This window comes from Eleutherodactylus coqui, chromosome 8 (genome assembly GCF_035609145.1).
Source record: "Eleutherodactylus coqui strain aEleCoq1 chromosome 8, aEleCoq1.hap1, whole genome shotgun sequence".
NCBI lineage: Eukaryota > Metazoa > Chordata > Amphibia > Anura > Eleutherodactylidae > Eleutherodactylus > Eleutherodactylus coqui.
In genome coordinates, this window is record NC_089844.1 from 191,717,400 (window position 1) to 191,789,488 (window position 72,089).

The window sequence follows — 72,089 nt, forward strand, 5'->3', positions numbered from 1 at the left end:
TGGAGGAATTATAGATACCTTTTAAACTGCCCCTTGGATGCTGTCACACCTATATCTATATTCATGACTGCCATATGGATCTCTCTGGATCAGATTCATTTATGTGACTTGTGCATATACCTGTTAGTTAAATATAGCATCAGGTTGTGCTGTCGACACCCCTTTTTGTTTTCTCTGTAGCTGACAGCAAAGTTAGCTCAATTCTCCAGGAACTCAAACCCCTCCTTCCTACACCAACTCTGGAGCTACTTGTTTACCTCCCTAATCTCCTGCTGCCTTTCTCTTGTGGCTCATGGTACGGGTAGTATTTGAGAGAAAACTACCTTGGAGGTCTTCGCCCTAAGCTTAGATCCTAGGTCCCTGAAATAGTTTTTGAGAGTCTTCCATTAACCTCTAACTGTGTCATTGGTGCTAATGTGCACCATGACTGCTCGATCCTCACCAGCCCCTCCCAGTAATCTATCGATCCAATCCATTATGTGTTTAATTTGAGCGCCCAGGAAAACAACACCCTGTTTGATGATCCTAGTTTTTGTGGCAGATTACCCTGTCTGTCCCCCTTATAATTGAGTCCCCCACCACTAGAACCTGTCTTGCCTACCCTATGCTCTACTTCCTCTTCTTACTGGAGTCGTAATCTCTCTGGTGTTCAGAGGGCATGTTTTGCTGCAGCGGTGCTGACCCAGTATTGGCATTCCCCTCATCTGCCAACTTTGGTAACTTGTTTGGGTGTGACCGTTTAGTACTAGCCTCCCTGGTTCTCTTCCCTCTACCCCTCCTTCTAAGGGCTAATACCCACGGCTGGATTTCTGCTGCATTTCACTACAGCTATTAGGTTTAATTGAACCTAATAGCTCAATGTACACGCTGCCGAATTCCACCATGGAATTCCACAGCGTGAAATTACCCGCAGCATATCCTATTTGCCGCAGGAATACGTGAGGAGGGTTTCCATTGTAATCAATCGAAGCTGCCCATCACGCTATATTTCCGCTGTAGCACAGCGAAAGTATAGCGTGAATACGTGCCCCACCCACCGCTGGCCATGTCATATGACACTGCGGGCACATCATGTGACACCCCTGGCGTGTCATGTGCTGTACTGCGCATGCAGGATGGCAGTGTCATGCGGGAGCTACGCAGCGGATCCAGAGGTGAGTATGGGGTCTTTGGGGGGGTGCAATAACGGACTCCGCTGCGGTATTACACTTGCGGAGCCTGTGACGGCTGTAGGCATGAGGCCTGTGACCCAACTAGCTCAGGGTCACCATCATCAACCCCACCTGGGGCATCTAGAGGGCGTCCTTCTCCGTCAGACTGAGTGACGCCCAAACAGATCCTCACAGGATCTTGGTATAACAGCTCTTTCAGCTCTACTGAGCTATCACTTCTCCCTGTGTGTCAGGAACTGATTCTTTTATGTTTAGTTTCCACCACATCCAAAAGGTGTTAACCCTCTCTTTACTTTTTCAAGTTTCAAAATGCCTGTTTAGCACCCTCCGCAGTATTAGAATACTGCAGTCCCACACTACTCTGATATAACTAAAGACCATAGAAAAATGGATCCTGCCTAAAAGTGGGCCAATCGTCCTGATAAGGACGGTCCACTGGAACCTAGGTAACTTAAGTTACCCTAGATGGAAAAAAGAAAAGAGACTGGGAACACCAGACAGGGTCAGATAAAATACAAACACAGCAACTACAAACAGGACATAGTTCACACCAGGATCTACTGAGATAGGGAACACCAAACAGAACATCATGCATGCATACAATCACCAGGATTTTGCAAGGAGATGAAGAGGTAGGTATAATGAGCAGCACCCTCTAGCAGGAGGGTCAGTATTTATCTGCACAGACCCCAAGTGATTGGCTGGCTGGAGCAATCCAAACATTCGGCCAAATCAGCCCTGCCCGCAGAGATGTGCTCCTGGAAGAACATAGTAATACAAGCCCCAGGAGCACTAACTATCATGACGTGACAGTTACATTTCACTTTACTTGAACGCAAACATCAGTAATGAAAAGAACACATTTGTTTGCAGAAGAGCAATATTCTCAATATATCGCTATAATTATTACACTACTTGTTTGTGTTACATTATGTATGATGTTCAAGAAATGCATGAGAGATGACTAATTGCTGAGTTAGTAAACAAGGCCAACAATATGTGTAATCAGCTAAGTTGTTCTGCAGCAATTTTAGTCCATTAAGCCTGCCCATTTATCTTATTCTTCGCATGCGGATCAAACTGTGCTTATAAATTCAGTGAACAGATACATTAGAGTTTTCCCTTACTCCATTGAACAATTTACCTTACAGGTAGTCTTAAATGATTCAGCTTTCACTAATGTGATGAATTAGTAGAAATTAATTTCTCATTTCATGATTTGTGATCTTCAGATCAATACTTAAAGCTCAGTCAGAAGCCGCGTACTGAAAACAGCCTTTGAATGTTACTTTAGGCGAGGCTATACGTTATTGCTGTAATTGAATTTTTATAATCTACTTTCTTAAACATCTTCCTTGCAAGAACATGATTTGAGGGCAAAGGAAAAAAGCGAAGATTTTAATCGTTGCATACTGTAGGGATTAACCTTATGAGTGCATACCAATTGAAGATTAGTGATCCTTCCACAGGGTGCTTCATTTGTTCTAGATTTGCCACAGTATTTTTAGCAAATTATTTATTTCTAGAAAAACAATATATGACTAGGAAATATCATTTGGACATAGCTGTCACGCTAAAATAGAGGGCGTTCATCCAAACGTCAACATTTCAATCAATTAATATCATAAAAATTATGATTGATGTAATTAGAATCAGATGAAAGAAAAACTCTAGGAATTTTGGGCCTCATTTACCAAGCCTAATTGTAAAACCTGTTGTCTATAGCAATCAATCACAGCGCAGATGTCATTTTACCACAGCAATATAAGAAAAGAAAAGCTGTGTTGTGATTGGACAAGAGAGACAGTACTACTGCTGGATAGTTTTGATAGATGTAGTCTTTTCTCTCATGAATGTTGTCTCATTTTGAAGTTCTTGCTCACTACACTGCACCACGGTTGCATGAAGCAAAAATGGCAACTCCGCAAAAGCATGCACAAACAGTATTGCAGTATGTCAAAAGAAAATCAAGAAGAGATGCACCAGATGGAAAAACAAGGTTTGTTTACAGAAGTTTGCTGGGAGTTTGTCAAAAGTGTTTCCAAAGAGGAAGTGGAAAGAAAGTGAGTGGAATTTCAGAGAAGTTTGGGGAAATCAATTCACCAAGCATCAAGACAATTCAACATACAGCCAGTGACAGTGAATCGCGTACTGCATAAATGGCTTCCAATGAATCCTTATAAAGTCCAGCTATCCAACAGTTGAAGCCAGATGACAAGCCACAAAGACTGGAAATTGTTATCAAAATGCTTGATCGTACCAACACCGATAGCCACTTTCTTGGAAACATTTTGTTCGCACATAGGGCAACAATTCATCTGTCAGATCTCAATCAGCATAATGTATGGATATAGGGAACCAAAAATCCTCATGTCTACACTTAACATAGTAACATAGTATGTTAAGTTGAAAAAAGACATATGTCCATCCAGTTCAGCCTATCTCCCCCTAGTGTTGATCCAAAGTAAATAAAAAAAGCAATGAGGTAGAAGCCAATTTTTCTCATTTAACCCCTTGAGTGGCACGCCCGGAAAAGTTCCGTGACGAGCTCCACTGCTCATAGCAACATAGCCCGGAAGATTTCCGGGCTATGTATCACTATGGGAGCTGCAGAGCACAATGCCACAAGCTGTGACATTGTGCTCTGCCTGCACAGTCCCACAGAGAACAAAGCAAGGGCTTTGAAAAACCAGCAGAAGATATTGCCGACATGTCGGCAACCTCCTGCTTTGTTTACAGGTTGCCATAGAGACCATCGGCTTGTCAGAAGCAAGCCGATGGTCTCTGTGGCAGGGAGAGCTTGGTGCTTGTCTGTCAGAGGACAGCTAGGTACCTGCTCTTACAGCAGAGATCAGAGAAAACCTCCGACAGCATGTAAAGGGCTGTCACCATCGGACCCCCGGAATGTGATCAGGGGTCCTGATGGGTCCCTGTTGAAGTCCCCTAAAGGGACAAAAAAAATAAAAAAATTTTAAAAAAAATGTTAAAAAAAAAAAGTAAAAAAATTATTAAAAAAATAAAAAAAAACTTGTCTCCCTTTACTTTGTAAAAAATCAAAAATACAATCACACATGTGGTATCCATGCATCACAATGACCCAGAGAAGGAAGTTAATACATTATTTAACCCCTTAATGACATGGCCCCTTTTTTCTTTTTTCCCCATTTCTTTTTTTCCTCCCCCCTGTTTAAAAAATCACAACTTGTCCCGCAAAAAACAAGCCCTTATATGGCCATGTCAATGGAAAAATGAAAAAGTTATGGCTCTTGAGACGCAACTGCAAAACTAGTTGAAATTCAATGATTAGACCATTTTAAAAAACCCTTCCCTGGTGGGCACGACAGGGTGGTAGGAAACCTGCCACTCAAGGGGTTAAGGGAAAAAATATTTCTTTGTGGCAAGAATCTGGCAATCAGAATAATTTCCGGATCACCGACCCTTTTGAAGTAATCAGTGACTATAAAATGTAATATTGTAACACTCAGGAAAGGCCCCCAACTTATCCAGATACATTTACAACCACATTCTGTCTTTTTCTGTTAATTACTTTACATAGTTTTGTATCAAATATTGATATTTTACTGCACAATCTCTCTACCAGGTCATTAATAAATATTAGAGATGAGCGAACACCAAAATGCTCGAGTGCTCGTTACTTGGCACGAAATTTTCGCCATGCTCGAGGGTTCGTTTCGAGTAACGAACCCCATTGAAGTCAATGGGCGACCGGAGCATTTTTGTATTCCGCCGATGCTCGCTAAGGTTTTCATGTGTGAAAATCTGGGCAATTCAAGAAAGTGATGGGAACGACACAGCAACGGATAGGGCAGGCGAGGGGCTACATGTTGGGCTGCATCTCAAGTTCACAGGTCCCACTATTAAGCCACAATAGCGGCAAGAGTGGGCCCCCCCCCCGCACTGTCAGCGTAAAGATCGTTCTCCTCTGGCACAGCTGTAACCAGCAATACAGCAGGTTCCACTGAATGCAATGGGCTGCCGGCGATCGCAGGATGAATGGTCGGGAAGGGGTTAAATATATAACCCCTTCCCTGCAATTCATCCAGAAATGTGATACACTAAAAATATATACCGGCGTATAAGGCGACGGGGCGTATAAGACGACCCCCCAACTGTCACCTTATACGCCGGCAATACAGTGGAGCAAAGAATAAAAAGCATTACTTACTTCTTCAGACGATCTGCGCCGCTCCTGCAGACTGTCACTCCTTCCTGGTCCACGGACTAAAGCTTTCTCTATGAAAGGCTTGAAATCCCCGCCTCCAGAAACACAGCCAATCACAGCAATTCAATGACATCACTGTCATTGGCTGTGATTGGCTGAAGGCACGTGTGTTTCTGGAGGCGTGGATTTAAAGCCTTTCGTAGAGAAAGCAATGCTCTGCCGGGAACCAGGAGGGAGCGACAGCCTGCAGGAGCACCGCAGAACACCAGGAAGGAGTGACAGTCTACAGGAGCGGCGCAGATCGTCTGAAGAAGTAAGTAATGCTTTTTATTCTTTGCTCCACTGTATTGCCGGCGTATAAGGTGACAGTTGGGGGGTCGTCTTATACGCCCCGTCGCTCGGGGACGAGTACGTTCGCTCATCTCTAATAAATATATTAAAAAGAATATGGCCAAAAATGGATCCATATAGTACCCCACTAGTAGCAGTGACCTCTCCAGTAATGACCCCTGTGGTACCCCACTAGTAATGGAGACCCAATCAGAGTATGCACCATTAATACCTACACTCTGCTTACTATCACTGACCACTTTCTTACCCAGTTACACACATTTTTGCCAAGACCAAGCATTCTCATTTTATTTACCAACCTTTTATGTGGCACAGTATTAATTAAACGCTTTGGAAAGATCCAATGACTCTCCCCGGTCAAGTCTAGAACTTACCTCCCCATAGAAGCTGATTAGATTGGTTTGACAGGAGCGACCCCTCATAAATCCATGCTGATATGGTTTTATATAGCTATTTTCCTTGAGGTTCTCCAGGATAGCATCTCTTAAAAACCCTTCAAACATTTTACCCACAATAGAAGTAAGACTTACTGGCCTGTAGTTTCCAGGCTCACTTTTTTTACATCTTTTTTTTTACTATTTTTACTATTGAGTCTTTAAATATATACTGTATATAAAAAAAGGGTTTGTATATCAAATTACTTAATTCCCTTAGAATCTGTGGCTGTATGTCATCAGGACCCAGTGATTAACTATTTTAATATTTTTAAGATGTCACTGCACTTCTTCCTGGGTTACACTGGTGACATTTAGTGGAGAGTTTACATTATCAATCTGCATCTCATCTGACATTTAAATTTCCTTTGTGAGTGCACTGGAGAAAAAGCTATTTAGCAAATTTTCTTTCTCCTCCTCATCCTCTACTATAATCCCTATATTATTTATTAAAGGGCCAACTCTTTCAGTATTTATCTTCTTTAGAGATGAGCGAGCACACTCGTCCGAGCTTGATGCTCGTTCGAGTATTAGGGTACTGGAGATGCTTGTTACTCGAGACGTACACCACGCGGTACTCGAGTCAATTGTATTTCCTTCCCCGCATGTTTAGCGCCATTTTCTAGCCAATAGACATGCGGGGAAGGCATTACCACCTCCTGCTGTGACGTGCCAGCTCTATCCCACCCCACAGTAGTGAGTGGCTGGGCCGATCAGGTGACCACCAAGTACTTAAACTGGTCCCGCCCGCGGCTCGCCTCCGACGCATGCTGGCAGAGGTTAGGGAAAGTGCTGCTGCTTATACAGGGATAGTCTTAGCGTAGTATCCTGTCATCAAGAACTCCAACGGTACTTCTTAGGGCTACTCCTCATCGTGTGCATTATAGTTGTGGCTCACTTGGAGCAGTAGTGCACCAATTTTTCTTTTAAGCATCTTGGGCTGTGCAGTCCACTTCAGCTATAGCGTTCTCAGTCTGCAGTGTATTACGCAGAGTTTAGGGACAGAGCTGCCTATATAGGGAAAGTTTTACAGGACTCCTGATCCTCTGTGCAAGAACCCCAATGGTCCTTCTTGGGACTACATCTCACCGTGTGCATTATAGTTGTGGCTGGCTGGGAGCAGTAGTGCACTAACTTTTATATTACACATCTAGGCCTGTTCCCAGCCTTGCAGTTATAGCGTTCTCAGCCTGCAGTGCCTTACAATGAGCTCTCACCGTGAAACTGCACTCTATAATCTCCTAGCCTACTGCAAAGTAGTTCAGTTATACCGTTCTGTGTGTGCTGTGCCTAACGCTGAGTTTGTAGTGGAAACCCAATATATCTATATTTTGGGCCTATACTGTGGACCTTTGTAGTGGACAATGAACCCGTTTTTATTCTGTATACTAAATGCCAGTACTTTTCCATTGCCGTTACAAATATAGTTATGCCTTCTTACATGTATCCAATGTATCTACTTCCTTAATGAACCTTCTGTTCTCAAAACACTGACAAGATAATATATAGTGTAAACACGTTACATTTTCCACCTGTTTTGTAAATTTAGAAGAAGTAGAAATCAGACAGATAACCGCAGTCTGAAACAGGTACCGCAATAATTACCCAAGCAGTTTTACTGGAAACTTATGCAAATAACATGGGAGGTTTGTGCAATTACTAATTCATGATGTAATATCCAATCATATCGGAGGAACCACACGTGGGTCCAAGACAACCCACTCATCTCGTTCATCACCTGATGGCCAATCACAGATGACCGGAGGATGGAAGAATTGCAAGATGCTTATCCAATAATTGAACAATACGTTGTATCTATGTAATCTTTGACCTGCCCAGATGGGCAGATATGTTAAACTCTTTTAAAAGAGGCTGCGCGCCCAACATTAAAGTAGAATTGAGGAAGCTTATACATGCTGAACCTGTGTCAGTGTGAAAACTTCTTATGCGCATTATCAATTCAGAATTAATGTGGAAGGGTGTAAACATTTCAAATTGATTAAGTCGTTGGACGCAAAAGGAAATCCACAACAAGTTTAGGGACAGAGCTGCGTCTATAGGAAAATTTTTACAGTCCTGATCCTCCATACAAGAACCCCAACGCTCCTTCTTAGGGCTACATCTGACCGTGTGCTTTACAGTTGTGGCTGGCTGGGAGCAGTAGTGCACAAACTTTTGTATTACGCATCGAGGCCTGTTCCCAGCCTGCACTGCCTTACAACAAGCTTTCACCATGAAACTACACTCTAAAACTTCCTAGCTTACTGCAAAGTATTTCACTTATATCGTTCTATGTCTGCAGTGCATTAGACAGAGGTCTCACTGCTAAACAGTACTCTAATATTTCCTAGGCCACTGCAAAATATTTCAGCTCTGCCGCTGTGCAGAGCGTCTCCCAATACCCTTTCTTGGTGAGGTTGAGATAGCCACAGTTACCAGCACTATTCACTGGCTTTAGAGTCTTCTCCCACTCCATACAGCCTCTATTATCCACAAGTCTCTGTGAGCGGTAAATTACCTCTAGGTATCAGGGCAAGACAGCGGGTTAATTTTTTCAAGTCACAGCATGGAGCCTCCGCTTTCTACAAGTCTCTGCGTGTGATGAATTAGCCACAGTTGTCAGTGCTGAAGAGGGGGATCATTTATTTGGGCCCTGCTCTATTTTTAATCCGCCATGATGAGGAGTAGGGGTAAGGGTCGAGGACGCGGACATAGGCATCCAAGTGAGGGTGTGGGCACAGGCCGAGTTCCTGGGTGTAGTGAATCACAGCCGGCTGCTGAGGGATTAGGAGAGAGGCAAGTTTCTGGGCTCCCCAACTTCATATCATAATTGACGGGTCCGCGTGGTAGACCTTTATTACAAACAGAGCAGTGCGAGCAGGTCCTGTCATGGATAGCAGAAAATGCATCCACCAATGTATCGACCACCCAGTCTTCTATGCAGTCCACTACTTCCAGCCTAGAGACTGCAACTCTGAATCCTCTGGCTGCCCCTCCTTCCTCCCAGCCTCCTCACTCCATGAAAATGACATATTCTGAGTAGGCAGACTCCCAGGAACTGTTCTCGGGTCCCTGCCATGAGTGGGAAAAAATGGTTCCTCTCCCACCTGAGGAGTTTGTCGTGACCGATGCCTAACCTTTGGAAAGTTCCCAGAGTCCGGGTGATGAGGCTGGGGACTTCCGGCAACTGTCTCAAGAGCTTTTTGTGGATTAGGATAATGATGAGACACAGTTGTCTGTCAGTGAGGTAGTAGTAAGGGCAGTAAGTCCGAGGGAGGAGCTCACAGAGGATTCGGAGGAAAAGCTGCTGGGCGATGAGGTGACTGACTTCATCTGGTTTGCTAAGGTTACTGAGGACAGGGCTTCAGAGGGGGAGGCAAGTGCAGCAGCAGGACAGATTGGAAGAGGCAGAGGAGTAGCCAGGGGTAGAGGCAGGGCCAGAGAGAAGCCCCCAACTGTTTCCCAAAGCACCGCCTCGCGACAAGCCTCCGTGCAGAGGGCTAGGTGTTCAAAGGTGTGGATGTTTTTTAGTGAGAGTGCGGACGACCGAAGAACAGTGGGGTGCAACCTGTGTCACACCAAGATCAGCCGGGGAGCCACCACTACCAGCCTGACCACCACCAGCATGCGCAGGCATGTGATGGCCAAGCACCCCACAAGTTGGGACAAAGGACATTCACCACCTCCGGGTCACACCACTGCCTCTTCCCCTGTGCCGCAACCTGCCACACAGATCCAATCCCCTTCCCAGGATGCAGGCATGAGCGCCTCCCGGCCTGCACCCTCACCCTCACTTCCATCGTACTCCACTCCATCCAGCAATGTCTCTCAGCGCAGCGTTTAGCGTTCAGCTGTCGCTAACACAAGCCTTGGAGCGAAAGTGGAAATACGCCGCCACCCACTCGCGTGCACAAGCTTTAAACGTGCATATTGCCAAATTGACCAGAGATGCTGCTGTACAGGCTTGTGGAAATGGAGGCTTTCAAAAACATGATGGCGGCGATGTCGCGCTACTCGGTCCCCAGTCGCCACAAGTTTCCGGTGTGCCGACTCAGCCCTACACCAGCATGTCTCGCACAACATAAATCGTGTCCTCACCAACCCGGTTATTAGTAAGGTCCACTTAACCACGGACACGTGAACAAGTACTGGCGGGCAGGGCCACTATATCTCCCTGACGGCACATTGGGTGAACTAGGTGGAGGCTGGGACCGAGTCAGAGCCTGGGACTGCTCACGTCCTACCCACACCCAGAATAGCGGGTCCTACCTCGGTGCTGGTATCTGCAGTGTTTTATGCCACCTCCTCCAAACCCTCCCCCCCTCCTTTGCCACATCTACCTCTCAAATAAGAAGTGTGAGCACATCACCAGCAGTCGCTAGTGCGCTGCTGGTGACGTGCTGAAATTAATCAGCTTAGGTGACAAGAGGCACACAGCCCCCGAGCTGTTGCAGGGTCTGACAGAGCAGACCGACCTCTGGCTTTTGCCACTGAAGCTTCAACCGGGCAGGTTCGTGTGTGACAATGGCCGTAACCTGGTGGCGGCTCGGCAGCTCGGCAGCCTCACACACGTGCCATGCCTGGACCATGTCTTCAATCTGGTGGTTCAGCGGTTTCAGAAAAACTACCCCCACTTGTCTGACCTGCTCGGCAAGGTGCGCCGTGTCCATCATGGACGCTGCCACCCTGAGGACTCTGCAACGCCGGTTTCAGCTGCCAGAGCACTGACTGCTGTGCGACATGCCCGCACGCTGGAATTCTACGCTGCATATGTTGGCCAGGCTGTGTGAGCAGCATAGAGCAGTTGTGGAATACCAGCTGCAACATGGGTGGCGGAGTAGTAGTCAGCCTCCGCAATTCTTTACTGAGGAGTGGGCATGGATGGCAGATATCTGCCAGGTCCTTGGAAACTTTGAGGAATCTACCCAGATGGTGAGCGGTGATGCGGCCATCATTAGCGTTACCATCCCGCTGCTTTGCCTGCTGAGAAGTTCACTGCAAAGCATAAAGGCCGACGCTTTGCGGTTTGAACAGGAGACGGGGGCTGACAGTATGTCGCTTGATAGCCAGAGCACCCTCATGTCTATATCTCAGCGCGTTTTGGAGGAGGAGGAAGAGTAGGAGGTGGAAGAGACAGCTGGCCACACTACAGCAGGTACCCATGCTGCATGCCTCTCATCTGTTCAGTGTGTATGGGCTGAAGAGGAGGAGGATCCTGAAAGTCATCTTCCTAGTGAGGACAGCGATGTGTTGCGTACTGGTACCCTGGCACACATGGCTGACTTCATGTTAGGCTGCCTTTCCCGTGACCCTTGCATTAGACGCATTCTGGCCAACACAGATTACTGGGTGTACACCCTTCTCGACCCACGGTATAAGGAGAACCTTTCCACTCTCATTCCCGAAGAGGAAAGGGGTACGAAAGTTATGCAATACCACAGGGCCCTGGTGAAAAAGTGATGCTAAAGTTCCCATCTGATAGCGCTAGAGGCAGAAGACGCAGTTCCGAGGGCCAAGTAGCAGGGGAGGCGTGGGTATTAGGCAGCATGTCCAGCGTAGGCAGGAGAACACTCTCCAAGGCCTTTGTCAGCTTTATGGCTCCCCAGCATGACTGTGTCACTACTCCTCCAGTCAAGGCTGAGTCGGAGGAAGCACTGTAAAAAGATGGTGAGGGAGTACGTAGTCAATCGTACCACCCTCATCCGTGATGCCTCTGCTCCATACAACTATTTGGTGTCAAAGCTGGACACGTGGCACGAACTTGCGCTGTATGCCTTGGAGGTGCTGGTCTGCCCAGCTGCTAGTGTCTTGTCAGAGAGGCTGTTTAATGCAGCTGGGGGAATCATCACGGATAAGCGTACCTGCCTGTCAACTGCCAGTGCCGACATGCTTACACTCATAAAGATGAACAAGGGCTGGATTTCCCCAGACTTCTCTTCTCCACCAGCAGAAAGCAGCGGAACATAATGATTCTTTTCGCTGCAACAGGAGAAAAATGCATCCTCTATTACCACAACAAAGGGGGAATTAGCTTTGTCAATCACTCTCCGATATTATTACTCCTCCTCCTCCTCCTCCCCCTCCTAAAACAGCATGTCATCACGCTGAACTGCCAATTCTTCTGCGGCCAAAAACGCTCTGTTTAAAAGGTTTTTACAATTTTTCAAAGTTTCAAAATTATTTATACTTTAACAGAAACCAATTTTTTTCACATGCCTGTCTCCAGGCTCTGTTACAAATTAAGCAACAGCGAGCTGTATCTTTAAAAAATGTTTATGGGTTTCACCTGCCCCTGCGGTTGAGCCGTTTTTCATGGGTACACTTGTACTCTTGGTACACCAATTTTTCTGGCCCTCGCCTATACTGTTATCTAACTAATTTTTCCGGCCTTCGCCTACACTCTTGGTAAGCAAATTTTTTCAGGTGTTCGCCTATACTCTTGGTACACCAATGTTACAGGGGTTCACCTATACTCTTGCTACATAAATGTTACTAGGGGCCGCCTATACTCTTGCTACATAAATGTTACTGGGATCCGCCTATACTCTTGCTACAGAACTGTTACAGGGGTCCGCCTGTACTCTTGCTACATAAATGTAATTGGGGTCCGCCTATACTCTTGCTACATAAATGTAATTGGGGTCTGCCTACACTCTTGCTACATAAATGTAATTGGGGTCCGCCTATATTCTTGCTACAGAAATGTTATTGGGGTCCGCCTATACTCTTACTACAGAAATGTTACTGGGTCCGCCCATACACTTAGTACAGAAATGTTACAGCGGTTCACCTATACTTTTGCTACAGCCATTTTACAGGGGTCTGCCTATACTTTTGCTACATGAATGTTATTGGGATCCGCCTATACTCTTGCTACAGAAATGTTACAGGGGTCCGCCTATACTCTTGCTACAGATATGTTATTGGGGTCCGCCTATACTCCTGCTACAGAAATGTTATTGGGGTCCGCCTATACTCTTGCTACAGAAATGTTACAGGGGTCCGCCTATACTCTTGCTACAGAAATGTTACTGGGGTCCGCCTATACTGTGGGTGCACAAAGGTTTCCCATTGCGGTGTTCAGCTGCTGGACACATACAGAGAATGAAGTGTGTGGGGACACATGGATTTCTCATAGCTATTTTTCTCACGGCAGCTTGGGTCACACAAAGTGGAGGCTGGGACCGAGCCTGACCCAGGGCCCGCTTACGTACTTCCTTCACAGAGTATTGCGGGTCCTACCTTGGTCATGGTTTCTTGGCCTTATTATGCCATCTCCTCCTCCTGCTTGGGGTCTGGGATCAGCGGTGGGTACCATGTATTTTCTCTTGTGTTACCACTGTTATCTGAGACAGCGGTTTGGGACAAACAAAAGGAGTGTTACTGCATTAATGAGACGTTCACAGCTGCACTAGCATCCGAGTCCACTTGAGGCCCACAATTACTGAGGGTGTGAGCAGAGGCCGAGGTCCTGGGGCGGAAGAATCAACTGTGCAAGGTATGGCCTGTGGAACTTCTTTGCGTTTCATCCATTTCCAGTCTTTGGAGCGATGAAAGCAACAATTACTGATCTAAAGAGACATTCACAGCTGTACTACCATCCGAGTCCACTTTATGCCCACGATTACTGAGGGTGTGAGCCGAGGCCAAGATCCTTCGTGGGGTGAGACTGCCTTGTTTGGGCGCTCTGATTTCTTTGTGTGTAATACCGTCTTTGAGTTTCATGAGCTTGCCTATGCTGTGGGTGTACAAAGACCTCCCATTGCGTTGTTTTACCTGTCTGGCAGAAATACACTGACTGACTTGGCTAGGGTGCAGATGGCTTTCCCATTGTGGTGTTTTACCTATCTGGCACAAATACACTGAATGACTAGGGCAGAAGTGTGGGCCGAGGTGCTGGGCGGGGTTAAACTCTGTCATGTTTGGGCACTCTCTTTTCTTCCTGTTTAATTTTGTCCCTGGGTTCCAGGGGCTCGCCTATACTGTGGGTGCACAAAGGCTTCCCATTGAGTTGTTCAGCTATCTGACACATACAAAGAATGAATTGGGCAGAAATGTGAGCCGAGGCGGAGGTCCTTGGCGGGGTGAAACTCTGCCATGTTTGGGCACTCTGATTTCTTTATGTGTAATACTTTCCTTGGGTTCCAGGGGCTTGTCCATGCTGTGGGTGCACAAAGACTTCCCATTGCATTGTTTTACCTGTCTGGCACAAATACACTGACTGACTAGGGCAGAAATGTGGGCTGAGGCCCTTGGCGGGGTGAAGCTCTGCCATGTTTGGGCACTCTGATTTCCTCATGTGTAATATCATGTTTGAGTTCCTTTGGCTTGCCTATGCTGTGGGTGCACAAAGACTTACCATTGCGGTGTTTTACCTGTCTGGCACAAATACACTGACTGACTAGGGTAGAAATGTGGGCCGAGTCCGAGGTCCTTGGCGAGGTGAAACTCTGCCATTTTTGGGCACTCTGATTTCTTTCTGTGTAATACCATCTTTGTGCACCCACAGCATAGGCGAGCTCAAGGAACTCAAAGACTTCCCATTGCGGTGTTGAGCTATCTGACACCTACACAGAATGAATTGTGTGGGGACACATGGATTTTTCATTGCTGTGTAACTCGCGGCACCTTGGGTCACACAAGGTGGAGCCTGGGACCAAGCCTGACCCTGGGCCCGCTCACGTGCTTCCCACACAGAGTATTGCTGCATTGTGGAGATGTTTAGAAGTGCTGGCACCCGAGTCCCCTTTATGCCCACGTTTCCTGACAATTTTGTGATGGAGGTGGCATGTGATTGGAATGATGATCGTACGTCAATTTATCATCAATTCTCAACAGCATTGTGGGTTATCGCTCACACTTTCAAAGAGGGTCACTGCCTGGCCCAGCCAACCCTCTGCAGTGTGTGTCTCTGATTCCTCCTCATCGGAAGACGCACTTATAAATCAACATGAGGGTGGTGTGGCTATGAAGCGAGCATGTGGCATGAGGCCAGCTGAACGCTGCACAGGGAAAATTTTGTGTGTGCTGTAGACGCAGGGTCGTGTGGGGGGGTTGGACAGCAATTCCAGCACGTAACCCAGGAAAGAGGCAGAGGTGTCACCCACAGGCAGTGATTGTCCTGGTTGCAGGTAGTGTGGTGCTTAGCTAAGATGTGCCAGCGCATGTGCCTTGCTACTGAGGGTTTGTCCGAAGTAAATTGTTAGGGGGGTGACCGACAGGCTCTTGCCCTCATTTTGGCTTAATAGTGGGACCTGGGAGCCTCAGATGGAGCCATGCATGCTGCCACTGCCCTTCCCTATCCGTTTCTGTGATATTTCCATGACTTTCTGATGTTTTCTGGTGTTTGACAAGTCATCACCTATGCGGAGTGTCGGTACCATACAAAAATGCTCGAGTCCCCCATTGACTTCAATGGGGTTCGTTACTCGAAATAAGCTCTCGAGCATTACGAAAAGTTTGACTCGAGTACCGAGCACCCGAGCATTTTGGTGCTCGCTCATCTCTAATCTTCTTACAACTTATATAATTGAAGAACAGTTTAGGGTTAGTTTTACTCTCCTTAGCAATAAGTCTCTCTGCCTCCACCTTTTTATCTACTTTTTACAGAATCTATTTTTTTCCTTACACGTTTTTAATGATTATTTGCTGCCTTCTTGTTTTAGTGGTTTAAATGCTTTCTTTTTGCTGTTTATTGCCCCTTTCATCTTTATTGAGTCACATTAGTTTTCTCCTACTCCTAACCCTTTTATTCCTGTAAGGTATGAACTGTTCAATGCAAGCATTTAGGATGTTTTTCAACATTTCCCCTTTAATGTCTGTACTCTTATTTCTAAGTACATTGTCCCAGTCAGTAAGGTTAAAGGCATCTCTGAGCTGATCAAACTAAGTCTTCCTAAAGTTTAGTATTTTTGTAGCTCCCCAATAAATCTCCCTTTTGGAAAGGCAAGTTGAAATTTAATATATTATGGTCACTATTTCCCAGGTGCCCCCCAACCGACACCCTGTTACTCTGTCCGGTCTGTTGGTTTCTATTAAGCCTTCTAGTTGGCTTCTGTACTAGTTGGGTAGGGTAATTATCTTTAGTTATTTACAGAAACTTGTTAGCATTATGAGATCTGCAGGTTTCAGCTTCCCAGTTTATAACTGGATAGTTAAAGTCCATAATAATTAGCTCATTGTCACTTGCAGCTTCATATATTTGCTTCAATAATAGATTTTCAGTGTTTTATGTTATATTTGTTCGTCTATAGAAAACACCTATGAGGATTTTGATATTGTTTTACCCTCATGTATTAACACCCATAGAGACTCCATATGTTCATCTCCCTCCCATATATCTTCGTGTAATGTGTGCTTTAAACAGGATTTTACATAAAGTCAAACCCCTCCCTCTTTCTGTTTTTTACGATCCTTTCTGAACAGACTGTAACCCTGTAAGTTCACCATCCAGTCACAGCTTTCATCCGACCAGGTGTGCAATCTCAAGCAGTAAAGTAATTTGTGTATTTTTTATATTCATTCTTAGATTTATCTACATCCAGGACTCATTATGGTATCATTATTGTTTTATGAAAAAGTCCCCATACATATATATATATATATATATATATATATATATATATATATATATATATATATAAAATTTTTAATGGAACAGATAGGATTGTATATATATACACATTAAGGTAACCATCTCGTATTGATTTCCATCATGCTTGTTGCTATAATTGAATAAAGTTTTTTTACCTTTTTAACAGGGCCGGGTCCTTGCAATGACATCATCACGTTGGAAATGGAGCGCACGTTGCATTCCACCCACTATTTAGTCTTATATACCATGTGGCGCATTATGCACATAGGGGCATGCTACCATACCAGGTACCCATTCACACCACAGGCGTTTACCTGTGTGGCTGTTCGTCAGTCAGGATCACCGCACAGTGGTACTTTATTGGCTAGGCCTTCTACTGAATAAGTGTTTCTTACCAGAGTGTATGCGGAGTGACCCCTACCCCCTTTCCTCTTCCAGAGTGCTCCCAAAACAGGACCGGTGACATATATATAACGTGGACTATAGGGCCGTATAGTTCCTGTGTATCTTCCCTACCTCTGAGATATAGCCTCTAACTACTGCAAGTGAATTGTGCCTGTAATTACCTGCTATACAAGTTTATTTCAAGTAAAAGTTATACCGGGCTCTAACCGTTCCTAGGGACCTGAGGTACTACACACAAGTCTCCGTGTTATTTACTCCACCGAATAGAATAACAGTATGTGGGAACAGTGGCGTCACGAGTGATATCTACTACAACCCCCCTCACCCCCTTTATTGGCACTCTCTGCCAAATGAGTGTCGAAGCTTGGCTTGCAATATACACTGACCTTGGTTGTGTGTCATTTCTATGGGACCAGAGCATGGTAAGTGCCACCATGACGAAATGGCACTTATCCCTTCCAGCTCTTTGATAGAGGTTCTTGTGTCCTTCGGAAATTTTTTTTCCTTTGAGGCCTTACAGGCCAAATTTAATCTTCCACTTAGATGGCTTCTGTTGGAGAAATTGTGGACAGAGTGGATCTTTATCGCTTATATTTTGGTTCTGTCCAAGGCTAAAAGAATTCTGGGACGGAGTATATTATCTTCTTTACCAAATATTGCAGGTACGCATACCAGAAGTCCCCAAATTAGCATTACTGTTGATGGATGTAGATAAACTCCACCCACCATACAGGTATTTAATAGGGCATTCTATGATGATGGCAAAAACAATCATAGCCAAATACTGGAGAACGCCTTCTCCCTATCAGTTGAAGAGTTCAAAAAGTGATTTGCTGAGCATAGCGTATGTGAAAAAAGGTTAGTTTTTCGTACTAATTCTGTTAAAAGATATATGGAGTTGTGGGATGCATGGTTAAAATACTATGTATAACTGTCCTTTCTATGAATAGATCTGGTTTAAAGATGCTACGTTTATATAGGACATATTGTTCTTAAGTTTCTTTTACTACTTAGGGCTCCTGTCCATGGATAGATTTGCATTGCGGAGCACAAAGCAGGATTCCGCCTCCGACTCCACAGCAAATCCAGCCCAATAGCATGCTATGTAAAAACACGATCTCCTGCCCGCAAGCAGAGATCGAATGAGATTTTCCGCTCGTGGAGAAGAAATCGCAGCATGCTGCAATTTTGCACGGGCTACGCTCTGACGATGCTGTGCCATTGGTATTGCGATGATGCGGCTTCCTCTGCTGCGAACGCCGGCCGGCATATGTACAGTGCAGAGGATGCGGCGCCATCGCTACCGCGATGACACGGCTTCCAGGGTGATTCTGCAACGAAATTCGCAGAATGGCGGCGGGACGGACGGCTTCCATTGACTTCAAGGAAGCTGTCCGTCCCACAGCCATTCTGCAATGATTATTGCAGAATCGCCGCAGAAGCCGTGTCATCGCGATAGCAATGGTGCCGTGTCCCCTGTAGCAGTACAAAGAAAAAGATGCCGGACAGGTACGCTGGGGTTACCAGCTGGGCACCAGGTCGAGCTCCGCTGCAGGATTCTGCATGTGGGGTCTAACCCGCCCGTGGACAGGCGGTCTTAGTAATCTAAGTTAAAGTAATCTTTAGAAAATGCAACATAGCAAAGAACAGTTTAATAAAAATGTTTAATATTAGAATATGGTATATTAGTATGTAGGCAATCACCAAAAGTATAAAGCAATGTAGATTGAATGTAAGTTTACATACTCATAATTTTGTACGCTATCAAAAATAAGTCTATGCATTTGTACTGTTTACCCTTCATATTTGCTTTCAATAACAAAACGAATGTTGAAAAAAAAAAGAAAGGGGTCCAGGCCCCTCTTATACTCTTCGATTTTGTCATCACCCCATCCTCAGGAGAGAGTTCCATAGTCTCACTGCTTTTACAGTTAAATGTTGGTGTAGAAGCCTTCTTTCCTCTAGACGCCCCCATGTTACAGTACTGGGTATAAACAGATCATGGGGGAGATCTCTGCATTGACCCCTTATATATTTATACATAATTATTAGAGCGCCCCCTTATTACAGTCCTGATTTAAACAGATGATAGGAGAGATCTCTGTACTGACCCCTGATATATTTATACATGGTTATTAGAGCACCCCCCTGTTACAGTCCTGGGTATAATAGATGATGGGAGAGATCTCTGTACTGACCCCTGATATATCTATACATAGCTATTAGAGCGCCCCCTTGTTACAGTCCTGGGTATAATGAATGATGGGAGAGATCTCTGTACTGACCCCTGATATATCTATACATAGTTATTAGAGCGCCTCCTAGTTACAGTCCTGATTTAAATAGATGATAGAAGAGATCTCTGTACTGACCCCTGATATATTTACACATAGTTATTAGCTCACCCTCTCAGCTGCCTTTTCGTTAACTAAATAACCCCAATTTTGATAACCTCTCTGGGTATTGTAGTCCACCCATTCTGTTTTTTTACTTTAGTTGCAGCCTTCGTATCCACTCAAGCTCTGATATGTCCTTCTTGAGTACCGGTGCTCAAAACTGGTACAATATTCCATGTGTGGTCTGACCAGTTACTTGTAAAAAGGAAGAACATGTTCTTGTCGTGCACCCCTAGACCTCTTTTGATGTCCGCGATGATCCTATTTGACTTGGCAGCAGGTGCCTGACACTGGTTACTTCAGTTAATCTTACAGTTAAGTAAAAAAAAGACAAAGTCCTTTTCCATGTCAGTGTTACCCAGTGGATTCCCGTTTAGTGTGTAATGGTGATATGTCACAGTCGTTCATATTTGAATGACTTGCAATCTAAATTGCATGAAGATCCTTTCTAAGAACGATATAATGGCAAACAAATAATGAACAATCATTGCTTTCAGTAAAGGCGAACAAACGAAAGTTGTTTCACTACCAGGACTGCTTGCAACAAATGGATTTAGTTTAACCATGTCTTTGGGAGTCTCTACTATCAGTAAACCAAAATAACTTACACTGAACCATCACTAACCTATTGATGTTATGCATGAGACTGAAATTGAATGTTTAAGTAGGGAGTAATATTAGCGGGGAAGTATTTGATATTTGGGCTTATTATTTTATATAAGGATTTTATGTCATCAATAGAGGACTCATTAATGTGCCCTCTAGAAGATCCCCAATGCAGCCAAAGCCCTCCTCCCCCAAATTGCATTGGAGTATAGCCACACATCTGGGAAACACTGTACTCCTCCCCAAAATTGGTCAAAATAATGTACAGTAGTGTGAGGGTCAATTGTAGCACAAGGGTGACACTGAAAACAGAAGAAGGCCAACATAGGGTCTCCTAGATTAAAATTTGTGCCAATAAAGAAATCAAATGTGCTGTTAGTTTTAAAAGCAATGTCCTAAATTTTACAAGGAGAAATTCTGCCAGTTGAGGACAACACTCAAGTAGAGACCTGCTCCAAGGAACAGCTGTAGAGCTACCAAAAATGTTACTATGCAAGACAGCAGGTGTAGTGCTTGTTTTAAAAGCAATGTCATAAAGTTTGGAAATGACAATTTCTACCAGGTGAACAGAAAGTCGAGCATGGACCTTCTTCAAGGAATCAGGAGAAAGAGAGCAGCAGCATTTCCACCAGCAGCATCAGCAGCTTGAGGGCAGAGTGTGCTTCTCAAAGAAATATGCTAGCTGTAGCTCTGTATTTCTATATTGACATATTTTAAGGAGGAGAAGCATGACGGAAGCAGGTGAAGGAGAGCAGCAGCACCGCCACCGACACCAACATCACCTTAAAGGCACGTTGTGGTCTTTAATAGATCTATGCTCAGTCATATGTGAGTAAAAATTGTCAGCATGCTATCTACTCAAGTGGAATCTGTCTTCGAGTGCAGAAGTCAGGAGAAATCTGTGTCTGGTTCACTTTTATAAATGTCAGGCGATCCACATTGTCTGTAGACAGATAGATGCGTATGCCAGTTATCACACCCCCAGCTGTGCTAAACATTCTTTCTGATAGCACCCTGGGAGCCGAACAGGCAGGCAACCATGTCTAAAGCATGTTGTGCAAGCTCTGACCACTTATCTAGCTTAGACACCAAGAAAGCAGCCAATGCCAAGTCTGAGTACATCCACGCAGGAGCTAACATGCTATTGAAACATCATAGATAAGTGTTGTCTGTGAGTTCTACCCTGTGCTTTTGCTGCAGGCTGTGATTGGCTGAAAAACTATGTTACACCTCTGTTGCATTTCCTCTGCCACCGGTAATGGTGCTATTGAGTTGGCTTCCTGCTTGTCCATCATGAGCTGCATAGCTGCAATCTATTGCAGATGCATACCTGCTGCCATGGAGAAATGCTGTACTCAAGCTGCTTAAAAGGCTGTCCTGATAGTGCCACATTTTGAGGTCCATCTCCACTATTGGAATGAGATTTGTAATTTTGGCCTTGTAGCAAGGAATAAGGAGGGTGGACAGCCACTAATAATATGGTGTATTGATGTGGACTATGCAACGGTCCTTCTGCAAGCACTGTAGCATAAAAACACTATGCGTCAAAGTGCCTATGGGAGATGCCCAACATTCCTCAGGGTCAGGCCTAAGAGTGTCCTCCAGCTTGTCCCACCATCCACATAGAATAGCTGGGGTTAGTGATGGATGGAAAGAATATTGCGAAGCCCTCTCCACTGCCTCTGGTTCTCTGTTAGTCCCTTTCTCTTCCTCCACTTCTTACTCCTCCTCTATATTTCTCCCATAGGTAGAGAAACATGTTGGAGAAGATGTCCCCCTTTCTTGCCCAAAGCCACCCTACCTGCAATGACAAACTGGCCAGATAGTTGAGACATTGATCTCCCTTCCTCCTTCTCTGCCCATTACCACTCACCATTGTCCCTGAGGCCCTATGGCATCTTTTCCAGCAGGCAGACAACAGGGATGGTCATACTGATCATTGCGTCACTATGACTGGTCATTTTGATTGCTTCCTCAAAGCAAGGTAAAATGACACACATGTCTTTGATCTGCAGCCACTCGACCAGCATCAAGTGACCAACCTCCATACAATGTCTGATAATAGCATACGTCATCTTGTACTCTGTGATCACTCTCCCCTCTGGCGGAGCCTCTGCAAAATATGCAATGTGAAAATCCACCATGTAGGCACAACAAAGATGAGGCAGTTGGGTGGTAGCCCACACTGTCCCTACACTTCTGCCAGACAAGAGGTAGCTAGGTGTGAATACCAAAAGAGCGAGCACCGTTTCCTGCCCTTTTCCAGCAGTAGATGCAAACTTGGGTAATTGCTAAGGAAGCACTGCACTACCAGGTTCATCAAATAGGCTTGGCACGGTACGTGTGTGAGATTGCTGAGGCAAAGTGCTGTCAGCTGGTTGGCCCAATGGTCACGCACATGTACTTAGAACATAGTTTGTATGTTTTAACCAGTTGAACTGAAGAAGGGGTGTGACCCGAAAGTCGTTTTCATATACTGGCTTTGCACATTATTCAATAAAAGTTCATTTTACACTATCTATGATCTCCAATTTCCATAACATTTAGAGTGTTGTGCCTATTCACCAGTCCTTTTAGTCTTCTCTCCAAATGATCACGCATGACCTTCCCTGGCTTCAGATTGTGCTGGGTCACATCAGTAAGGATAGGAACGGGAAATTAGTCACTACTGTATATAAGAAACGGACAACAACTAATAGTCTCCTAAGATGGAATAGCTTCCACCGTGTACCCTTAAAACAAGGAATCCCAAAACAGCAGTTCCTCAGAATAAGAAGAAATTGTTCACAAAAATCAGATTTTGTAGAAAAAGCTCTTTATATGAAAGAACAGCTTAAAGAAAGAGGTTATCCAGGTGAGGTGCTAGATGAGGCCTATAATTATGCACATGACCAAAGAAGTAGTAATCTTCCGGTTCCCCGGGACAGACCAATGGAGAAAGAAAAGGCAAGGATCATTGCCACATATGATGATAAGTCCAAGGAGATATATAAGATCCGTGAACAGTTTTGGAGTATTCTACTTGAAGATAGTGACCTGGCAGAGGTCCACAAACCCATCAGTAACCCATCAGTAACTTACCGGAGGGGCAGAAATCTTTGTGACAGATTAATACATAGTCATCTAAGACCAGAGCCATCTATAGGTTGCTGGCTTACCCAGAATAAAATGAAGGGTACATATTCTTGCTCAAACTGTAAGGAAAGTCCATTTATACAAAAGCAGAATTTCTTTGTAAGTGCAACCACAAAGGTGCGATTTGTAAATTGTAGAATGCATAACCTGGTTTACCTGGTCACCTGCACACGTAATAGCAGACATATCAAAACTAGTGATGAGCGAGCACCAAAATGCTCGAGTGCTCGTTACTGGAGTCGAACTTTCAGTGAAGCTCGAGAGTTTGCTTCAAGTAACGAACCCCATTGAAGTCAATGGGCGACTCGAGCATTTTTGTATATGGCTGGTGCTCCGCTAAGGTTTTCATTTGTGAAAATCTTAGCAAATCACCAAAGTCATGTAAAAACCACAGAAATGGATAGGGCAGGCGAGGAGCAACATGCAGGGCTGCATTTCGGGCTCCGAGGTCTCACTATTAAGCCACAATAGTGGCAAGAGTGAGACCCCCCCGCACTGTCAGCATAACGATCGTTCTCCTCTGCCACAGCTGTAACAGCTGTGACAGAGCAGAACGATGTTAGCCCATTGAATTCAATGGAGCCGGCAATACAGCCGGCTCCATTGAAAGCAATGGGCTGCTGGCTAGCGCGGGATGAATTTTCGGGAAGGGCTTAAAAATATAAGCCCTTACCTGAAATTCATCCAGAAATGTGTAAAAAGTAAAAAAAAAATATACTCACCTTGTCCCGGCAGAACGATGTTAGCCCATTGAATTCAATGGAGCCGGCAATACAGACGGCTCCATTGAAAGCAATGGGCTGCCAGCGAGCGCGGGATGAATTTTCGGGAAGGGCTTAAAAATATAAGCCCTTACCTGAAAATCATCATAAAATGTGTAAAAAGTGAAAAAAATATATATACTCACCTTGTCCCGGCAGAACGATGTTAGCCCATTGAAAGCAATGGGCTGCCGGCGATCGCACAATGAATTTTCGGGAAGGGCTTAAATATATAAGCCCTTCCCTGCAATTCATCCAGAAATGTGGAAAAATAAAAAAAATATATATACTCACCTGGTCCCGGCAGACGAGTTCAGCTGCGGCCAGCTGGCAGTTCTCCAGAACTGCTGCGAGTAGTATTCAGCACCCGGGGATTTAAAATCCCCGCCTGCTGAATGAGCTGCCTCTGATTGGTCACAGCCTGACCAATCAGAGGCAGCTCTCACTCACACCCATTCATGAATTCATGAATGGGTGAGTGAGTGCTGCCACTGATTGGCTCAGCTCAGCTGTCATTCAGCTGAGAGCTGCGCTGAGCCAATCAGAGGCAGCACTCACTCACCCATTCATGAATTCATGAATGGGTGTGAGTGAGAGCTGCCTCTGATTGGTCAGGCTGTGAACAATCAGAGGCAGCTCATTCAGCAGGCAGGGATTTTAAATCCCCGGCTGCTGAATACTTCAGAGAGCAGTTCAGGAGAACTACCAGCTGACCGTGGCTGAACTCCGTCTGACGGGACCAGGTGAGTATATATATATATATATATATATATATATTTTTTTTTTTTACACATTTCTGGATGAATTGCAGGGAAGGGCTTATACATTCATTTAAGCCCTTCCCGAAAATTCATTGTGCGATCGCCGGCAGCCCATTGCTTTCAATGGAGCCGGCTGTATTGCCGGCTCCATTGAATTCAATGGGCTAACATCGTTCTGCCGGGACAAGGTGAGTATATATATTTTTTTACTTTTTACACATTTTAGGATGATTTTCAGGTAAGGGCTTATATTTTTAAGCCCTTCCCGAAAATTCATCCCGCGCTCGCCGGCAGCCCATTGCTTTCAATGGAGCCGGCTGTATTGCCGGCTCCATTGAATTCAATGGGCTAACATCGTTCTGCCGGGACAAGCTGAGTATATTTTTTTTTTTTACTTTTTACACATTTCTGGATGAATTTCAGGTAAGGGCTTATATTTTTAAGCCCTTCCCGAAAATTCATCCCGCGCTAGCCGGCAGCCCATTGCTTTCAATGGAGCCGGCTGTATTGCCGGCTCCATTGAATTCAATGGTCAGTGCTCATTTAATTGAGACGAGCACCGCATGGTGCTCGTCTCGAGTAACGAGCATCTCGAGCACCCTAATACTCGAACGAGCATCAAGCTCGGACGAGTATGCTCGCTCATCTCTAATCAAAACCCATCATAACAATAATGTGAGCATCCTGAAATTCCAAGGAATAGAGGTCATCTGCCCTACAAGTAGGAGAGGTGATCTAGATAAACGTTTACTACAAATGGAAGTGTAGTATACAGAAGTTGTACACTACATAATTTAACTGTGGACTCTGAGGTGATGTAATAATGTGTGTCTGTACCTTTAATGTACTGTTGGTCAACTATGCTTCATCTAGAAGGAGTACTCAGCCTAGTTTACAAAACTCTAGTCAGCTAGCCAGGAGACAGTCTGTGATAGGTAGGAGAGACCTACACCTGGGTTGGTAAGGGGTGTAGCTTGGTGTAAAATAAAGTGGAGGAGTTAGAAGGAGTGTCAGAATAGTCTACAGGAGTGGGTTGCTAGACAGAGAGCTCCAGAGAAAGAGGAAAGCTACTAGCCAGTGCGGTGGGAAGGACAGAAAGTGTGAGTACCCAAAGTTATGTAATATCTACTGAGAAAATGAAAGTAAATAATAAATTTCAGCAAGGACCTAAAGTAACCATACTTTTCTAGAAGAGAGAGTTTTGATACATGAAAGAATAGAAGATACTCAGCAAAGGCCTAAAAAACTGTAATGTAAAGAAATTAAGCTTCATACTAACAGGAGCAAAGGAAACGTAATACTAAAGAGAATGGAGGAAATTAAAGGGAGAAAAGCAAGATTGCAAAACATAGGGAATAGGAAGGATCTGGTGCTTAATTACTGTCAGAGAATTCATTTGTTGTCCAGATAGGAAGTCTGCGCTTCACAACTGCAGATGTTCTAATAGTACTACTAATTGCTCAAGGAATAATCTACCTCTAAGTAAAAGTCATTCTAAATTGCACTAAAAAAAGCTAAAGACTCTTGTTGTTATAAAGAAATAAACTGTTCCATGTCTTCTGGAGTCTCTTCCCACCATTTACTATCTGCACAGATGTACCAAACTACACTTCAGGGGAAAGAAATGCTTTATTTTATTTTTCCCATTTTTGTATTATTATTTTGTCCAGCACAGACCATGGTGTGTATACAGACTGGCATCACAAACTTGGCAACTGCCTTTTCCCCCTGCGAAGAACGGCATCAGAATCACATATTACAGATCTCAGAATTTTGACCCACTGGGCTAACCAACCAGCCTTGCTTTTATACCAAACCGGGGACTGGCAGCTGACCCCAGCAAACAGGAGTACCTACAGAGTGGTAACTGGCCCTAAGGTAAGCAGGGAGATGAAAGGGGCCCTGCCTACAATCCCCCTGATAAGGGCACCCCACGCTGGAACCTAGGGCCTGACTATCCCTGACAGAAAACAGGGATGACGTACTAACACAGAGAAACAAAGACCCTGCCCAGAAATAATTTACTACAGAGGCGAGAATGGAGCACAGCGAAAAAGAAATGGACACACATACAGATACAGGGCACAAGGCAAAGGAACAAACGGAGTATGCAGATAAAGGTCAAAATAGCCTTAAGTAGTCAAGAGACAGAAGACCTAGCAGGGGAGTGCCCAGAGGGAACACTGAGGCAACCAGGAAGTGCATCAGTCCAGCTTAAATAGGGAAGTGATTGCCCATTATTCCCACAGTTGAGCTGAGAGACAGAGAACTGGTTAACCCTCTCAGTGCTGCATGAAAACAGACAGATAGGATCCATATGCACATAAATAGCAGAAAGATGTCTGTAGCTGCCCACAACCGCAAGAGGGCTGAAGGCATGAATAACAGACCTTCCACATATTTTCCTGGGAGGAGAGCAGCAGCGCCACCGTGACAACTAGCTGCTTTTCCTCTGCTCTCCCTCCTAGGTCTGGTCCGGCTCGCTGCAGAAACATCTTGGATATTTAGACTAGAGAGTTGCCATCCACAATGTGTGAATGAGGTGCTATCCTTCACTTCTTTTCTCTGAAAATTATTGGACATTGCAATATGAAGATAGAGATAGGGCATCAAATATGATCAACACCAAATGTGGAATGTATATGTCTGACTGTGCCTGTTATTAAAAAAAGTAAATGATCTGCCTATACCGAAAATGCTTTGCATATTTGATTTACTGTCAACAACTATATAGTGATGTCAATCACTGGGTGTCTCTAGTGAGAATAAATGATTACAAGTTGTTCTCTCCTAGATCCTTCTCATCATTGTTCATCAGATTGTAGATGTGCACACAAATCACTAAAGGCCCATTTAGACACAACAATTGTCGCTCAAAATTTGCTCAAAAGCCATCTTTTGAGTGATAATTATTGGGTGTAAATGTGCCTTTCATCTTTCACCTTTAGGGCTTATTCAGGCGGGTGGCGGGGAGCGGCGGGGAGGAATGGAGGGGAGATCTCTCTCTCCCTCTCTCCCCCCTGCTCCCCGCCGCAACTCACCTGTAACTGGCGCCGGCTCCCGAATCTTTAGAGACGAGCGGGAGATACTCGGCTAAGGCACTACTTGCTCAAGTAATGTGCCTTAGCGAGTATACTCGCTCATCTCTAGTGGTGGTGATGGTGGTGACTCAACCTCTGCTCTCTGTTCCCAACTCCTTGTTCTGAAGCCTGCAGCCCGTTTGTGAATTGTGGTGTAGAGGCCTGAAGTATACGTGCTACTGCCCATATACAACACTGCCTGTCTGTATGAGCAGGGAGAGTGCCAGAGGAGGAGGCAGTGGAAGAGGAATTAGGTGGTCTTTCCAAGGCAGCAGGTGGCGGTGGTTGATGTGATTGTTCATACATGTTGTATTGAGGTTGATTATATTATTGCCATATTTTAAACACTTACCCCAGATGACTGCTCTTCTGTCATCAACTGTGGTTTCAAAGAATGCTGAGGCTGCAAAAGTCCTATGAGCAGACCTCACTGTGGGCCTGGTGTTATTGCTGCTGCGTCTAGTAGTAGCTGATGGTCATGGTACGGCTATTATTTTTGCCTGGGACACCTTACTCACTGTCTTAGCATGATCCTGCCTGCAATATCCAATTCTTCCATCTCCCCATGTGAGCTGATATCATGACTGCTTTATTTCCATTTGGGATCAAGCACCTCATCATTTTCCACTTCCATTCTTCTTTGTCAACCTTCTCCTCCTGAGTGGACTGTATGTCACACTGAGCACTGAGAGCTGATATTTTTTTTTTACGTTCCTATAGCAGGGGGATGGAGGGCTCCTGCTGACCTGGGTCACTATCAGTGAAGATTGTGGTGATGGTGGCAGCTCAACTTCTGCTCTCTGTTTCACTCTCCTCGCTCTGAAGCCTTCAGATCAATCATCAATTGCGGAGGAGAGGCCTGAAGTAGATGTACTGCTGGTCCTACACAAAAACTGCCTCTCTGTGCTCAGAGGCTACTGCATGACCAGGGAGGGAGATAGAGGAAGAGGGAGCTACAGCAGTTGGAGAGTGAGCAGGATGAGGCTGACTCTTCACCCTCTGTCCCAGGTGGGCTCTCCAAGGCGGTGAGTGGTGGGAGTTCATACATGTTGTGTTGAGGTTGTTTACGGTCTTGAGGCATTTTAAATGTTTACCACAGATATTACAGATGACCGCTCTTCTGTCAACATGTGCGGTTTCAAAGAATGCCCAGGCTGCACAAATCCTGCGAGCAGACCTAGTTGTGGGCCTGATGCTGCTGCTGAGACTAGTAGTAGCAGATCGTGGTGGCACTGCCCTTTTGGTTTTTCTGCAACACCCTACTGCCTGCCTTGGCAGGGTGCTGCACTACAATGTCCACTTCTTCTTTCCACACTATAAGCTGTCTGTTCATGTTGCGTCAAACACCTTTTCAGAGGAAAAAAATTGTTGGGCATCAGTGTATTTAATGCCTTGGTCTTCTCCTTCTGGTTGTTTGGACTTCCCAGTTGATTTTCATGACACTAAATGATCAAACAGCTCCTCAGACTGATCCATGTGGACAGCTTTGAAGGGTGTTGGGGATTTAGCACAGGGTGAAGTAGAGAGGGAATATTCATGGCTGACAGGTGGAGACTGACTGCTGTGTGCCTGTGACTGGAAGGAAGAGGAGGTGGTGGTACTTTAGGCAGGCTGTGTCATCCACTCTACAACCTGTTCTGTGTGCTGCAGATGTAATGCATGGGCAGAACCACTTCTAGGGAATGTAGTAGGTTTGCCTTGCCTGCTGCACAACATTGAGATGTTGCCTCAGCTGAGCTGCTTGTAGTGCCAACTTGGCCCATCCTCTACTACTTTCAGCACCGGCACGCGCCCATACCCCTTGCGTTCTTCATGTTTCCTTTATATATTTTGTTATTTACTTTTCCTTTGTGTTCACTTTTTATTGTAGTTTTATGTAACCTATTAGCTAAGTTTGTAGTTTATAGAAAACCATTGCTAGCTGTAAAAAGCCTGCAAATTAGTAGTGGGCAGACTGGCCACTTTGGACGATGTCTGAGACCACTGACACACACTGTGTGTATTTGCTGTTTTCCTATTTGAGTTTCTTTTTGTTTTATATTAACATAAAAAAAACACCTGCAACCAAATAGGCCACGATCCCTGGGAGGCACGATATGTGAGAACAGAAGGCAACAGAGTATAGCTTGTACCTTTTGTGAGCTCTCCCTGTTTGGTGGAGCATAACTGAATTCCCTAAACTCTACCGCTACCTATGTATGATCTGGACTGGTGACTTTGAATGACGTCTGAGGCCACAAACAGAGAACTGCAATATTCCCTATTCCAAAGCATATTTTGTCTGTCCACTTTTCTGCTATATAAGTTGACAGCAGCAGAAATATCCCATCTCCCAATGTACAAACTATGCTTCATATAGGCATATAAAGGTGATGCAGCTTCTTTCTTTGCTCCCTCCAATATAACCCATTTTAAGTTTTCTGCCGGTATACAAGCTATTACATCCAACAGCAATATATCCTCTGTGGAATGTCTGTCCCTAACAACATACATATAAACATGATTATTTAGGCATATAAACATGATGCAGCTTCCCTGTGGTTACACTATTCCTATGTTATATATAGCTAGGTCATGTGATGCAGGTGTCCAATGAAACTGCGACCTATATGCATGATGGAGGATATATTTGGTGATATCAGAAAAGTGCCATCACTACAGAAAGGGCAGTCTTGTCAGGTTGGAGGCAGCATGGTGGCTCAGTGGTTAGCACTGTTATCTTGTACCACTGGGGTCAAATTCAACCAAGAACAATATCAGAATATTGCAAGAATACAGATTGCATGTTCTCCCTATGTTTTCATTGGTTTCCTTACTACACCTCAAAAACATACTATGTGAATCTACAGTACTGGTTAAAAGTTTTAGGCTCCCTTATCCACCTCCCTTATCCAACCACTGTCATTAGCTCCCATAGGAGCCAATGCAGCAGCCAACGTATTTCGGCCAGAAAGATTGAATGATTGATTGGAATCCAATGCATCAGATCGTAGCATATATCGGCCAACTGTAAAACGGCGGCCGATATATGCTCATGTGAAAGAGGCCTAAAGCTAACAGATATCATCTCCCTTAAAATCCTCTTCCACAGAAAGAATCAGCATGATTGTGTACTGTATGAATGAAAATCTAATATTGATGTTTATATATTAAAAACATTAATGGAAAACTTTGAATATAGTATTAAGTGATTAGACCCGATTTTCAAAAACTAATTATGAATTGTGTCAGCTGACTGCAACCCCAATTGAAATCAATGGGAGTAAAAATCAGCTTCACTAACCTATATTTTCTGTGGCTCAATGGTTAGCACTGTTGCCTTTCAGGGCTGGATCCTGAATTAAAACCCATTAAGGATAATATCTGCAGAGAGTTTGAAAAACTCCATCTAGATGTCTCCCTTGGTCAGGTTTGAACCTACAATTTCAGCTGTTTATGGCCACGGACGAATTATCACTGCGGAATTTGTGACCAGACGCCCTCTGCAAATTCCCCAGCAGTGTCTGTCCATAGACATACTATGATAAAAGATTCTCCTCTGCCCACAAGCGGAAATCAGCTGCGTTTTTCCGTTTTCGGGGGAGAATCGCAGCATGTTCTAATCTGTGCGGAAAATCGCACAGACAGCTTCCATTGCAGTCAGTGGAAGTCATCCATCCGATGATACTTCCGCTGTGAGCACTGCTGGAAATCGCGTCACAGCCCGGTGCTGACGCGTCATGCGCTGCACTGCTCATGTGCGCCGAATTGCATGTCAAGACACTTGCCTCGGATTCGGACAGGTGCGTATAGGGTCTCTGGGGGGGCACCGGATCTGATTCCGCTGCAATATTTTGCAGGACGAATTCGACCCAGCCGTGGGCATGAGACCTATGGCAGTAGTGTTAACAGCGGATCCACCACATCTGTCCTTTCTGCTCCAAAGCAGGAGAGGAATATTAAACACAAACATAACATAAATACACCATCCAGATGTTGCCTTTAGTCAGATTTGAAACTGCAACTCCAGAACTGGAAAGCAGCAGTGCTAACAACTGAGCCATCACACCTGTCCTTTCTGCACCAGAGGAAAAGAGGAAGAATAAACACAAAAAAACAAAAACTCCATCTAGATGTTGTCCCTGGACAGATTTGTACATATAGATCTTCAGAACTGCAAGGCAGCAGTGCTAACAATTGAGTGTGGAGCTGTTGGTGCTGGGTTTGGAGCTGTGGGTGTAGTAGCTGTGCAGGTCCAGAGAGTTGTCAGTGGAGAGCCAGAGGTCAGTATCGATAGGTCTCAGTTTGCGGTACAAAGGAGGAGGTGGGTATCACAATTAGGAGGAAAGCCAGAGGTTGGTATTGGTAGACCTCAATTTAGATTTGCAGAGGAGCAGGCAGCAGAGGAGCTTGACTAAGGTGGTGCAGCACAATAATAATGCACTGGTGCAGTGAAAGGGTCAGGCTTTTACAATGAGCCTAATTAGGAACAGAGGCGGGGCCAGGACGAGGGCTGGGTTTGCAGGATCTGGGACAAGGCAAAGAGCTGTCCAAGAGCTGGATGGCTCAGTAGTGAGAGCTACTGACTGAAGTGCAGGAGATCCCAAGTTTGATCCCTGACACTGAGCCATCACACGTGTTTCTTCCAACTTTTCCAGAAGATAGAGGACAACATGAATAATAAACACAAACTGACCATACAAATTCCATAGAAATGTTGTCAATCAGCTTTAGTGTCCTAGAACATCATCCTGGTGCCCTCCATAAATGTCATAAATGTCCTGTCTCACGTGGATGCACTGTGCAAAACTGTCAATTTTCAGTATGTATGTTACACAGTTGAGGCATCTGAAGGGTTAAAGGGGTTGTCCCGCGCCGAAACGGGTTTTTTTTTTTTCAACCCCCCCCCCGTTCGGCGCGAGACAACCCCGATGCAGGGGTTAAAAAAGATCACCGGACAGCGCTTACCTGAATCCCCGCGCTCCGGTGACTTCTTACTTATCCGGTGAAGATGGCCGCCGGCATCTTCTCCCTCCGTGGACCGCAGGGCTTCTGTGCGGTCCATTGCCGATTCCAGCCTCCTGATTGGCTGGAATCGGCATGTGACGGGGCGGAGCTACACAGAGCTACACGGAGCCCCATTGAGAAGATAAGAAGACCCGGACTGCGCAAGCGCGTCTAATTTGGCCATTAGACGGCAAAAATTAGACGGCAACCATGGAGACGAGGACGCCAGCAACGGAGCAGGTAAGTGAAAAACTTTTTATAACTTCTGTATGGCTCATAATTAATGCACAATGTATATTACAAAGTGCATTAATATGGCCATACAGAAGTGTATAGACCCACTTGCTGCCGCGGGACAACCCCTTTAACTCCCCTAAAATCATTGCCTGTCAGCTCTGCTGCTGAATGTATCTTTCCTACTGTGTCATGCGGTACAAGTGAGGTTATAAATGTGAGTTTCTGAGAGTGGGAAGGGGTTCCTCTTCAATCTGTGTTAGGGCGCCTACCCACAGAAAAAACGCAAAACGCAATTTAGCATCGCAGGAAAAAAAAATCGCCAGTGGGTTAGCACCCTTAGGGGTGCCTACCCACTAGAGTTTTTTTTTCCATTCGAAATTCGCAGCATTTTTTTCTTTGCAGGGGTCTATGGGACTTGTAATGTTAAAATTGCGATCGCGCAAAATCGCGATTTTAACATTACAAGTCCCATAGACCCCTGCAGAAAAAAAATGCTACGAATTTCGCAGGGAAAAAAAATCCCAGTGGGTAGGCACCCTTAGGGCGCCTACCCACTGGCGTTGCCGATTTTCGTGCGTGAAAAACGCAGCATTTTTCACGCGTTTTCCTTGCCTTTTTCGCGGCGTTTTTCGTTAATTTCCATTGACAAACATGGGTGCATTAAGAGAAAAATAAGGACACATGTGCAACTGACAGTTCCCATGTGAAAAATTGCAACGAAACGCAAAAAAAACCCCAAATGGACAAGAACACATTCTATGCTAATTGCTCTTCAGAAAAAACGCAAAACGCAATTTAGCATCGCAGGAAAAAAAATCACCAGTGGGTAGGCACCCTTAGAGTAGGGTTCCATCTTGCCTAATGTAGAGTGCTAACACAGACCCACATGGAAGCACCTTTAGCTTCCATGCTGGTGAAGATGGAGGAAAAGAAACGGCATTCCATAGCATTTGGGGAGATATAGTGGCCCTGCCCGCCTGTGCTTGTCCACGTGTCCGTTGTTAAGTGGACCTTGGCAGTAACCGCGTTGGTGAGGGCGCGTACAATGTTGCGGGAGACGTGGTCATGCAGGGCTGGGACGACACATCGGGAAAAGTAGTGGCGACTGGGAACCGAGTAGCGCGGGGCAGCCGCCGCCATCATGCTTTTGAAAGCCTCCGTTTCCACAAGCCTATACGGCAGCATCTGTAGGCTCATAAATTTTGCAATGTGCACGTTGAACGCTTGAGCGTGCAGGTGCGTGGCGGCGTACTTGCGCTTGCGCTCAAACTGTGGCACTAGCGACGTCTGGACGCTGCGCTGAGAGCCATTGCTGGATGGGGCCGAGGACAGCGGAGGTGATGGTGTGGGTGCAGGCCAGGAGACGGTAGTGCCTGTGTCCTCAGAGGGGGGTTGGATCTCAGTGGCAGGTTGGGGCACAGGGGGAGAGGCAGTGGTGCAAACCGGAGGCGCTGAACGGGCATCGTCCCACCTTGTGGGGTGCTTGGCCATCATATGCCTGCGCATGCTGTTGGTGGTGCCTCCCCAGCTGATCTTGGCGCGACAAAGGTTGCACACCACTGTTCGTCGGTCGTCAGGCGTCTCTGTGAAAAACTGCCACACCGTAGAGCACCTTGACCTGTGCAGGGTGGCATGGCGCGAGGGGGCGCTTTGGGAAATAGTTGGTGGATTATTCGGTCTGGCCCTGCCTCTACCCCTGGCCACCGCACTGGCTCGGCCTGTGCCCACACCCTCACTTGGCCCTCCGCGTCCTCGGCCGCGTCCACATCCTCTAGGCCTACCACTACCCCTCAGCATGCTGTATTACCAGTGATTTGATTTCCCAGGCAGGAAAGAAATTGGCGCAAGGCTGCACTCAACCGTAGCTGGTTGCGTCTGATTTTTGTACGTTGTCCACGCAGCACACACGTACACGGAGACCTTAGGACTGACACAGGCAGGCCAAATATAATTAATTGAATTCGCTTTTTTGCAAAAGGAGGGCCCCACTGCGGATATTCAATGAGCAATACGTTTAATATCTGTGGTGTGGCCCTGAAAAAGTGTCGCACAACTTTAGTGTAGCAGAGTTATTAACTCTGGCAGAGCAGGTATTTGCCAGTCAGGAAAGACAATGGCGCAAGCCTGCAGTAAACCGTAGCTGGTTGCGTCTGATTTTTGTACGTTGTCCACGCAGCACACACGTACACGGAGACCTTAGGACTGACACAGGCAGGCCAAATACAATTTCTTTTCCTTTTTTGCAAAGGGAAGGACCCACTGCGTATATTCAATGAACAATAAGTTTTAGAACTGTAGTGTGGCCCTGAAAAAGTGACACACAACTTTAGTGTAGCAGAGTTATTAACTCTAGCAGAGCAGGTATTTGCCAGTCAGGAAAGACAATGGCGCAAGCCTGCAGTAAACCGTAGCTGGTTGCGTCTGATTTTTGTACGTTCTCCACGCAGCACACACGTACACGGAGACCTTAGGACAGACACAGGCAGGCCAAATATAATTTCTTTTCCTTTTTTGCAAAGGGAAGGACCCACTGCGTATATTCAATGAACAATAACTGTGTTGTGGCCCTGCCTACACAATTCTGTCCCTGTAGTATCAATGGAGGGTGCAATGCTCTGCACTGCCGATTTTGAGAAAAAAAAAAACACTGCTAGCAGCAGCCTGCACACAGGTAGATGTGGCCCTGAGAAGGACCGTTGGGGTTCTTGAAGCCTACACTGACTCCTAACGCTCTCCCTACAGCAGCACCAGCACGATAGTACTTTCCCTCAGCTAAGTCACAAGGCATGTGTGGCGAGCCGCGGGAGGGGCCGACTTTTATACTCGGGTGACATCAGATCTCCCCAGCCACTCACAGCAGGGGGGTGGTATAGGGCTTGAACGTCACAGGGGGAAGTTGTAATGCCTTCCCTGTCTTTCAATTGGCCAGAAAAGCGCGCTAACGTCTCAGAGAGGAAACTGAAAGTAACCAGAACACCGCGTGGTGCTCGTTACGAGTAACGAGCATCCCGAACACCCTAATATTCGCACGAATATCAAGCTCGGACGAGTACGTTCGCTCATCTCTAGTTAGCGCGCTTTTCTGGCCAATTGAAAGACAGGGAAGGCATTACAACTTCCCCCTGCGACGTTCAAGCCCTATACCACCCCCCTGCAGTGAGTGGCTGGAGAGATCAGGTGTCACCTGAGTATAAAATACGGCCCCTCCCGCGGCTCGCCTCAGATGCATTGTGACATAGCTGCATAGCTGAGGGACAGTGCTGTTAGTGCCAGAGCTGCTATAGGGAGAGTGTTAGGAGTTAGTGTAGGCTTCAAGAACCCCAACGGTCGTTCTTAGGGCCACATCTAACCGTGTGCAGTACTGTGGAGGCTGCTTTTTGCAGTGTTGCACATTTTTTTTTTTTTGGTATATCGGCCGTGCAGAGCATTGCGCTCTACAGTAATACTACAGGGACAGAAGTGGTGGTTAGGCAGGGAGAGTGTTAGGAGTGATTGTAGGCTTCAAGAACCCCAACGGTCCTTCTTAGGGCCACATCTAACCGTGTGCAGTACTGTGGAGGCTGCTTTTTGCAGTGTTGCACATTTATTTTTTTTTTGGTATATCGGCCGTGCAGAGCATTGCGCCCTGCAGTAATACTCCAGGGACAGAATTGTATAGGCAGGGCCAGAAGACATATATTATTGATTGAATATACGCAGTTGGCCTTTTCAAAAAAATATTGGGCAAAAAATCTATTTGGCCTGCCTGTCACTGTGCTCAGTGTTCTGGGTCCGTGTGTGCTGGGTGTAGTAGTTCTACAAATAAATACGCAGGCAGCTAAGTGTTACAGCAGGCGTGCGCCAAATTATTTCCTGGCTCTGAAATCACCGCTCTGTTGCAGTTAATAACAGTGCGACACTCTTTAGTTCTGTCACACACTCCAGGGACAGAAGACATATATTATTGATTGAATATACGCAGTTGGCCTTTTCAAAAAAATATTGGGCAAAAAATCTATTTGGCCTGCCTGTCACTGTGCTGCTGAGTGTTCTGGGTCTGTGTGTGCTGGGTGTAGTACTTCCACAAAATCATACGCAGGCAGCTAAGTGTTACAGCAGGCGTGCGCCAAATTCTTTCCTGGCGTTCCGTAAGCGAAGTCAGCCTCCAACCACAGGCCAATAAGCGGCACATTTAATTACAGCGTTCTGTTTCTGCATTACTGGTAATACGGCATGCAGAGGGGTAGGGGTAGGCCTAGAGGACGTGGACGCGGCCGACGACGCGGAGGCCCTAGTCCAGGTGTGGGCACAGGCCGAGCTCCTGATCCAGGTGTATCGCAGTCGACTGCTGCGGGATTAGGAGAGAGGCACGTTTCTGGCGTCCCCACATTCATAGCACATTTAATGGGTCCACGCGGTAGACCTTTATTAGAAAATGAGCAGTGTGAGCAGGTCCTGTCGTGGATGGCAGAAAGTGCTTCCAGCAACCTATCGTCCACCCACAGTTCTGCGCCGTCCACTGCTACAACTCAGAATCCTCTGGCTGCTGCTCCTCCTTCCTCCCAGCCTCCTCACTCCATGAAAATGAGACATTCTGAGGAGCGGGCAGACTCCCAGGAACTGTTCTCGGGCCCCTGCTCAGATTGGGCAGCAGTGGTTCCTCTCCCACCAGAGGAGTTTATCGTGACTGATGCCCAACCATTGGAAAGTTCCCGGGGATGAGGCTGGGGACTTCCGGCAACTGTCTCAAGACCTTTCAGTGGGTGAGGAGGCCGATGACGATGAGACACAGTTGTCTATCAGTGAGGTAGTAGTAAGGGCATTAAGTCCGAGGGAGGAGCGCACTGAGGATTCTGAGGAAGAGCAGCAGGACAATGAGGTGATTGACCCAACCTGGTTTGCTACGCCTACTGAGGATAGGTCTTCAGAGGGGGAGGCAAGGGCAGCAGCAGGGCAGGTTGCAAGAGGCAGTGTGGTGGCTAGGGGTAGAGGCAGGGCCAGACCGAATAATCCACCAACTGTTTCCCAAAGCGCCCCCTCGCACCATGCCACCCTGCAGAGGCCAAGGTGCTCAAAGGTGTGGCAGTTTTTCACTGAGAGTGCAGACGACCGACGAACAGTGGTGTGCAACCTTTGTTGCGCCAAGATCAGCCGGGGAGCCACCACCACCAGCTTCACCACCACCAGCATGCGCAGACATATGATGGCCAAGCACCCCACAAGGTGGGACGAAGGCTGTTCACCGCCTCCGGTTTGCACCGCTGCCTCTCCCCCTGTGCCCCAACCTGCCACTGAGATCCAACCCCGCTCTGAGGACACAGGCACTACCGTCTCCTGGCCTGCACCCACACCCTCACCTCCGCTGTCCTCGGCCCCATCCACCAATGTCTCTCAGCGCACCGTCCAGCCGTCACTAGCGCAAGTGTTTTAGCGCAAGCGCAAGTACGCCGCCACGCACCCGCACGCTCAAGCGTTAAACGTGCACATAGCCAAACTTATCAGCCTGGAGATGCTGCCGTATAGGGTTGTGGAAACAGAGGCTTTCAAAAGTATGATGGCGGCGGCGGCCCCGCGCTACTCAGTGCCCAGTCGCCACTATTTTTCCCGATGTGCCGTCCCAGCCCTGCATGACCACGTCTTCCACAACATTGTACGCGCCCTCACCAACGCGGTTACTGCCAAGGTCCACTTAACAACGGACACGTGGACAAGCACAGGCGGGCAGGGCCACTATATCTCCCTGACGGCACATTGGGTGAATTTAGTGGAGGCTGGGACAGAGTCAGAGCCTGGGACCGCTCATGTCCTACCCACCCCCAGAATTGCGGGCCCCAGCTCGGTGGTGGTATCTGCTGCGGTGTATGCTTCCTCCAGTAAACCACCCTCCTCCTCCTCCTCCTCCTCTAACGCAACCTCTGTCTCGCAATCAAGATTTGTCAGCAGCAGCAGCACGACGCCAGCAGTCGGTGTCGCGCGTCGTGGCAGCACAGCGGTGGGCAAGCGTCAGCAGGCCGTGCTGAAACTACTCAGCTTAGGAGATAAGAGGCACACGGCCCACGAACTGCTGCAAGGTCTGACAGAGCAGACCGACCGCTGGCTTGCGCCGCTGAGCCTCCAACCGGGCATGGTCGTGTGTGACAACGGCCGTAACCTGGTGGCGGCTCTGCAGCTCGGCAGCCTCACGCACGTGCCATGCCTGGCCCACGTCTTTAATTTGGTGGTTCAGCGGTTTCTGAAAAGCTACCCACGCTTGTCAGACCTGCTCGGAAAGGTGCGCCGGCTCTGCGCACATTTCCGCAAGTCCCACACGGACGCTGCCACCCTGCGCACCCTGCAACATCGGTTTAATCTGCCAGTGCACCAACTGCTGTGCGACGTGCCCACACGGTGGAACTCTACACTCCACATGTTGGCCAGGCTCTATGAGCAGCGTAGAGCTATAGTGGAATACCAACTCCAACATGGGCGGCGCAGTGGGAGTCAGCCTCCTCAATTACTTTCAGAAGAGTGGGCCTGGTTGGCAGACATCTGCCAGGTCCTTGGAAAGTTTGAGGAGTCTACCCAGGTGGTGAGCGGCGATGCTGCAATCATTAGCGTCACCATTCCTCTGCTATGCCTCTTGAGAAGTTCCCTGCAAAGCATAAAGGCAGATGCTTTGCGCTCGGAAACAGAGCCGGGGGAAGACAGCATGTCGCTGGATAGTCAGAGCACCCTCATGTCTATATCTCAGCGCGGTGAGGAGGAGGGGGAAGAGACAGCTTGGCCCACTGCTGAGGGTACCCATGCTGCTGGCCTGTCATCCTTTCAGCGTGTATGGCCTGAGGAGGAGGAGGAGGATTCTGAAAATGATCTTCCTAGTGAGGACAGTCATGTGTTGCGTACAGGTACCCTGGCACACATGGCTGACTTCATGTTAGGATGCCTTTCTCGTGACCCTCGCGTTACACGCATTCTGGCCACTACGGATTACTGGGTGTACACACTGCTTGACCCACGGTATAAGGAGAACCTTTCCACTCTCATACCCGAAGAGGAAAGGGGTTCGAGAGTGTTGCTATACCACAGGACCCTGGCGGACAAACTGATGGTAAAATTCCCATACGACAGCGCTAGTGGCCGAAGGCGCAGTTCCGAGGGCCAGGTAGCAGGGGAGGCGCGGAGATCAGGCAGCATGTACAGCACAGGCAGGGCAACACTCTTCAAGGCCCTTGACTGCTTTATGGCTCCCCAGCAAGACTGTGTCACCGCTCCCCAGTCACGGCTGAGTCGGCGGGAGCACTGTAAAAGGATGGTGAGGGAGTACGTAGCCGATCGCACGACCGTCCTCCGTGACGCCTCTGCCCCCTACAACTACTGGGTGTCGACGCTGGACACGTGGCCTGAACTCGCGCTGTATGCCCTGGAGGTGCTTGCTTGTCCTGCAGCTAGCGTCTTGTCAGAGAGGGTGTTTAGTGCGGCTGGGGGAATCATCACAGATAAGCGTACCCGCCTGTCAACCGACAGTGCCGACAGGCTAACACTCATCAAGATGAACAAAGCCTGGATTTCCCCAGACTTCTCTTCTCCACCAGCGGACAGCAGCGATACCTAAGCAATACGTAGGCTGCACCCGCGGATGGAAGCATCGTTCTCTATCACCATCAAAAACGGGGACATTTTTGCTTCATCAATCTGTGTATAATATTCCTCCTCCTCCTCCTCCTGCTCCTCCTCCTGAAACCTCACGTAATCACGCCGAACAGGCAATTTTTTTTGGCTCAGTCATATAATTTTTCTAAACAATTTTTATACGTTTCAATGCTCATTAAAGCGTTGAAACTTTCACCTCAACCAATTTTTATTTTAACTGGGCTGCCTCCTGGCCTAATTACCAATTAAGCCACATTAACCAAAGCGATTAATGGGTTTCACCTGCCCTCTTGGTTGGGCATGGGCAATTTTTTGGATGTACATTAGTACTGTTGATACACCAATTTTTGTGGGCCCTCGCCTACAGTGTAATCCAATTAATTTTTAGCCCACCTGCATTACAGCTGACGTTACATCAGCTGTGTTGGGCACTGCAATGGGATATTTTTATGTACCGCCGGTGGGTTCCAGGGAGCCACCCATGCTGTGGGTCCACAGGGAGTTGTAAATGCATCTGTGTCCACTTCTAAAGAACCCCAGTCTGACTGGGGCATGCAGTGTGGACCGAATCCCACCTGCATTAAACATGACATTATTACCACAGCTGTGATGGGTAATGCAATGGGATATTTTTATGTACTGCCGGTGGCTTCCTGGCACCCATCCATGCTGTGGGTCCACAGGGAGTTGTAAATGCATCTGTGTCCACTTCTAAAGAACCCCAGTCTGACTGGGGCATGCAGTGTGGGCCGAAGCCCACCTGCATTTCATCTGACGTTAGCTCTGCTGCCCAGGGCACTGCAATGGGATACATTTATGTACAGCGGGTGGGTTCCAGGGAGCCACCCATGCTGTGGGTGCACACGGAATTCCCATTGCGGAGTTGTACCTGCCTGTGACTATTTATAAAAAAACCCGGTCTGACTGGGGCATGCAGACACCTTGACAGAATGAATAGTGTGTGGCACATAGGTTCCCCATTGCTATGCCCACGTGTGCAGCTCCAGATGGAGGTGGCACAGGATTGAATTTCTCATTGCTTCTGTACAGCATTGTGGGCTATCGCCCCGCCCCTTTTAAAGAGGGTCGCTGCCTAGCCGTGCCAACCCTCTGCAGTGTGTGCCTGCTTTTCCTGTGGCAGACGCACTTATAAATAGACATGAGGGTGGCGTGGCATGAGGGCAGCTGAAGGCTGTGCAGGGACAGTTTGGTGTGCGCTGTGGACACTGGGTCGTGGGGGGGGGGGGATTTGGCAGCATGTAACCCAGGAGAAGTGGCAGCGGAGTGTCATGCAGGCAGTGATTGTGCTTTGTTGGAGGTAGTGTGGTGCTTAGCTAAGGTATGCATTGCTAATGAGGGCTTTTCAGATGTAAAAGTTGTTGGGGGGGGTGGCCGACTCTTGCTGCTATTGTGGCTTAATAGTGGGACCTGTGAACTTCATATGCAGCCCAACATGTAGCCCCTTGCCTGCCCTATCCGTTTCTGTGTCGTTCCCATCACTTTCTTGAATTGCCCCGATTTTCACAAATGAAAACCTTAGCGAGCATCGGCGATATACAAAAATGCTTGAGTCGCCCATTGACTTCTATGGGGTTCGTTACTCGAAACGAACCCTCGAGCATCGCGAAAATTTCGTCTCGAGTAACGAGCACCCGAGCATTTTGGTGCTCGCTCATCTCTAGTGGGGTGCCTTTTGGCTAAGCCATTTTCTTCAGTAATTGCCTGCCAGAGAGTATGTGGAGAGATCCTTAATTTTTACGTCCTCCGGAGTATATATAATGTCCAGGACTGGTTACATATAGATAACGTGGACTATAGGGCCGTATTGTTCCTGTGTATTTTTCCTCCCAATGTCTTGAGTTTTTGAGTGTAACTGCTGCTGTGAATGATACCTGTAATTGCCTGCATATTCAAGTTTACCTAAGTAAATTTTACCGGATCTCAACCGTTCCTGAGGTCCCGAGGTGCGATACACAAGTCTCAGTGTTTATTACTCCGCCATATAGAATAACAGTGTGGGAACGGTGGTGTCACGATGTGATATATACATACATACGTCTACAAACATTCCCCTTCGTGTAACCACTCAGCTGCATCATGACAAGGACTAGGTCTCCGGCCATACACAAGTCCAGTGTTTCATTTTCCCATGAAACCATCACAACCTGTGGCGTCAGAGGCGTAATTTGAAGCTTTTGGGCCCCAATGCGAAATCTGTCACAGGGCCCCCAACTATAATGCTTTATTTATAGTACTGGGTTTCCTATATGGAGAAGAGAAGCCTTATGGGCCCCCTAAGGCTCCTGGGCCCGGGTGTAGCCGCATCCGCTGCATCCCCTATAGTTACGCCCTTGTGTGGCGTTTAATAATAGGTCGGTACACAGCCGTGTACTGTGTAGAGGTTAATTGCTTTTTTGTTTAACCTTTGTGTTATGCTTGTGACCTTAGCTTTATGAGTTCCCCAGCTTTAAAAAAACTTCTGTGTGAATGGGTGTACATTGTTTCTTGCTTTTCCCATTGGGTCACCTAATGCTCTATCTGTTCCCTTCTTTTTGATTTTGTCACCAAGGATTCAGGTATTACATCTGAGGAAATGCTCCAAAGAAAATGTGTAAATATGTTTTGTTTTGGGTGATAATATCACTTACCTGCACTGGAGAAAGACCCTGAAAAGGATTGTGGAAGTTTCCACTTATATAAAGGGTCACTCACAGAGCGATCAGGGGGTAATTGATCCAGAGACTGTGCAGAGAATGTCTCTGTGGATTTAAGGACTTTCTGGTTTTGCCCGTGTAAAGATGTCCTGCTGTCAAATGAACACATTGTTTTCAGTGAAGTGACGTCTGTTGCTACTTTGAAAATCTCCACCTGAACCTAGAATCCCAGCACTACAAGACAGCAGTCACTGAGTCGCCAAGCTTCTTCCTTCATCCAGCTTCTTCTTCTCTGGAGGAGGAGAAGGAAGAAAGATGGAGAAGGAGGGGAAGATCTTTCTTTGGAGAGGGATTTTAAGGGAGATGGCATCTGTTAACATTAGGGCTTATTCCGACGTACGTATATCGGACGAGTTTTCACACCTGGCCGATATATGTTGTCCCTCTCTGCAGTGGGAGGAGGCAGGCCGGGTCGGGAGCAGTGCACTGAGCTCCCGCCCCCTCTCCGCCCCTCGTCACTGTTTGCAACGGGAGGGGTGGGGCAGGTGGAGCTAAGTCTGCCCCCCACCCCCCGTCCCGACCCCTCCCATTGCAAATAGTGGTGAGGGGTGGAGAGAGGGCGGTGAGAGGGTGGGAGCTCAGTGCACTGCTCCCAGTCCACCTCCTCCCCCTCCTGAAAGAGACAGTGTATATCGGCCGGGCGTGAAAACCCAGCTGATATATGCACGTCGAAATAAGCCCTCAGACTGAGATTTCCCAAAGTTATGTGTTTGTCTTTGGTAATGGGGTTGCAGAATAAATATTTGGCAAGAAGGGAGGCGAGTAAAGCAGATTGTGAGGTTTCTTTTTAAATCAGGAATCACATCTATCACATAAAGACAAAACAGATTTCAGCTATAAGTCCTTCCCAAATACGTGCAATTGTGCCATTTTTCCATTTCTGGTGAGCCTTGACGTTACAGCGTACACATTTTACCAAACGATAAAATATCTTTAAAAAGTCCTTTTCTCTCTTTTGACCCCCATAACTTTTTTATTTTTCCCCAGCTGTAGATGTGTGAGGGCTTGTTTGTTGCAGGAAGGATGTCATCAAGGGGTTTATAATTTATTTGCTCAGTATTTTTACCTGAATGCAGTTAGGTAATTTCCAGATCTCTAGCCCTATCTGCTGCTGATTGTGATGAGAGGAATCCATGGCTGAGGGCAGCTTCACATGAGCATGTCGGCACATGCAATGCGCAGAGAAAAGAACCCATTGTTTTCAGGGGGTCATTCTGACTCTCACTTTTGCATGCAAAAAACCATCAGCGTGCTCTATTACGGTGCGCACCAAAGGCACCATATGACTGCATGTGCGCTATCGCGTGCATTTTCGCACTCACGCTCATATGAAGAAGCTCTGAAATCTTCAACAATATTCTTATGGAATGTATTTGGACTTCACAGTGGATTTCTTGTAAGTACATACAGAGTAATACTTCCACTGTATGTACTTAAAGATATGTACAAATCTATATATATAAAGCTGAAAGCCCTCACTGACTCACTGACTGACTGACTGACTCACTGACTGACTCACTCACTGACTGACTCACTCACTGACTGACTCACAAAAGTTCTCCAACTTCCCGATGTCGTAGAAACATGAAATTTGGCGCAAGCATAGATTATCTCCAAAGTAGGAAAAGAAATTGGGTCCCAACTCGATTATTCAATTCTAGCGCAAAAGAATTGGCGTCGAAATTTAACGTACATAATCTAAATCACTCACTTCCCAATGTCATAGAAACTGGAAATTTGGCACGAGCATTGATTATGTCAGAAATAGGAAAAGTTAATGGGTCCCAACTCGATTATTCAATTCTATGCGCAAAAGAATTGGCGTCAAAATTTTACGTACATAATCTAAATCTCTCACTTCCCAATGTCATAGAAACGTGAAATTTGGCAGGAGCATTGATTATGTCATAAAAAGGAAAAGCTAATGGGTCCCAACTCGATTATTCAATTCTATGCGCAAAAGAATTAGCGTCCAAATTTTACGTGCGGAATGTAATTTTCTCACTTTCCGGTGTCATAGAAACGGGAACTTTGGCACGAGCATTGATTATGTCATAAATAGGAAAAGCTAATGGGTCCCAACTCCATTATTCAATTCTATGCGCAAAAGAATTAGCGTCCAAAATTTACGTACATAATCCAAATCTCTCACTTCCCAATGTCATAGAAACATGAAATTTGGCACGAGCATTGATTGTGTCATAAATATGAAAAGTTAATAGGTCCCAACTCGATTATTCAATTCTAAGCGCAAAAGAATTAGTGTCCTAATTTTATGTACGTAATCTAATTCTCTCACTTCCTGATGTCATTTTATATGAAGGAAACGTCGCATGGTTACCTCCACGTGGTGTTTCCTGGGTAACGCAGAGAACTATGCAAAATGGTGAACATATGTTTTTCCTCAGTATCTCTAAAGTAACCACGACTTCATAAGATTTTCCGTGTGAACACCAGATAAACACCAGTACCAAATTAACTCGGGCAAAGCCGGGTATATCAGCTAGTAAAAGATAAATGGGCGCTAAGTTTTCATACATCTACTCATGTTTGTATCATCAGTCTTTTCATATACCTGCTCTAAAATTTGTTTGTATTTTACCACTAAAATTCAGTTTCAAGGCTCGCCACTAGGGATCTCCCCTCTGGCACCTTTGCAAAATGACATTAGGCATTTGGCTTCTCTAGTAACGGGGACATGGGATCACGGCTAGTTACATGCAGCAGAGGGGCGGGTGTTCAAATACTGTCTTGTAATTGATTGGAGAGAATCGATAATTGTATCCGCGCTCCAAGAAGGGAATCAATATGTAAAAAAAATAATAAATATTGTAATGGATAGAAGCTAACTCACCTGGTGGGGGGACAGGATGACAGGTTTCCACACCGAAGGTCAAAGTATGGGGGGTAGTCATCAGCACCAATCCCTACCAGGTCTCAGAAAGGCAGGAAGAGCGACAGCAGAGATACTCAGGGCTACAAACCTCAGTCATAGAAAAAAGAAATAAAGTAGTAGAAAAAAAGCTCCTGCGCTGCTGTGCATGCTTGGAAAAGAAGGCAAGTGCGTGGAGCCTTTGAAATACATCGCCGTTTTTATGGTGCAATTGTTTTAACGTGCCCAATCCAATGATTTACATGGTAATGATTTACGGATGATGTTCATGTGAATGAGGCCTCATACTGATACAAGAGGGCAGGCATATACACCACCTATGCAGACAGATTGTGGGCTCACGTATTTTGGACAAATTATTAACCAAAGGGGCAGAGCCTGGACGCTGAGCGGAATGGCTGCTTGAAAGCTGCGCTCACACAAACGGGCATCCACGGCACTTCACTGCAGCGGTTAACCGACTTAAAGATGGGCAAAACGACCAAGGATAAGAGCACAGACCTACAGGGCACCCCTCGCCCGGCCAAAATGCAAGTAGATTTGCAACACTTCTTCAGGGAACGGACTGCCAGCTCCCCACGGCCCCCGTCCAAGATGGCGCCGACACGAGCGCTCGCCCCTGCACTTAACCAGGAGGAGGAAGAAGAGCTGCTCTCGGAGGGAGAAGATGGTGAGGCCGTCTGTAGGGGTTTTATGAAGAACCTAATTTCACAAGCCCTGCGCCCCATTAGCTCTGACCTAGCAGAGATAAAAGAAGAATTTAAACAACTAGGTCATAGGGTGGAAGACCTTGAGTCCACATCTGCCGCCATAACTTCACATGCTCTGCAAATGGAACAAACATTAAAGCACCTATATTTAAATAGAACTCTCCTGCTTCAAGAAGATCTTGAAAATAGGAACAGGCACAATAACCTTCGCTTTAAAGGTATTCCCGAGTCTTGCGCAAATGAATGCCTTGAGAAAGTTGCCAAAGTTATTTTTGCCACCCTTTTGGGGGAAGAGAGAGCGTCCACCATCTGCATTGAGAGGATCCATCGGGCCCTCAGACCCCCGCCGGGCGCTCCTGAACCGCCCAGAGATGTCATATATAAATTATTGGTGTTCCCTGACACAGTCGCGGTTCTAAGAGCGGCCAGAACCCATAAGGATCTGAAATTCGAGGACTCTCCTATTTTGATTTTTCAGGACCTGGCGCCCTCCATCTTGGCAAAACGCCGAGCCCTTCGTCCATTGCTGGAAGCCCTTAAATCTTGGGAGATCAGATATGCATGGTTATTCCCTTTTGGCATCAGTATTCCCATGAAAGGCAAGAGAGTTAACATACGCACCCAAGAAGATATGAAGAAACTGTGGAGCCTTCTAGACATGGAACCAATCGAACTCCCCAATTGGCAACCGCTCCCAGAACTACCTCAGTTTCAGCTTTTAGAGAATCCAGGAGACTGGCTGGTGGCGGGCAATGCAAAATCCCCCAAGGGGAAAAAGAAGAAGCCCAAGCAGGACTCGTGAAGTTAAAAGTCCAGAGAGTGTATCTCTCCTGTTCTACCTTTTTGTGCTGAAACAGGTCATCGGGTGGCTGGCACTCTTTTTATGTTGCCTAGCCATCAGAGGTCTTACTCACAGCTCCACTTACATATGTACCTACCCTTCTCCCCACTTTAACCTTTTGTTCCTACAATGTGTAGTGTTACAGGTACAGAGAAGCGCTTCGATCCAAGCTTCCGTGGAGCATCTCAGGAGAACATGAGGATCGGTTGGCTTCTCGTCTTTCCGGCTCAGTTCCCAACGTCTGGTGACTTGTTACTTATAATATTCTGTCCAGGCCGGCCAATAATAAGAGTGTCGAACATGTTATATTGTCTGTTAAATGTTTACCGTTAATACTGCAAGTATTCAGGGCGTTCAGCCCCTTTGTTTCCCTTTTTTTGGGGGGGGGGGGGGGCTATTGGGTGCCTGTACCGTCCAGGCTGTAACTAAAACTCTGACCTCCCGACAGAGCCGTTTGCTCTGTGGGATTTCAGTGGACCGCCCACCAGGTGGGCCCGGCGTGGGGTGTCAACGGACCCCCTCGGGCGCACTCAAATAAGGTTATCTTTCGCCAGCAGAGTCTCTGCTGTACTGAATCTTTGTTTATTTCGCTTATTAGATTCGTATTAATCCCTACCTACCTGTATCCTCCTTCCCTTCCTTCCTTACCTCTCTTTCTCTTCCATACCTTACCCCTACCTATCAAGTCTGGGAGTCTCGCTTGAGGGTACCAACGGAGGCAACCCTCTCACTGTAATTGCTGTTATTTTGCTGTGTGCTCATGTGTACCTTTTCTCATCTTTAGTACAGGAATCCCATCATGAGCGGACAGCGTCTCACCTCCTTCAACGCCAGGGGCCTTAATTCGCCTTCCAAACGTCACAACCTCGAGCTGCTGCTAAGGAGGTACGACGCTAAAATTCTCTTCCTCCAAGAGAGCCATTTTAAGGGAGACAAAGCTTTCCCCTTACCAGGGAAATTGTTCCCCAAGGCATTTCATTGCACTCACCCCTCGTCAGCCTCGAAAGGGGTCTCCATATTCTTTCACAGAACGATTAATTTCGTTGAGGAGGCTCAGTTTAGAGACGACGAGGGTAGAGTCCTGCTCATTAAGGGAACTCTGAACAACACAAAACTGACCTTAGCCAATTTCTATGCCCCAAATATAGAGCAGATACCGTGGTTGCTCAAACAACTCGAGATTCTGAAACACTTCAGTGAGGGTCAAATTATTTTAGCGGGAGACTAAAGATGAGCGAACACCAAAATGTTCGGGTTCGCGTTATTCGAAACGAACTTCCCGCGATGTTCGGGTGTTCGTTTCGAATAACGAACCCCATTGAAGTCAATGGGCGACCGGAACATTTTTGTATTTCGCCGATGCTCGCTAAGGTTTTCATGTGTGAAAATCTTGGCAATTCAAGAAAATGATGGGAACGACACAGCAACGGATAGGGCAGGCGAGGGGCTACATGTTGGGCTGCATCTCAAGTTCACAGGTCCCACTATTAAGCCACAATAGCGGCAAGAGTGAGACCCCCCCCCCTGCACTGTCAGCATAACGATCGTTCTCCTCTGCCACAGCTGTGGCAGAGAAGAACGATGTTAGCCCATTGAATTCAATGGAGCCGTCAATACAGCCGACTCCACTGAATGCAATGGGCTGCCGGCGATCGCGGGATGAATTGTCGGAAAGGGCTTAAATATATAAGCCCTTCCCTGCAATTCATCCAGAAATGTGTAAAAATAAAAAATATATATATACTCACCTGGTGCCGGCAGACGGAGTTCAGCGCGGCAGGCTGCAGTTCTCCTGAACTGCTCTGAACAGCTGTGAGTAGTATTCAGCAGCCGGGGATTTAAAATCCCCGCCTGCTGAATAAGATGCCTCTGATTGGTCACAGCCTGCCCAATCAGAGGCCAGCCCTCACTCACACCCATTCATGAATTCATGAATGGGTGAGTGAGGGCTGCCTCTGATTGGCTCCCTTCTCCTGGTCATCGTCCTATCTGGAATACCTAGGTATTAAACTGACCAAAAAAGCCGAGCATCTTTACAATACCAATTTTATCCCCCTTATTGATCGGGTTAAACAACTTCTCAAATCATATGACATCCCCTACATTTCCTGGCTAGGGAGAAAGAACATTATAAAGACATATATTCTCCCTATGATATTATATAAGATTAGAATGCTCCCCATCCACCTTCCAACAAAATTTTTCAAACTGTTACGTTCGGTGTTTTCGCCGTTCGTGTGGAGGCAGAGGAGACCAAGACTGGCGTACGGCCTAATGATTAGAGGGAGAAGGGAGGGGGGCATAGACCTTCCCAACCTTTACGACTACTATTGCGCTTCCCAACTCCGATATTGGTGGGATCTGTCCCGTTCGGAGAGCGACGAGCTACTTACAAAGGTGGTTGCAGGCTATAGCAATCCTCCCCTGTCTGAGGTCATCTGCTCTCCCATAGGCTTCCACTATCGGGCCAAGACTTATAACCCCCTCCTCAGAAGTCCTTGCGAGATATGGGATAAGCTCAGAGCGGAACTTGCCCCCGCTCCCTCCCCTATCTTTCCCCTCACCGCCATTCCTAGAATCCTGAATCCTCAACTAAACCGGTCCTTGGCTCCGGTCTGGAGGAAATTCAAGTCATTCTCCATAGCCAATATCCAGGCCCTCGCACACCAGGCCCCTTCCATGATCCCCCAAAAACTACTTCCCACGGAGAGCTTTTCCTTTTTAGAGGTAGCCCAATTATCGGGTATCTTTAAAGAATTTTTCAGCGCACATAATTCTACCAGACCTCTTACCCCATTTGAGAAGGCCTGGTCAGAAAACAAGCCCTCACATAAAAAGATCACCTTCTTACGCAAGTCCTTTATTTCTCCCCACCAGCCCTACAAACCAGCATTTCTTGCTTCCTGGGAGAGAGAGCTGGGTATCCGGCTTACGGCGGAAGAGATTAAGACGATCCTGTGCACATCCTTCGGCCTCACCCCTTGTGTATTAGCCCAGGAGGCACACTCTAAATTATTAGTCAGGTGGTATCGGACTCCACAATGGCTATTTGAACACAAGCTCTCCTCCCAGGAATCCTGTTGGAGATGTAAAAACGATGTAGGTTCATACTTACACATCTGGTGGTCCTGCCCGACGATAGCCCCTTTCTGGAAGGGGGTAGGAAAAATTATTCAGAAAATTGTGCCAAATACTCCTCTCCCCAGACCTAGTCTTCCTTTGGAGGCCTAGTAAACACTTTCATCCGAAAAGAAATAAACTGGTCGCCCTACTAGTAGATACAGCCAAATCCCTGATTCCCCGCCTATGGCTTCAGAGTACGGTTCCGACGCTGGGTCAATGGAGGGAGAGAGTTGACAACTTATATTCCTTGGAAGAAACGCCACAGCTGGTCAAATAACACCTATGATAAATTCATTGTGACTTGGGCCCCTTGGCGTGAGGTGAGATCCTCGGCATTGTGGGACGAGTGAGACGTGGTCCTTCCGTACCCCCCCCCCCTCCCCCCACGGCAGGCTCACCATACTACCCCCCCTCCCCCCCCTTCCTCACCCTCTTCCCCTGCCTCTTTTCCCCTCCCCCTCCCCCTTAATGTTGGTTGTTTAGTTTATTTTCTCCTTGCTATGGTCCAGCAAGAAAATTATACTGTGAAGAAGAACCTGACGCGAGTCTACATAATCCACCCTCCTTGCCATCCGTGTAGCTATAGTATGTGTAGACCTTGCTAAGCTAAGAATTCCACGATGGTTATGGTGCTACCTCTTCCTGAGCATCTGCTCGCGTCGGACCTATAGACCTTTGGCTTTCTGTCATTGTCTGTGTTATTTGATACCCCTGTATATTCTGTGAAAATCACAATAAAAACTTGATTTGAAAAAAAAAAAATTATTAACCAATACCTCGTATTTATCGGTATTTATCAGTGCATTGCAGCTGTTAATGCTGCTGAAGCCCAGGGTACCAGTGTGGTTCTCTTGTTTGGTGCAGGGCAACCCGTTGGATTCAAATATGATGTCATTAACAGTTCTAAGCCTACATGGTGCACTACATGTATCATGTGGCCTGACACCATGTATCTACTCTTTTGTCCCGAAATAGACACTAAACAGCCCCCCCCCCCCAATATAATGGAGGTGTGTGAGTGGTGGCTCATCAGTGTCCTTCACGTCTATTACCTGCTCCTCCATTATCAGTCTGACTGTATGTTGAGGGATGTGCTTTATATGCTGGCCTTCTTGTATCAGTATATTAGTAAGTATATGACCGCTTTTTGTGATATTGCTTAAACTGGGTACAAACAGCAGCCAATGAGCACCTGATCTGCTGGCGAAAATGTTTTTGAAAACTCAGGTGCGCTTGAAGTAATTTGATTGTGACTTCTCTGTAATCAATAAATGTTATTGAAGTGAATTGTAAAACAGACACTCAAAATCCAATAGAAAATCATTAAGAGAATTAGGCGGACGGTTAATGTATTGGTTTAATGCCTTGGTTTTTTAATTAGACATGAGTGCTTCTCCCACAAGTACATTTGTGCAAGAAAACTCCTTCAATGATTGTCCATAATGATTGCGGCCATCATGACATCGCTGCTTTATAGATCGCTGCTGGTAGTTAAACACATTTTACTATTCATCGCATGGTTTAAATAGTCACTGACACTACAAAGATGATCTTCATTTAGTTACTTATTTATTAAAAGTGCCATAAAAATATTAATATATACTTTACCCTTTGCGGACAGCTTAGTAGTGCACTGCAGGCTGGAGCTCTCAGAAGATTTCCGCCATACTATTATGGCACACTGTCATTGTATCTAACAATCAGGAGCTGAACAATGGCTTGTCATAAAAAGACAATGTCCTTCTCAATCGGCAGAGATCAGAGTAATACTAAATCAGAATACTAAATACTAATACATGTAGGGACAAATGACACTGCAAAAAAAGTAAACCTTGCAACTATCTGCAGAGACTTTAAAGACCTCGGAAAGAAGGTGAAGGAACTAGGAGCACAGGTGGTCTTCTTATCCATCCTGCCAGTGGATGGCCATGGAATAGTGGGTGGCCATGGAATAAGAAGATGGAACAGGATTCTAGAGGTGAACAACTGGCTACGTCAATGGTGCTGCCAGCAAAGATTTGGATTTCTAGACCATGGGGTGACTTACCTATATGATGGACTGTTTGCTAGAGACAGGTTGCACCTTACAAAAACAGGTAAGCATATATTTGGTGGGCGCTTTGCTTCACTCAATAGGTGAGCTTTAAACTACAACAATATGGCAAGGGAAGTAAATTGTCAGGTAAAAATATACAGCTTATTAATACATTTGAGAACCTCGCTATTAGAAGTGGAAAGAAAGAAAAAAGACAAAAAATTCAGAAGAAAAGTAGAAGAGCAAGAGACACAGATCACAAACTAAAATGCTTTATACAAATGTACAGAGCATGGGAAACAAACAAGGAGAATTAGAGCTCCTAACACAGGAAGAGAAATATGATGTCATAGGCATCACGGAAACATGATGGAATGATACACATGATTGGAATACAAGGGTTGAAGGCTACAACTTATTTATAAGAAGGAGACCTAAAAAAAGGGGAGGAGGTGTTGTGTTGTATGTTAGGAAAACATTAATCTCCACAGAGATTCAAGCTTCAGAGCATGGGAGTTCTGTAGAAACTGGGTAAGAATACAAAGAGAGAACAACAGAAAGAACAACAGAAAGGACACCATTGTAGGCATTTACTATAGGCCACCTGGACAAGCAGAAGATATGGAGGAACTCTTTATACATCAGATAGCCAAGCTCTCAAAAGAGAATAACATAGTGATCATGGGAGATTTTACCAATCCAGAAATTTGTTGTGAATCTCTCTCAGGTAAAAGTAATGGATCCAACAAATTCTTATCCGCTCTTGCTGACAACTTTATCTTCCAGGAGGTAGAAGAGAAAACACGGGGATCTGCTATCTTGGACCTAATTTTTACCAACAGGGAGGGAATGGTTGAGGAAATAAGAGTGGCTAGGACCTTAGGCAGTGATCATGATATTCTTAAATTTTGGATAAAAAGGGGAGGAAGACTGAAGAAAACTCAGACCTCAAGGTTGGATTTCAGAAAGGCAGATTTTAATGAACTCAGAAAGAGGGTAGGAAGGATGCAATGGCTGGATGTTCTTAAGGATAGAAATGTCCAAAAGGTTTGGAAATATTGTTAAATGAGATTCTCAAAGCACAGTCATTAACAATCCCTAAAAGAAGGAAGAATGAGAAGCATTTAGGCCTCATGTCCACGGGGAAAATCTGGCCCGCTACGGATTCTACATGTAGAATCTGCAGCGGGTCCCTCCTGCCCCGCGGACGTGAGCGCTGAAAATACAAATAAAAAGGAATTTACCTATCCGTAGCGGGCGGCGAAGCTCTGCTCTTCCTCACGGCCGGATCTTCTTTTTCGGCCGGCGGATGAATTCCTTACGCCGGCGGCACGTCGCCGGCACGTCATCGACGTGCCGCGCGCATGCGCCGGGCACATCCGCCGAGCCGAAGCAAGGGAGATGCGGCCGTGAGGAAGAGAAGAGCTTCGCGGCCCGCTGCGGGTGAGTAAATCCTTGAAATTCCTATTTTAGGTCTCCCGCGGATCCGGACGGCTTCCATAGGCTTCAATAGAAGCCCGCGGGAGCCGACCCCGCGGGAGACCCGCACGAAAATGGAGCATGGTCCAGATTTTTTCATGCTCCATTTTTTTTTAAATCCCTTTTATCGACGATCCGCGGGTATTTATCTACCCGCGGGTGGTCAATGCATCCCTATGGGGTGCGGATCCGCGCGCGGGAGATCCGCTGCGGATTTTAAATCTCATTTTGCCCGTGGACATGAGCCCTTAAAGAGACGAGGATGTATGAACACAGAACTTGCACTCATGTTGCACTCAAAAACAAAGAAAAATATGTTTATCAAATGGAAAGAGGAGGAAATATCTACAGAAGAATATAATGTGGTCTGCAGAAACTGTAGGGCAAGTGTCAAAAAAGCTAAAGCTGATACCAAAAGCAATAAAAAAGAATTTGGGGGTATGTCAAAAGCAAAAGAAAAGTCTAAGATGCTATTGGATGCCTACAAGATGAAAATGGTGAATTGGTAAAGAATGATGTTGAGAAGGCCGACCTTTAAATTCCTATTTTGTATCTGATCTTCCCTGTGCTATCGGGCGAATAAACAAATGCAGGTTATCTGTAAGCAGAGAGATGGTGAAGAAACACTTAGCTAACTTAAATTAATTCAAGTCTCAAGGTCCAGATGAATTACATCCTAGAATACTAAAGGTAACAGTGGAGGTGATTGCTGAACCACTCCCCATAATCTTTGAACAGGAGAATAGGAGAAGTCCCAAAAGATTGGAAAAGGGCAAATGTTGTCCCTATCTTCAAAAAAGGGAAGAAAGTGGATCCAGGAAACTACAGGCCTGTGAGCCTGACCTCTATAGCAGGAAAGATCTTTGAACAAATTATTAAACAGCATGTATGCAAGTAATTGGATAAAAATGGATTAATTAACCAGAGCCAGCATGGGTTTGTAACAAACAAGTCATGCCATACGAGTTTAATTGCCTTCTATATCAGAATCCTTGACTGGGTTGATCAGGACAATGCGTTAGATATAGTATATGTTGATATTAGTAAAGCATTTGACAAAGTATCTCATACATACTTATTGAAAAAATGACCAAATATGGGATTGACAAGGCAACTGTTAGGTGAATTCACAACTGGCTGAGTGATGGTACTCAAAGTGTGGTCATAAATGGCTGCACATGCAAGTGGAAGAATGTATCAAGTGGGATACCACAAGATTCTGTCCTAGGCCCAGTGTTGTTCAACATCTTTATAAATGATCTGGAGGAAGAAATTGATGTAAAACTGATCAAATTTGCCGACAACACAAAGCTAGGAGGGATAGCTAACAATAGGGAAGAGAGAGAGGGTATTCAAAAAGATCTAGAAAAGCTTGAACAGTGAGCAGCGACTAACAGAATGGTATTTAACAAGGAGAAATGCAAAGTCCTACATCTGGACAAGAAAAATGAGAAAAGCACATACAGAATGGGAGGAATTGGGCCAAGCAGCAGCACATGTGAAAAAGACTTGGGTATACTAATAGATCATAGACTCAACATGAGTCAACAAGGTGATGCAGCAGCCAAAAAGGCATACACAATTCCGGGATGTATTAAGAGAGTCTAGATCTTGTGAGGTAATTATTCCTCTCTACTCTTCCTTAGTCAGACATCATCTGGAATACTGTGTCCAAGTCTGGGCACCCCACTTTAACCCCTTAAGGACATGGCCTATTTTGGGCTTAAGGATGCAACGATTTTTGGCGGATTTTCATCTCCATTTTTCAAAAGCCTTAACTTTTTTATTTTTCCGTCAACGCGGCCATATAAGGGCTTGTTTTTTGCGTGGCAAACTGTCGTTTTTGATGGTGCCGTTTTTTGGTACATAGACTATATTGTAAAACTTTTATTATTTTTTTTTTATGATAACAGTGAGAGAAAACGCATCAATTTTGCCATAGTTTTTTTTTTTTTACAGCGTTAATCATGCAGAATGAATGACACAATCCATTTTTTCTGCGGCCCGGGACGATTACAACGATACCAAAATTCTTATATTTGTTCTAGGCTTTCCCTTTTCTGCAATAAAACCCCTTTTTTGGAAATCTTTTTTTTTTTCTAAATCGCTGCATTCAAAGTCCTGTAACTTTTTTATTTTTCTATATACAGAGCTCTGTAAGGGCAAATTTTTTGCAAGTGGAGCTGTAGTTTTTATTTGTACCATTTTGGGGCTTTGGGGGCTTTTTTGATCACTTTTATTGCGTTGTTAGGGAGGCAACATTAGCATTTTGCCTCAGTTTTTTAGCGGTTTTTTTTTTATGCTTTTTTCCGTGCAGAGTCAAAAGCATGTGCAACATATTGTATGCATTGTTATGGACTAAAGATGAGCGAACGTACTCGTAATGAGTACTTACGCACCCGAGTACCGCCATTTGCGAGTACTTCTGTACTCGCGCGTAAAGATTCGGGGGGCGCCGGGGGGCGGGGAGAGGCGCGGCGGTGCGGGGGGTAGCAGCGGGGAACAGGGGGGAGCCCTCTCTCTCCCTCTCCCCCCACTCCCCGCCGCAACCCCCCGCACCGCCACGGCGCCCCCTGAATTTTTTCGCCCGAGTACGGAAGTACTCGGAAATCGCGGTACTCGGGCGGAAAAGGGGCGGGGCCGAGCACGTTCACTCATCTCTATTATGGACGCAACAATACCAAATATGTAGGATTTTAATTTTTTTTTTACCTTTTTTATGCTAATACGACAAAAAGCACAAGAAAAGGGTTTTACTTTTTTTTTTTTGTGCAACATATTGTATGCATTGTTATGGACGCAACAATACCAAATATGTAGGATTTTAATTTTTTTTTAACCTTTTTTATGCTAATACGACAAAAAGCACAAGAAAAGGGTTTTACTTTTTTTTTTTACATTTTTCTTTTTTGTACATTTTTTATTATTTTTTTTACATTATTTGTGTCCCTCTGGGGGACTTAAGGCACAGCACTGATGATTGCTTTGATAAGGCATGGCAGGACAGAAGTCCTGCAATGCCTTATCGCTTATACAGCGATCACAGGCTATGGCAATACAGGACACCGGTGTTTGGCGTCCTGTTGCCATAGCAACCAGCAGTGCTCTCTGCGATTATATCGCGAGAGCCCGGCAACTTCACAGAGGGAGCGCGCTCCTTCTGTGAGCCCTTCCCATGCCGCGATCTATATAGATCCCGGCAGCAAAGAGGTTAACACCAGGGGGGGGGGCACATCTCTGATGCTCCTCCATTGTTGCAGCAGAAGCCAGCTCCCGCTGCGGGATAGCGCGAGATCACTTATGATCTCGCGCTATCCCCAGGACATAAGTTTACGCCCTGTTGCAGGAAGTACCCGGCTGCCAGGACGTAAACTTACGCCTTGTAGCAGGAAGGGGTTAAAAACAAGACATGGACAAACTGAAGCAAGTTCAGAGAAAATTTACCAAGATGGTGAGCAGTCTGCAAATCATGTCCTATGAAGAACGGTTAAAGGATCTGTGAATGTTTAGCTTGCAGAAGAGAAGGTTGAGAGGAGACTTAATAGCTGTTCATAAATATTTGAAGGGCTGTCACAGTGCAGAGGGATCAGCCCTATTCTCATCTGCACAAGGAAAGACTAGAAGCAATGGGATGAAACTGAAAGGTAGGAGACACAGATTACATATTAGACAGTGAGGGTGTTCAGTGAGGGAAACAGGTTACCACAGGAGGTGGTGAGTTGTCCTTCAATGGAAGTGTTCAAACAAAGGTTGGACAGACATCTGTCTGGGATGATTTAGTAAATCTTGCACTGAGCAGGGGGTTGGACCAGATGACCCTGGAGGTCCCGTTCAACTCTACCACTCTATGATTCTAAATCACTGACCTTCTTGTTTAAAGGGATTGTTCAGTTGTAAACTGAATGACTTGTCCTCACAATAAGTTTTCAGTAGTAGATTGGCAGGGGTCTGTTGCGTTGGACCTCCTAACGATCATCTGTTTAGCGGTTGGCTTACTTGTGCACTGACCTGATTTCTACAGGAAGCAGGCAGCTCTGTTTCCACTGCTCGTTATTGCAGGCAAAGAACCCATTCATTTCAATAGAAACTTGCCTTGCAACACCAAGCCTGACCACTACAGTAAGAATGGGGCTGTCTGCTTCCTGCAGGATTCAGTTCAATAGATGACAGCACGAACCCGCCATCAGCAGGGGGCTTGGGCTACAGATCGCCACCAATCTCCTATTGATCTATTGATTACTTATCTGAGGACAGGCTATCAACAGTTTACAACCAGACAACCACTTTAATCATTCATAGCTAATCTTGGCATAAAAGCAAAGTGGGATCCTTCTTTGAGAGTATCACGGGGCATATTACAATGTCTGATAACTGTAATGGAAGAAAGTGTGGAGCGCTTTCTAATAGGGTTAGAAATGTGCAGGGTTTTTGGTAATAAAGGGGCATTCTGGTTACTTCAGTTTCAGTTAGTTATAGTTTGGTTTTATTTTATCCCTTTCCAAAAGTTCTAAAACATATTATCAATATAATATTATGGGTTTTTTCTTGATTTCTAAAAAATCTATGTCTTCTACGTTCACCCTGCAGATAGTTTGCTTCTAGTTTCTACTGGTTACGTTATCTATGCACGTCACAAGTGCTGGCTAAGCATGCACAGTAGTACAAAGCAGCGCCATTACTATCTAGTGCTCTTCATACATTCATGCATGGTTTGCTAGTTTGCATTGTAATCACAGGGAATTCACATGTGAGAATTTGGGAATGTGTAGTAGATAGATGGTTACTGCGTTGCTGGGACCCCATTATCTTGTGAGAGCAGAGAACAGATAGGGCTAGATAGAAAATACGGGATTATTGAGGTGAAAACCATAGACTGGGCTTTATTTAAAGGGATTGTATCAAAACTGACTCTGTATTACCTGTCCACAGGATAAATGATAAACGTCTGATTGGTGGAAGTCTCATCCTGAGACCCCCATTGATCCCAAAAATGAGGGTCTTGTGGCCTCTCTCCTCCCTCTTGGGCACCATGCCTAGGTCTAAAGTAGCATGCAAAGAGATAAGATGGGCAGCACTAAAATGTAACCTTAACGACCACCCATATGTCTCTTGACCGTGGCAGTTAAGGCGCTTTATTCTGCAGTGCCATCTTTTGATGGCGCTGCATTAGAAGCCCAGAGCGGGTTTTCCGTGCCAGGGGTAGTGGGTGCTTGGATGTTGGTTGACAGCCAGGCACTTGCTCTAACACTGGGGAGTGAAGAAACTTTGGAACCCCAGTGTTTAACCGTTTATACGCTGTGATCAATGCAACCCATCGGACCCCTGCAATGTGATCGCTGGGTCCAGGTGGGATACTATGGCCTCAAGTGGCTTGAATATAGTCTCAGGGTCTGTCAGCTACAGCAGCCTATGAGGCTCATCCGCTGGCTGAGCTTCATAGACTTTCTAATACACTACTATATTTCAGTATAGCAGTATATTAGAAGAGTGATAAAAGATGCTGGCTGATATTCAAGTCCCCCAGTGGGACAAAAATAAGAAGTTAAAAAATCTATACTCATCTGTGCCTTACCGGGCAGTTCACCAGGAACCTGCTACTCTTCTCCTGTCCCTCCTGCAGCCTTTCCATCGCAGTGCAGAAGCTGGCAAAGTTACAGCTTACACCACTGTTCCAACCACTGCCTGATGGCAAGTATTGCCGCCCAGGTCAGTGGGCGGAGTGTCACAAGTGACACGTTGCCCACTGACTAGCCTGGCTGCGTCTAACCTGTGGGTATTATTGTATCTTGTCACCACCAGGAAGCTAGGGGTCTGACAGGACTTGGATGCAGGAACGCCCCTGTCACACCCTTAGCTTCTGATAGGTGACTTCTCAAAGGTCCAAGCAGCACTGTGTGTAGTGAATATAGCCTTGGCAGGACGGTGAGGGATTAGTGTAAAAGTTAGGCTTATATTATTCGCTGACAAGGCTTCCATGTAACAGAAAAAATAATGTAAGCCTAACCTGAAAACATCCCTAGGGACCGGGAGGGGGGGGGGGGGGGAGGGCAAAAAGAGAAATAGTGGGGTAGTCACTGTAGCTAGCGACCTGGGTCAAAGAAATGGGAGTTGAGCGGGGGGGGGGGGGGGGGAGGTTAGTACAGTTACAACTGTGAGGTCAGCCATTAGTACATATAGCAACAAAACGAATTTAAAGAACAAAAATAATGATATCAATTGTATGACCACAAATGCACGAAGTCTGATTGGTAAGGTGGGTGAGCTTGAAGCGAGAATGACTGATGAAAGTTATGATATAGTTGGAATAACGGAAACATGGCTTGATAAGTGCGATTGGGCAGCGAATTTACAGGAGTACAATCGCTTCAGAAGAGACCGAAGGAACCAGAAAGGGGGAGGGGTATGTCTGTACGTCAAATCGAACTTAAATTCGAGACTACGGGAGGATATAAGTGTAGGGGACGAACAGGTGGAATCTCTGTGGGTAGAAATAAAGGGAGAAAAAAAATAACAAAATCTTGATATGGGTTTTCTATAGGCCACCAAAAGTAGCAGAAGAAATTGAAAACTTACTATTAAGGCAGATAGAAGAGGTGTCAAACCGCAACAAAGTAGTTATAATGGGGGACTTTAATTATCCAGATATAATATGGGAAAATGAGACCTTCAAATCTCACAGGGGTGATAATTTCTTGAGAAAAATTAAAGATAATTATCTGAACCAACTGGTGCAGGAACCAACAAGAGGGAGGGCCATTCTGGACTTACTACTAACTAACAAACCGGACCGAATAAAGGGGGTACAGGCTGAGGGGCACTTGGGGAACAGTGACCACAATATAATCAACTTCCAGCTGTCATTTAATAAGAAGCCTTATCAGGGAGTGACAAAGAAACTAAACTTTAGTAAAGCAAAATTTGATGAGCTTAGAACTACTATCGGTAACATTAATTGGGACAACATCCTCAAAAATATCAGTACAGAGGACGAATGTGAAAAGTTCAAAAGGATCCTAATCACCTCATGTGAGCAGTTCATTCCCTTTAAAAATAAAAGAATCTCAACTAAAAGGAAACCAATGTGGCTCGACAAGACGGTAAGAGGGGCAATAAACGAAAAAAAGAGCGTTCAAACTGCTAAAGCAAGAAGGCAGCAAAGAAGCACTAAAATCATACAGGGAAAAAAATAAAATATGCAAAGATAGGATCAAAATTGCCAAGGAGGAAGCAGAAAGACGGATCGCCAAAGAGAGCAAAAACAACCCAAAACTATTTTTCAACTATATTAGCAGCAAAAGGATTTGCAGGGAGAGCACTGGCCCTTTAACAAATAATGCAGGGGAAATCATTGATGATGATGGAGGGAAGGCAAATCTATCAAATAGTTTATTTTCAAGCGTATTCACAAACGAAAAGGAAATACCACACGAGATACAGGGGAATAAAATAAACCCCTCGCAAAATATGTCATACCTAATGCAAGAGGAAGTGCGGAACCGATTAAAGAAGATTAAAAATCGATAAATCGCCAGGCCCAGATGGAATACACCCAAGGATACTAAGGGAACTAAGTGATGAGTTAGCTAGGCCGCTATACCTAATATTTCTAGACACTATCAAGACCGGTGTTGTACCATTGGATTGGCGCATTGCCAACTTGGTTCCAATTTACAAAAAGGGGACCAAAAGTGAGCCTGGTAACTACAGGCCGGTAAGTCTCACTTCAGTAACGGGAAAAATTTTCGAGGGGATTCTGAGAGACGGCATTGATGAGCACCTCAAGGAGAACAAGGGAATAACTCCTCACCAGCATGGATTCATGAAGGGTCGCTCATGTCAGACAAATCTGATCAGTTTCTACGATGAAGTAAGCTCTATGCTGGACCTGAGAGAATCTATTGATCTCATATATCTGGACTTCTCTAAAGCATTTGACACCGTGCCACATAATAGTCTAATATACAAAATGAGACAGCTTGGATTGGGTGAAAACGTGTGTAATTGGGTAAAAAATTGGCTCAATGATAGAAAGCAGAGGGTGGTAATAAATGGCTCATACTCTGATTGGGCCACCGTCACTAGTGGGGTACCACAGGGCTCAGTATTGGGCCCTATTCTGTTCAATATATTTATCAACGACCTGATAGAGGGGCTGCACAGCAAAATATCAATATTTGCAGATGACACAAAATTATACAATATAATTAATGCAACGGAGGACAAGGTACGGATGGACCTAGATAAGCTGGGGGCTTGGGCAGAAAAATGGCAAATGAAGTTCAATGTTGATAAATGTAAGGTTATGCACATGGGCAGCAAAAATGGATGTTACCAATATACACTTAATGGGGCACTGCTAGGGAAAAGTGATATGGAAAAAGACCTGGGGGTACTAGTGGATTGTAGACAAAACTGGAGTAACCAATGCCAATCAGCTGCTGCAAAGGCAAATAAAGTTTTGGGATGCATTAAAAGAGGTATAGGGGCGAAGGACGAGAACATTATCCTTCCACTATATAAGGCACTTGTCAGGCCTCACATGGAATACTGCGTACAGTTCTGGTCACCGGTGCTCAGGAAAGATGTTACGGTATTGGAGGGGGTTCAAAGAAGGGCAACTGAACTAATACATGGAATGACGGGACTAGAATACCCAGAGAGGCTATCCAAAGTGGGACTATTTACTCTAGAAAACAGAAGGTTAAGAGGCGACCAAATAACCATGTATAAGTACATGAGGGGACAATACAAGGATCTCTCCCATGATCTGTTTATACCCAGGACTGCGACGGTAACAATTGGGCATCCGCTACGATTAGAAGAATGCAGGTTTCATCACCAACATAGAAAAGGGTTCTTTACTGTTACAGCAGTTAGACTGTGGAGCTCTCTGCCTGAGGATGTAGTGATGGCAAAATCCTTAGAGGAGTTTAAAAGGGGACTTTATGTCTTTCTGGAGGAAGGATATTATAAGCTATAAATCTAAGATTATTTGTTAATCCGGGTATATAGGCAGGTAGGAACTATTAGGGGTCGATCCAGGGAACAGTCTGATTGCCGTTAGGGAGTCGGGAGGTAATTTTTTCCCCAAAAGGGCTAATTGGCTTCTGCTCTTGTTTTTTTTTGCCTTCCTCTGGATCAACAAAACAGGAGGCTAACAGGCTGGACTAGATGGACATTGTCTTCATTCAGCCTTACAAACTATGTTACTATGTTACTAACCCTTCTGGCAAGGCTAAAATCACGGCACTGTTTGCCTGGAGAACTGGCTGCTTCTAGATGTGGGGGGACTTACAGTGCTGGTGGCAAAGACAAATGAGTCCGTCCCACCAGCACTAGTCACCGCTTACATGTGCGGAACAACGCCTCTCCGCTCCTTACTTGCCGGCTGTTATAAGAGAGTGGAGCCATGCATCTTCACACTGCTGCCGCTGGGTATAGTGCCACCGGGGATACTGATAGAGGTCTCGGTAATGAAGGGCACACATACTGCAGCGCTGCAGCAGGGGACAGTGCAGACGGGGAGAGTGACAGCGGCCACTGTAAGGGGAGCCCACAGGCACTGCAGCGCTGCTGGGGAGAGGCCGCCACCTATAGTCATAGCGGGTCCAGCATCACACACGTGGTATACTCACATAAGGACACAGCTGTGCTGTGCTGAGTGCAAGGACCTGCTGTGAGGCAGAGAACTGACAGCCTATCAGGAACAGGGGGCGTCACTCCCCTGTCAAGCACCAACTATCTTGTCACCATCCACACTTCTGATGGTGATAAGATACACTAATACCTAACCTGTGACATCCTGGAGAGTCGATGGCGAGTGCGCATGCCCCCCCACCTGCCGTGGACTCTGCTTCATATTACAGAGCAGTCCCGGCGTCAGCGCGCAGGTGCTGATGGGAGATGACCCCTCACACACCAGGTAAACAAGGGAGGACAGAAATACAACGGGATTAGGTAAGTTCACTTTTTAAAAAATGTTTTCTTTCCACAGGTTAGAATGCATGGCACAGGTAAAAGAGGGGTTTTACGGACAGAACTCCTTTAAAGGGGTGGTCTCGCGAAAGCAAGTGGGTCTATACACTTCTGTATGGCCATATTAATGCACTTTGTAATATACATCGTGCATTAAATATGAGCCATACAGAAGTTATTCACTTACCTGCTCCGTTGCTAGCGTCCCCGTCGCCATGGTTCCGTCTAATTTCGGTGTCTTCTTGCCTTTTTAGACGCGCTTGCGCAGATCCGTCTTCTCCCTTCGGCTCCGCTCGGCAGCATCGGCATTTTGGCTCCGCCCCCTTGTACGCATCATCGCGTAGCTCCGCCCCATGACGTGTGCCGCTTCCAGCCTCCTGATTGGCTGGAATCGGCACATGACAGGGGCGGAGCTACGCGATGACGCGAAAAGGGGGCGGAGCCAAAACTCCGATGCTTCCAAGACCAGCCGAAGGGAGAAGATGCATCTGCGCAAGCGCGTCTAAAAAAGCAAGAAGACACCGAAGTTAGACGGAACCATGGCAACGGGGACGCTAGCAACGGAGCAGGTAAGTGAATAACTTCTGTATGGCTCATATTTAATGCACGATGTATATTACAAAGTGCATTAATATGGCCATACAGAAGTGTATAGACCCACTTGCTTTCGCGAGACCACCCCTTTAAGGACGCGGACCTTTTTTTCCTTTTTCGCTTTTTCTTCCCCTCTTTTAAAAAATTGTAGTTCCTTTATTTATCCATCGCCGTCGCTGTTGGAGGGCTTGTTTTTTGCGGGACGAGTTGTATTTTTCAATGGTTCTATTTATTGTACCATAAAATGTACTAAAAAACTTTGAAGAAAATTCTAAGTTGAGTAAAATGAGTCTTGTTTCTACGGCGCACAAACTGCAACAAAAATGCCATGATAACTTTATTCTCTGCGTCTGTGCAATTGCTACGATACCAAACATATAATTTTTTTTTTTTTTTTTTTCAAAGTCATTTAATTTTGTAAAATTATTTTCAGCCACCATTCTCTTGTGCGCATTTATTTTTGCCTTGATGTAGTTGTGCGAGGGGAAATTTTTGCACGACACATTCTGTGGTTTTCGTTGTTACCATTTTATAACATACAACTTTTTGATTGCTTTTTATTGCATTTTTTTCTGGGAGACAGGGTGACCAAAAAAGTTCATTTCTGGTGTTCTTTATTTTTTTTTTCGGACGGCGTTCACTGTGCGGGGTAGATAATGCGTTACTTTGATAGATTGGACTTTTACAGACGTGACGATACCAAATATATATATTTTTTTATGATTTAGATTCTTTTATTATAGATATGGCAAAAGGTGGGTGATTTAAACTTTTATTACTTTTTTTTAACAATTAGTAAAACTTTTTTGTGTGCTTTGATCTCTCCTGCAGGATGATGTAAGGCTATAGCATTACATCATACTGCATTCCGACAGGCAGTCTATCAAGCCACCCTAAGGGGACGGCTTGATAGGCAGTCTGCTATGGCAGCCGCTGGGCCATTCAGAAGGCCCCTGACTGCCATGACACCCGAACATCTCCTTGTGATTTCATTACAGTGGGGGGCATATAGGACCCCCAAACATCAATTCCGACAGCGGCATTTAAAGGGTTAATAGTGCTGATCAGCCGTACAGCTGATTGCAGCTATTGATCGCGGGTGTCAGTTTTAATAAACAGCTGGCACCCGTGCTGTGTGAAGAGAGGTCGCCCACGATCTCTCTTCATACATACCCTGACCCTGCAGGATGTAACTGTACGTTGCATAGTGGGAAGGGGTTAATCTTGCCTCTAGAAATCTACCGAATAAAAAGAAATCAAAATGTTAGATGTTCCCAAAAATTGCATAAATGAAGACTACAATTCATCCCACAAAAACAAGGGCTGTCGATGGAAAAATGTTAAAGTTATGGCTCCGGGAACGCAATGATGAAAAAACTTGAAAAATCAGAGCAGCTTACTCTACTTTTTTGTGCTGCCAGGCCAGTTTACATTGGCGCGGGACATACCCGCACCCGAACCAGCTCAGCAGCTTAATGAGTCCCTGGTGTTAGCAATTATGTGTGTGACTTCTTAAGATGAAAATGTGCACGCCCATAGATTGTTACTGAACCCCATTGGCTACAATGGGAGACTCGAGCATTTTTGTATGTGGGACGCCGGATCCCAAGTTTTTTTTTTTCTTGGTTCACCATCTCTCTGCGTCACGGCGGGGAGGGGCCAAAACAGGCACGTCACAGCGGGGAGGAGCCAAAAACTGGGGCGGGGTCGAACACGGTTTGATGCTCGTTTGAGTAACGAGCACCATCGAGTACGCTAATACTCGAACGAGCATCAAGCTCAACAGAGTACGCTCGCTTAACTCTAATCTGAGGATATGTCGAGCCAAGAGGAAAGCTCAGTGCAACCGCCCAGGGTATTAAAGAGAGAGGGAGCCAAGGTAATTAATTGTGTTAATTTCAGTGAAATGACTCACTACTAGAGATGAGCGAACGTACTCGTCCGAGCTTGATACTCGTTCGAGTATTAGCGTGTTCGAGATGCTCGTTACTCGTAACGAGTACCACGCGATGTTCGAGTTACTTTCACTTTCATCTCTGAGACGTTAGCGCGCTTTTCTGTCCAATTGAAAGACAGGGAAGGCATTACAACTTCCCCCTGCGCCGTTCAAGCCCTATACCACCCCCCGGCAGTGAGTGACTGGCGAGATCAGGTGTCACCCGAGTATAAAAATCAGCCCCTCCCGCGGCTCGCCTCAGATGCGTTGTGACATAGCTGAGGGACAGTGCTATCGTGTTGGAGCTGCTGTAGGGAGAGTGTTAGGAGTTAGTGTAGGCTTCAAGAACCCCAACGGTCCTTCTTAGGGCCACATCTAACTGTGTGCAGTACTGTGGAGGCTGCTTTTTGCAGTGTTGCACAATTTTTTTTTTTTGGTATATCGGCCGTGCAGAGCATTGCGCCCTGCAGTAATACTCCAGGGACAGAAGTGTGGAGGCAGGGAGAGCGTTAGGATTTATTGTAGGCTTCAAGAACCCCAACGGTCCTTCTTAGGGCCACATCTAACCGTGTGCAGTAGTGTGGAGGCTGCTTTTTGCAGTGTTGAACTTTTTTTTTTTTTTTTTGGTATATCGGCCGTGCAGAGCATTGCGCCCTGCAGTAATACTCCAGGGACAGAATTGTGGAGGCAGGGACAGAAGACATATATTATTGATTGAATATACGCAGTGGGCCTTTTCTAAAAAATATTGGACAAAAAATCTATTTGGCCTGCCTGTAACTGTGCTCAGTGTTCTGGGTCTGTGTGTGCTGGGTGTGGTAGTTCTACAAATAAATACGCAGCCAGCTAAGTGTTACAGCAGGCGTGCGCCAAATTATTTCCTGGCTTTGAAATCACCGCTCTGTTGCAGTTAATAACAGTGCAACACTCTGCAGTTCTGTTACACACTCCAGGGACAGAAGACATATATTATTGATTGAATATACGCAGTGGGCCTTTTCTAGAAAATATTGGGCAAAAAATCTATTTGGCCTGCCTGTCACTGTGCTCATTGTCTGGGTCTGTGTGTGCTGGGTGTAGTAGTTCTACAAATAAATACGCAGCCAGCTAAGTGTTACAGTAGGCGTGCGCCAAATTATTTCCTGGTGTTCCGTAAGCGAAGTCAGCCTCCAACCACAGGCCAATAAGCGGCACATTTAATTACAGCGTTCTGTTTCTGCATTACTGGTAATACAGCATGCTGAGGGGTAGGGGTAGGCCTAGAGGACGTGGGCATGCCCGAGGACGCGGAGGCCCTAGTCCGGGTGTGGGCACAGGCCGAGCTCCTGATCCAGGTGTATCGCAGCCGACTGCTGCGGGATTAGGAGAGAGGCACATTTCTGGCGTCCCCACATTCATAGCACATTTAATGGGTCCACCCGGTAGACCTTTATTAGAAAATGAGCAGTGTGAGCAGGTCCTGTCGTGGATGGCAGAAAGTGCTTCCAGCAACCTATTGTCCACCCACAGTTCTGCGCCGTCCACTGCTGCAACTCAGAATCCTCTGGCTGCTGCTCCTCCTTCCTCCCAGCCTCCTCACTCCATGAAAATGAGACATTCTGAGGAGCGGGCAGACTCCCAGGAACTGTTCTCGGGCCCCTGCTCAGATTGGGCAGCAGTGGTTCTTCTCTCACCAGAGGAGTTTATCGTGACTGATGCCCAACCATTGCAAAGTTCCCGGGGCCCGGGGATGAGGCTGGGGACTTCCGGCAACTGTCTCAAGACCTTTCAGTGGGCGAGGAGGCCGATGACGATGAGACACAGTTGTCTATCAGTGAGGTAGTAGTAAGGGCATTAAGTCCGAGGGAGGAGCGCACCGAGGATTCTGAGGAAGAGCAGCAGGACAATGAGGTGACTGACCCCACCTGGTTTGCTACGCCTACTGAGGATAGGTCTTCAGAGGGGAAGGCAAGGGCAGCAGCAGGGCAGGTTGCAAGAGGCAGTGTGGTGTCCAGGGGTAGAGGCAGGGCCAGACCGAATAATCCACCAACTGTTTCCCAAAGCGCCCCCTCGCGCCATGCCACCCTGCAGAGGCCGAGGTACTCAAAGGTCTGGCAGTTTTTCACTGAGAGTGCAGACGACCGACGAACAGTGGTGTGCAACCTTTGTCGCGCCAAGATCAGCCGTGAGCCACCACCACCAGCCTCACCACCACCAGCATGCGCAGACATATGATGGCCAAGCACCCCACAAGGTGGGACGAAGGCCGTTCACTGCCTCCGGTTTGCACCGCTGCCTCTCCCCCTGTGCCCCAACCTGCCACTGAGATCCAACCCCGCTCTGAGGACACAGGCACTACCGTCTCCCGGCCTGCACCCACACCCTCACCTCCGCTGTCCTCGGCCCCATCCACCAATGTCTCTCAGCGCACCGTCCAGACGTCGCTAGCGCAAGTGTTTGAGCGCAAGCGCAAGTACGACGCCACGCACCCGCACGCTCAAGCGTTAAACGTGCACGTAGCCAAATTTATCAGCCTGGAGATGCTGCCGTATAGGGTTGTGGAAACGGAGTCCTTCAAAAGTATGATGGCGGCGGCGGCCCCGCGCTACTCAGTTCCCAGTCACCACTATTTTTCCCGATGTGCCGTCCTAGCCCTGCACGACCACGTCTCCCGCAACATTGTACGCGCCCTCACCAACGCGGTTACTGCCAAGGTCCACTTAACAACGGACACGTGGACAAGCACAGGCGGGCAGGGCCACTATATCTCCCTGACGGCACATTGGGTGAATTTAGTGGAGGCTGGGACAGAGTCAGAGCCTGGGACCGCTCACGTCCTACCCACCCCCAGAATTGCGGGCCACAGCTCGGTGGTGGTATCTGCGGCGGTGTATGCTTCCTCCACTAAACCACCCTCCTACTCCTCCTCCTCCAACGCAACCTCTGTCTCGCAATCAAGATGTGTCAGCAGCAGCACGTCGCCAGCAGTCCGTGTCGCGCGTCGTGGCAGCACAGCGGTGGGCAAGCGTCAGCAGGCCGTGCTGAAACTACTCAGCTTAGGAGATAAGAGGCAGAGCAGAGCAGACTGACCGCTGGCTTGCGCCGCTGAGCCTCCAACCGGGCATGGTCATGTGTGACAACGGCCGTAACCTGGTGGCGGCTCTGCAGCTCGGCAGCCTCACGCACGTGCCATGCCTGGCCCACGTCTTTAATTTGGTGGTTCAGCGCTTTCTGAAAAGCTACCCACGCTTGTCAGACCTGCTCGTAAAGGTGCGCCGGCTCTGCGCACATTTCCGCAAGTCCCACACGGACGCTGCCACCCTGCGCACCCTGCAACATCGGTTTAATCTGCCAGTGCACCGACTGCTGTGCGACGTGCCCACACGGTGGAACTCTATGCTCCACATGTTGGCCAGGCTCTATGAGCAGCGTAGAGCTATAGTGGAATACCAACTCCAACATGGGCGGCGCAGTGGGAGTCAGCCTCCTCAATTATTTTCAGAAGAGTGGGCCTGGATGGCAGACATCTGCCAGGTCCTTGGAAAGTTTGAGGAGTCTACCCAGGTGGTGAGCGACGATGCTGCAATCATTAGCGTCACCATTCCTCTGCTATGCCTCTTGAGAAGTTCCCTGCAAAGCATAAAGGCAGACGCTTTGCGCTCGGAAACAGAGCCGGGGGAAGACAGTATGTCACTGGATAGTCAGAGCACCCTCCTGTCTATATCTCAGCGCGGTAAGGAGGAGGAAGATGAGGAGGAGGGGGAAGAGACAGCTTGGCCCACTGGTGAGGGTACACATGCTGCTGGCCTGTCATCCTTTCAGCGTGTATGGCCTGAGGAGGAGGAGGAGGAGGGGGAGGAGGAGGAGATCCTGAAAGTGATCTTCCTAGTGAGGACAGTCATGTGTTGCGTACAGGTACCCTGGCACACATGGCTGACTGCATGTTAGGATGCCTTTCTCGTGACCCTCGTGTTACTCGCATTCTGGCCACTACGGATTACTGGGTGTACACACTGCTCGACCCACGGTATAAGGAGAACCTTTCCACTCTCATACCCGAAGAGGAAAGGGGTTCGAGAGTGTTGCTATACCACAGGACCCTGGCGGACAAACTGATGGTAAAATTCCCATCCGACAGCGCTAGTGGCCGAAGGCGCAGTTCCGGGGGCCAGGTAGCAGGGGAGGCGCGGAGATCAGGCAGCATGTACAGCACAGGCAGGGCAACACTCTTTAAGGCCCTTGACTGCTTTATGGCTCCCCAGCAAAACTGTGTCACCGCTCCCCAGTCACGGCTGAGTCGGCGGGAGCACTGTAAAAGGATGGTGAGGGAGTACGTAGCCGATCGCACGACCGTCCTCCGTGACGCCTCTGCCCCCTACAACTACTGGGTGTCGAAGCTGGACACGTGGCCTGAACTTGCGCTGTATGCCCTGGAGGTGCTTGCTTGTCCTGCGGCTAGCGTCTTGTCAGAGGGTGTTTAGTGCAGCTGGGGGAATCATCACCAATAAGCGTACCCGCCTGTCAACCGACAGTGCCGACAGGCTAACACTCATCAAGATGAACAAAGCCTGGATTTCCCCAGACTTCTCTTCTCCACCAGCGGACAGCAGCGATACCTAAACAATACGTAGGCTGCACCCGCGGATGGAAGCATCGTTCTGTATCCCCATCAAAAACGGGGACCTTTTCGCTTCATCAATCTGTGTATAATATTCCTCCTCCTCCTCCTGCTCCTCCTCCTGAAACCTCACATAATCACGCCGAACGGGCAATTTTTCTTAGGCCCACAAGGCTCAGTCATATAATTTTTCTAAACAATTTTTATATGTTTCAATGCTCATTAAAGCGTTGAAACTTTCACCTCAACCAATTTTTATTTTAACTGGGCTGCCTCCTGGCCTAGTTACCAATTAAGCCACATTAACCAAAGCGATTAATGGGTTTCACCTGCCTTCTTGGTTGGGCATGGGCAATTTTTCTGATGTACATTAGTACTGTTGATACACCAATTTTTGGGGGCCCTCGCCTACAGTGTAATCAAATGAATTTTTAGCCCACCTGCATTACAGCTGACGTTACATCAGCTGTGTTGGGCACTGCA